Source organism: Notamacropus eugenii, chromosome 2, assembly GCF_028372415.1.
Source record: "Notamacropus eugenii isolate mMacEug1 chromosome 2, mMacEug1.pri_v2, whole genome shotgun sequence".
NCBI lineage: Eukaryota > Metazoa > Chordata > Mammalia > Diprotodontia > Macropodidae > Notamacropus > Notamacropus eugenii.
This window is the reverse complement of record NC_092873.1, coordinates 370,605,000-370,677,088: the sequence shown is the minus strand read 5'-3', so window position 1 is coordinate 370,677,088 and position 72,089 is coordinate 370,605,000. Positions and strand designations below refer to the sequence as shown.

Sequence of the window (72,089 nt, the reverse complement as noted above, 5' to 3'; positions counted from 1 at the left end):
GGAGGTTCAAAAGTTCACTGAAGAAAACAATTCTTTTTTTTTTTTGAAAACAATTCTTTAAAGATTAGAATGAAGCAGATGGAAGCTAATGACATTATGAAAAATCAAGAAATTATAAAACAAAACCAAAGAAATGAAAAAATATCAGACAATATGAAATATCTCATTGGAAAAACAACTGACCTCGAAAACAGATCCTAGAGAGACAATTTAAAAATTATGGGACTACCTGAAAGCCATGATCAAAAAAAAGGGCCTAAACATCATCTTTCAAGAAATTATCAAGGAATATTGCCCGATATTCTAGAACCAGAGGGTAAAATAGATACTAAAAGAATACACTGATCACTTCCTAAAAGAGATCCCAAAAGAAAAACTCCTAAGAATGTTGCAGTCAAATTCTAGAACTCCCAGGTCAAGGAGAAAATATTGCAAGCAGTCAGAAAGAAAAAAATTGAGAACTGTGGAAACACAATCAGGATAATACAAGATCTGGCAGTTTCTACATTAAGGGATCAAAGGGCTTGGAATATGGTATTCCGGAGGTCAAAGGAGCTAGAATTAAAACCAAGAATCACCTATGCAGCCAGATTGAGTATAATACTTCAGGGGGAAAAATTGTCATTCAATGAAATAGAGCAATTTCAAGCATTCTTGATGAAAAGACCAGAGCTGAATAGAAATTTTGACTTTCAAGCACAAGAATCAAGAGAAGCATGGAAAGGTAAACAGGAAAAAGAAATCATAAAGGACTTCCTAAAGTTCAACTGTTTACATTCTTACATGTAAAGGTAATATTTGTAACTCTTGAGACTTTTCTCAGTATTCTGGTATTTTGGAGGGATTTTATACATATAGACAGAGGGCAGAAGGTGAGTTGAATATGAAGGGATGATATCTAAAAAAATAAAATTAAGGGGTGAGAGAGGAATATATTGGGAGAAGGAGAAAAGGAGAAATAGAGTGGGTATAAATTATCTCTTACATAAAAGAGGCAAGAAAAAGGTTTTCCAATGGAGAAGAAGAAAAGGGAGGTAAGTGGGGAAAAGTGAAACTTACTCTTATTGGATTTGGCTTAAGGAAGAAATAACGTGCACGCTCAAGTGGGTATGAAAATTTATGTTATGCTACAGAAAAGTAGAGGGGAAAGAGATAAGCAGGGGTTGGGGGAGATGATAGAAGGGAGGAAAAATGGGAGGGGGGGTAATTAAAAATAAATACTTTTGAGGAGGGACAGGGTCAAAAGAGAGAATAAAGTAAATGGAGGGCAGGATAGGATGGCAGGAAAATATAGTTAGTCTTTCACAACATGACTGCTATGGAAGTATTTTGCATGACTACACATGTATAACCCATATCAAATTGCTTGCCTTCTCAGTGGGGGTGGGTGGGGAAGGAGGAAGGGAGAGAAGTTGGAATTCAAAGTTTTAAAAACGAATGTTAAAAATTGTTTTTACATGCAATTGGGAAATAAGACATACAGGCAATGGGGTATAGATTTATTTTGCCCTACAAGAAAATAGAGGGGAAGGAGATGAGAGAAGGGAGGGGTGTGATTGAAGGGAGGGGAGATTGGGAGAAAGGATAATCAGAATTCATGATGTCTTTGGGTGGGTAGAGGATAGAGAAGGGGAAAAATTTGGAAGTCACAATCTTGTGGAAGTGAATGTTGACAATAAAAAATAAATAAGTAAAATAATAATAATAATACTAAAAGGAAACTATACTATGTGAACATACTTAGATTTGGCTTTGACTCCCTCATTACAATATTAATTCCTTTGTAGATATTATTTTTATTCTTTTTATTTATATTTATTCTTTTTATCTCTAGTGTATAGCATATCACTTGGCATATAATAGATGCTTAATAAATGCTTGTTGATTGATTGATTAGCTCCAGTAAAAGTCACTAAATACCCTAGTCTCCTGCATGGTGAGAAAAAAAATCTGTCTGATTGTGGTGGCTTTCTGTTTCCCCCTTGCCAGCATGGCAACCAGGAATGTCACTCTAGGGTAATCAGAAGAAAAGGAAACTCCAGATATATGAATTCATGGACAGGGTTCATCACTATTGCTCCTTCCTTTTAGCCCCTTCTATATACCCATTTAGGGCAGTCTTGGTGAGAAGGGAAAGACTTGATAAGCAGCAGAAAGGCTCAGTAAGTTTCCCTCCCTCAAGATATTATCAACTCCAATGTCCATGGAGAAAATAAGATTAATTCAAACAGATAAGAAGGCATGGGGTGGGCCTAGGTTACATGTAAATCAGGAGTTTGAGCTGGGTGACCTCCCAACTTTCATGTAGTTCTAACAGTATATGAGTCTATGCTCAAATCTTTCAGACTCAGTAAACTGAAGTGACTCAGCCCTTCCAACTGGGACAGAGTCCAGGCTCCAAGTGTCAATGATGGAAGTCCACTAACCAAGGTCACACATTTGGGTACAGGCCAAGAAATGCTCCTGTTGGCACAGAGCCTCCTGCTGACCAAATCTCCCTACCAGGATGATTGTGTCAGGATGCTGAACCTAAGGCAGACACTGAGACAGCACAGATCTGGCTTCGTTGACTTGGGTCTCCAGGCCTCAATTCAACAAGAGAATTCCTACAGCCCCCTATACCCTGTAGCAAGACACTGTTGCCAATGATGGGGTGCTTGGGTGCATGTGCTTGGGCCCCAATTCTAAAATCATATTTGTTTTTAAAAGTCAAATTTCTCTCTAGCCTCAAAACACTATCCCAGGCAGTTTCTTCCCAGCCCAAGGACATAGTCTGCCCCAGCAATAACCGTTATCTCCCTTCCTGCTACAGCAGCGAGCTGCACCTATAGAACTTATTAATCTGAACCAGCTGTGTACTGGCTGAACTGTTTGTGCACTGGGTCCTAACAACATTTACTACTCACTGACCAATCATATGTATCCTAGATTTAGGCATACCTATACTCCCTTACATTTATCTTGTCTAACAAGACATTGATGAGAGCAACCTGGTATTTCTGAGCCAGACCTGATGGTTGGTTGACTTAGTGACATTTCAGGCCTAAAACCACACCTCCATGTAGACCCCCCCTTGGGCTATTTCCTGATGAATTTTGGGTAAAATACCTGCACAGAAGATACCAAAAGTTCATGTTCCTTTAAGAACTAACCACTCCTTAATCTCACACCAAAACACCTAGTTAGCATATTTGGCACATGCTTTACTATAGAATATCCTATATAAACTTCACCTGTACCTCTTTAAGGTTGCAGGTTCCCTAAGAACTCTTACCTGCTGAAAAGCATAATAAATCTTTACCTTGACCTCAACAATGCTTGAGTCCTCAAAGTCCTTCCAGGTGGCCTGCCCCTGGTACCCTGGTCTTTGTGGGGATCTCACCACCCCCCCTTCCAGCTCTCACCACCAATAGCATGTCTGGAGCTAGACCATGGGGAGAGATTGGGAGTTAGAAGTGGAGCTTAAGGCTAAGGAGGACAGAACCATCCCTTTTCCCAAAGTTTTCATGCTTCCTGCTATGGGAAAAGAGTAGTGGTTCTCCCAAACTTTATCAAGCAAAAACCTGAGACCCCACAGAGCCTTGGTAGGGAGGTCTTTGGGAGTCCTCTGAGTAAGGGTGTAAGGACTTAGGTTAGTTAGGTTTGACAAATGTTATTCACAGCTTGGCATTTAGTGGTACCAAAGACTAGCATTTATATACTATGTTAAGACTTGCACAACACTTTACATATGCTGTCTCATTTGATCCACACAACTCTATAAGATAAATGCTATGAGAAAATAGAGGCACAGAAAGGTTAAGTGACTTGCTCAATATGCAGCATCTAAGGTGTGATTTGAACCCAATTCTTTCTTATTCCAAGTCATGTCCTATATTTCCCTCTCTGTCTTTGTCTCTGTCTGTCTCTGTCTCTCTCTTTTGGTGTGTCTCTCCACAGAGAGATAAATAGTTCTTATGTTTTTGTGTGTATGTGCATATGTTTATGTATTATCCACATAGTGTATCCATCAGAGTTACTCCTCCTGACCCTGATAAGGAGAATGTATAGCAGAAATTACAAATGATTGAGCCTTTGCAAGTGTCTGTAGTCAGAGAATAGGAGGGAGGAAGAGAAATAAGCAAAGGAGATAGGAAGAAGCAAGAGGTAAACCAGGCTTGTACATTTTCATAGTCCCTGGAGAGTTTCACAAAGGGTCAGAAGTGTATAATGCTGTTAAGATGTCAGAACTTAGAAAAGGCTATTTGACTTTGCATGTAGGAGATTGGTGGTGACCTTAGAGAGAGCAGTTTGAATTAGATTGGTAGGGATAGAAGCCAGAAAGTATGGGGATAAAGAAGAAAGTGCCTGCCAATGACATGTTGATGTTTGGCAGCAAAAGGGAGGAGAAAAATAGAGCAGTTCAAGGAGAGGACACCAAGATCAAGCAAAGGATTTTGTTTTGTTTCCCCAGATTCAGAATCGCTCAATCTGTGAATCACAAGGGACCCTAGAGGCCATCAAGTGCAACCCAGACCCGACCAAAACTCCCATCTCCGGTAGAGATGGAAGACCTCCAGTGAGGGGGACATAGCTATCTCCTATGGCGGCCCATACACTTGAATGGATCTGATTGTCTCTCTCACTGCCACCTTTGCTTCCTCCCACTCCCATCAAAATGATATCTGCCTCTTGGCAGCTTCTATCCATATCACAGAATCACAGAATTTGAGAATGGGAAGGACTGTCAGCAACATCTACATCCAACCCCATATATGAAAGGAACCCCCATCATAACAGTATTGACAAGTAGTCATCCCACCTCCACATGATAACCTTCAAGGAGTAGGAAACCACTACAACTTGAATTCTCTTTCCCTAGTTCTGCTCTCTGGTGCCAGGCAGAAGAAGTCTCTAATCTTTCATCTGTATGATAATCCTTTAGATATGTGAAGATAGCCAACATGTCCCCTGAAGTCTTCTCTTCTCCAGGTTAAACACTCCCAATTTCTGCAACTGATCAGCATAGGGTGCAGTCTCCATTTACTTGATCATCTTGGTTACCGTCTTCTCATCTTCCAATTTTTCTATGTCATTCCCAAAAGGTGGCACTGAGAACTAAATGCAGTTCAGCATAGGGGAGATCTATGCATGTTTGGAGGAAAAAAGGCCAGTTGAGAGTGAGAAATTAAAAGAGCTGGGCAGAGGGTATGTTATTGAGGTCCCTGAAGTATAGGAAGGAATGGAATTGAAGGCATAGATTGATGGGCTTTGAACTGTCCAGTATGAATGGCCATTTTTTATAAAATTGGAATCTGCTCCTTCAGCAAGGAGCGCTGAGGGATGGCAAGGGGAGAAGAGTGAATTTGTTGCCACTTCCTATAAAGCATAATGCCTGAAGTCTTTCAATAGAAATAAACTCTTTGAGGACTGGGACTCTTGTTTTTGTCTTGTATCTCCTGGAACTTATCATGGTGCCTAACACATAGTAGGAACTTACTACATGCTTGTTGACTTGACCTGACATCTGAGAATACTCCCAGTTTCAGACTGTAGAAGGACAGAGCACTTAATGGAGAATGTGGAAATTATTCAGAAGCTCTTAGATCTTCATGGGACTCTGGACAATGTCCACCTCTAGATGGTGACCATGGCTGAACCTTTCATGCTTTATTTCAGAGCTAGGCCTCTCTATTCAGTTTCCTGGAGGGGTAATTTCAGGTAGTCTCAGAGGGAGAAAGGCAAATAACCTAGGCTTCCAGTACCACAAAGGAAAAGAAGTCAACAGCTCCACCTGGTGTTAGAAAGTCTTACCAATACCAGCTCTGAGTTCCATTCTTCCCTGATGGAGTCTTGGGCAAGAAGGCTGGGAATGAAATTCACAGACTGGTGAAAGCTCTGCTTGTCTGAAAGGTAGTGTTAATCACCTGGCTTAGGTTCAGTCTCAGTTACTAGCAATGGTCAGGAATAGTGTAGCTGGGTTTTGATATCAGTCAATTAATAAATATTTATGAAGTTCTCACTGTGTACCAAGCAGAACTAGTGGTATGTCTAGGCAGGATAAGAGATACAGTTCTGGACTTGGAATCAGAATACCTGAGTTTGAATCCTGCCTGGGATTCTTATGAGCTGTGTGACTCCATCTTCAGAATCTGACCATTTTCACTAGCTGTCCCCTATGCCTGCAATTATCTCCTTTCTCCTCATCTCTGCCTCCTAGTTTCTTTCAAGTCTCAAATTAAATGCCATCTTCTATAGGAATTCTTTGCAGACTCCCCTCAGTTCTAGTGCCTTCTCTCTGTTGATTATTTCCAACGTGTCCTGTATATAGCGTGTTAGTACATAGTTGTGAATGTGTTGTCTCCCCCCTTAGACTGTGAACTCCTTGAAAGCAGGGACTTTCTTTTACTTCTCTTTGCATCTCCAGAAACTACCACAGTGCCTGGTATACAGAAGGTACTGAATAAATTTTTATTAACTGCCTGCCTTTACTTCTCTCAGCCTCAATTCCCTCATCTGTAAAATACAAATGGCAGCATCTACCTCTCAAGGTTGTTGTGAGCATCAAATGAGATAAAATATGTGTAGAGTTTGTAAACCTTAAAATACTATATAAAAACCACCTATTACCATTATCTAACAACTCCTTACTCTTCTTTGTTATTTCATCAGCCATGTCATGTTCCTCTAACTGTGGATATCTCACAAGGTTCTATACTGAACCCTCTTCCCTCTCTGTGCTATCTCATTTGATGACCTCATCAGCTCCCATGGGCTTAATTATCATCTCTATGCTGTCTCCCAGATCTATTTATTTAGCTATAGTCTCTCTTCTGAGCCCCAGTGTAGCATCAACAACTATATATTAGGTGTTTTGAACTAAATGCTTCCTCTATATCTCAAACACAACATATCCAAAACAGAACTTACTATCTTTCTTCTCCAAAACTACTCTTCCTCCAGACTTTCCTTTTACTGTGGAAGGAAGTCATCCTTGGTTCACCCTACACATCCAATCAGTTACTTAATCTTGGTTCTGCCTCCAAACCTCTTGTATCTGTCCTTTTCTCTGTAACAGCAAGGACCCGACCCTGGTATACACAGGAGGGCTTGCTGTACAGATTCTTAGATTTGTTTTTCTAAAAGGAAAGCAATTTTTGAGGGGTCAACAATCTATTTTAATCTAGCACATATGACATTCACTTAGTTCAGGGGGAAAAGTCAGCACCCTGAACTTCAGAGAAAATATAAACAGAGGAATAAAGACCCACAAACAGGGCTTCCAACTGTCTGACTATAAGCAATGCATACATCACAGATCAACAGATAAATCCAACTGTCTGACCATTACGTACATAATTACCAGAGAGAGAACACCAAGATCTGGGTTTTCAAAGCTGGGGGCCTCCTTAGCAGCTACCCAGAGTCTTATCTGGCCAAACAAACACTTCCAATGAGTAAGCCCCAAAGCAAAACCTCACCTCAGAGTATCTATACACTTTTCAGAGCTGGAGGGCATGACTTTCTGACCAGTGCCTCAATAGAAATTAGCAAAAGGTATTGAGGCCTATTAACGGGAAGGGAAGATCTTTAACTCTTCCCCCCCATCCACCATTTACCTCACATTAACATTACATTCTTCCCATTCACATGGCCACCACTTGAGTTCAGGTTCACATCCTCTCTCACCTGGACTATTTGGTCTTCAAGCTTCAAAACTACACACACACACACACACACACACACACACACACACACACACACACACATACATCCTTGTCTTTCTTCCACATGGTTGCCAAAGTGATTTTTCCAAAGTACAGATGTAACCATGTCACTACCTTTCTCAATAAAATCCATTCTCCCTTTTACCTCTAGGATCAAATACAAACTTTTTTGTTTGACATTTAACTCTTCCCAACCTGAATTCTTCCTCCCTCTATAGTATCTTTACACATTACTCCTATTTACACACTCTATAGTCAAGCACATTACTTGGCACATAGTAGGTGCTTTATAAATACTTACTTGCTGACTGAATTTACCTCTCTCCTCATATGTAAAATGGCAAAGATAATAGCATTTACCTCACAGGGTTGTTATTCCTTACACATAACACATCATCTGCCATTTCTACTGCCTTTCACTGGCTGTCATCATTCCTGGAATGCTCTACCTCTTAACCTCTGCCTTTTGGAGACCTTTCTTTCCTTTAAGACTCAGCTCAAGCAGTACTTTCTTCAGGAGGCCTTTTCTGGTCCCCTCAGCTGCTCCCTTCCTTTCCCACCCAAGCTTATTTTGTGTTTACTGTGCAAGTATCTTGTATATACCTAAATGTGTATGTTATAGCATGTATAAAATGTAAGTTCCTTGAGGGCAAGGACTGTTTTTATTTTTGTCTTTGTATCTCTAATGCCCAGCATAGCTCCTGGCGTAGTGTAGACATTTAATAAAAGCTTAAGGATAGATTGCGTTCTCTGGGGTGTAGGGTGTGTTCAGGGAGGACTAGTATCTTTGGTGTAATGGCTGCTGAGCCCTTTTTGGGGCTCTCTCCACCTTTGGTGTCCACCTGTTCCACCTAACTCTCACCTGTGGCTCCAAGAAGCTGCAGCATGCACAGTGGCCACACCCTGGTAAACCGTTTCGGCAGATGGGCCAAACCAGGTTGAGGGTAACCAAGGGATCTCAAACCCATTGGTGAGTTAGGGGGGTGTCTACCCCAAGCATGTGAAGACTTCCTCCAGTGGTATGGGTGGATGAGAACAATTTGTTCCAACAGCCACGAAAGCAGATGAAGCAGATGATGTGGAGCACTTAGAGCTTGGTTAGATGCAGAAGATGCCAAGACACTGCATCCTGAGCCATAGCCAGCTGTCTTGACTCTGTCCTACCATTGAATTATGTTGACTCTGGAGAAGAGAATGAGGCTGACGACTTCGTACAACTCTGCCTCACTTAAATCCAATTTATACACTAATCAAAAGGCATCACCCATACCATTTCACTATTATGCCTCAAAGTCCTGTGGTGACAGACAAGTGATGAAGCAGCAGGTGCAGATACACTGGGAGCTGTAGTCATGACCCTGCACATAGGTGGCCCAAGCCATAGGGTTGTTTCTCATTGGAAGCAACAGTGGGACTCAGCAGCCCCCTGGGTGTATGAACAGCCTTTTAAGGATTGCATTGCTCACCTCTTTGTGTGAGGAAAGGGGCTAGGAAAGGTGCCCTAAACATTGTCTGCTTACCCAACCCTTGGCTGATTACCGCAACAGACAGGGAATTCCACTATGCAGTCAAAACAGAAAAAAATGTAATTGAGACAGCACAAAGTAAACACAGGATGCACAAATTTGGGATATCCACTCCACATATTCACACAAACTATCTGTGTCCTAGCTGTGGTAGAGAATTCTGAGCTCATATTAGTCTAATCAGCCACAGTCAGACACACTGAAATTTCACTTTACAATGGTGATGTCATTTTAGTCCTCCTTGAAGACGATGGTCAACAACCAACCAACCAACAAACCATGGATAGATTGATATATTTTCTTAGTTTATAAATGTAATGAACATTTGTTGAGCACCAGCTACATTCAGAATCCTATTCTGGGGCTGATAGAATAGCTCTTGTCACATGGCCATGTTGAGAAGACAAAATAATTTAGAAGACATGAACTCTGCTATCACGGGTCTCCTGGTCTGGTTGAGAAGATTAGACTATGAAGGATTGCCCATTCCCTTATCAGTGTTGGTGGGAATTATGTGTGCCTATGGTATGTGAATGAGGGTGCACCATGATCCAGTGGAAAGAATACTGAATTTTGAGTCAGAGGACCTGGATTTGGAGTCAGAGGTCTGACCTGTTGCCAGTCAATACCTGTCATTGCTCTGATAGACTCACCTACACAATATTGGACTTAAAGGCAGTTCTACTTAGGCTTTGGGATAACAGGTCCCTCACTTATCCCATCATCCCTCAACCCCTTGTATCTTCTCCAACACCACAGGTTCTGATGTGAAAATTCTGACAACTTCTTTCCTCTTTCAGTCCAGCACAGTGAACTGTCTCTTTTTCTGGCTTCCCCCATTATCACCAGTGTTGACATCATCATCATCATCGTCATCATTGTCATAACTAACACTCATATAGTGCTTTAATGTTTGTAAAGCACTTTGTAAATATTATCTCATTTGAACTACAAAACAACCCTATATAATGTTAATGAGATTTAAGATCTTCCCCTACCATTAACAGGCCTCATGAGAAGCCCATTAAGGGAAGCTTGCTTAGAGGAGGCTTACTTATAGGAAGGCTTTCACATCTTTTGCTAATTTCTAATTAGGCATTAAGTCACGAAGGTTGTGATGCCTTCTGGCTCTAAGAAGTGTATATATACTCTGAGTTGGTATTTTACTTTGGGGGCTTGCTTACAAGAAGAACCTTGTGATTTCCTGGTCAAGACTCTGAGTAGCTATGTGTTCAGACCCCTGACTGCTCAGATATAAAGACTGTCTTGATCCAAGGATGTATGTAAAGTGCCTAGCAATAGTACTTTGATTCAGGCTGTGGAGCCCTGTCTGTTGGTCTTTATTTCACTACTTATATTTTCTCTGCATTTTCTCTGTTTGTATTTTCTCTGAAGTTCAGGGTGCTGAATTTTCCCCTGAACTAGTGAATGTAATTTAAAAAGATTGTTGATCCCTTAAACAGCTATCTTTCCTAGTAAAGCAGACCTAAGAACCAGTGCTAGCAGCCATTGTGGGTATGCCAATGTGGTTGCCTTTACACCCTGGGAGGTAGATACTAAGATTATCCTCATGTTATAGATGAGGAAACTAAGTCCTACAGCGGTCAAGTGATTTGTCCAGGGTCACACAGCTAAAAAGTGTGTTTGGATTTGAACTCAGGTCTTTTTGACTCCAAGATCAGCACTCTATTTTGCCACTTAGTTTTCGAAGTGGCAATGTCACAGCAATTACATCTCCATGATTCCCAAGGATACCTTCAAAATTGACAGCTATCTTAGGGTCTTTGAGAGCTGCTACTAAACCAGCCAACTGGGTTTAGAATCAGAAAGAGCTTGTACAGAGCTACCTTTTTCTACCTCCTCTCTTAAAACTACCTGTATTCCATACCCACATCCCTATACACTCCAAGAAACTACTTTTTTCCTGAAAGAATTCTCTAATTTGTCCTCACCTGTGTCCAAATGCAACCCTGCTTTCCTGGCAGTCCTCAAAGAGTTCCTTCTCCACTCACTTCTATAGTTCCCAAACCCAAAATAGAGCTAAGGTTATCACATGCTTAGTAGAGAAAGGACTAGAAATCTATCACTGAAGGAGTCAAGCCTACATTGTCCCCCTCCTATTAGAGCCTCTCTGCCTCAGATTTTTGGCAGTGGTATTCCAAAACTCTAAAGGCTCAGGAGCCCTGGAAACAGGAAGGGGAGAGCCTTACACACAATAGGTACTGAATAACATCTCTTGAATGGATGGATACATGACTAGTAGTTGGGGTCCCCTAGACCATTACGAGGATCCCTAAACCTGACCCAAGGCTCTTGTCCAGCAAGAGACCTTGATCTAGTGAGTAATGAATGAGGTGGGAAGCAAGTTGGTGAGAACTCCGTTTATTCCAGCTAGCTCACATGCATATATAGTCTTAATTACGTCAACATTCCTAAGCCTATACATTGAACCTATCACCTAATACTTTTCCTTATATGAGTGTCTTCTCCACTGGACGTCCAGAGCTGGACAAAGAACTGCCACGTTGCAAACAAAGATGAGACCCTTCCTCCTGACATCCATCTAGTTCCACCCCTACTGACAAGCCCCCAGGTTATCTAGGCAGGCTCTCAGCGTGGCATCCTACGATGGACAGGGGTCGGCTCTAACTCGTCCCGTTACAGCTAGTCTCTCAAAGTGGATATCAGTCTTTTCCTTGGGAGAGAAGTAAAGATGATTGGCTCACTGAATGGAATTGGCAGTGGAAACATGTAGAAGATGAGGAAACTTGCCTTAAAAAAACTTCTTGCTTCTCTTCTAGGCTGAGCTATATCATCTGTTTAAAATATGTCTTTGACCTTACTAGCTATTTGACCATAGATGGACTAGTCATGTCATCTCTCTTGGCCTCAATTCCCTCATTTATAAATCGGAGGCAATTATACTTCTACTATCTCCCTTCCAGTGATGTTATGAGTAAAACACTCTGTAAACCTTGAAACTCAATGCCAATTGTGTTGTTTATCATCATCATTATTATTGTTTGTTGTTATTGTCATTATTCTTTCACTAAAGACCTCCTCCCATTTCTTGTGGGACAGACTAGATTGTTCTTTTTGCTTCATTGAAGTAGAGAGGTGACCCTGAGCATTAGAAGACTAACAGGATATAAGGTCTGGCACAACTCACCAAGCTAGCAAGGCTTTGAAGCTAGGCAGGCCCAGTGATGGATTGTAAATCTGTCATATAAAGATCATTTTGACTGAGTTTGGAGAAGTGTATCACTAGTTTGATTATAAGGCAATGAAGTTTTAAGATACAGCAGCTATTCAAGACCATTCAGTGAATTATAGAGAAAGTTTCAATCTTTATCATTGGAGGAAATATTCACAGTGATAAAGTTCCAGATCTGTGAATTATTGAGCTTAGAAGTATTATTATTAATATCATTATCAACTCCTTAGACAAGCTTCCTGAGTAATAGGACCACATTTTCCATTTCTTATATGTCCTCCTTCTTCCCCTAGAGCATATTACTGAATTCTTCATACCATAGGAACTCAATAAATGGCATAATGGAGAGAAGTATTGATTGGTGAGAAGAAGGGAGAAGCAAAACAGAAAAGGGCCCACAGTTGTTTTAGACCATCCAGGATGAAGCAACAGTTTAATCACCACTGGGAACCCTACATGTCTGCAAGAGCTCTCATGAGCAGGATCATTTTAATAGAAGTGTAATCTTACTCACGAAATTGAGGGGAGAGGAAAAGGAGACAGGAGAAGTAAGTAGTGGGGCTGAGTTCAGAGTTTCAAATAAGGAAGAAGCAATATGGTAGCGCTGGATCTAGCCATCACCACAAGGGTGAAAATACGGGTCCATCTCAATGAGTTAGAAAATTGCTAACTTCCTCTCAATTAGAACTGTCCCAAATTGGCATGGGCTGACTGTAGAGGTAGTGGATTCCCCCTCCCTAGAAGTCTTCAAGCAGACCACTTGTTGGTTATGTTATACTGGAGGTGCCTTTCATGTATAAGGTACTGTCTTTTTTATATGAACAGTTTAGTTACTGAAAAAGGAAAAAAACAAAACATTTGTTAATGGAAAACTGATCAAATCTACTTGTAAAGAAAAACTCTCAGATAAAATGGCAAGGAAGGACACAGATTATTCTGACAACCAGACAGAAAATTGCCCTGAGATTAATGCAGGCCTGCACAACTTGTGGCTCACCAAAAATGTACAGGAAAACATATTTTACATTTTTCGTGGGCAGCCCAAAATTCTTTGGCATGCCCATGGGTCACAGGTTATGCAGGCCCAGATTGATGTATTGAGAGGATCTATTGACAGGGAATGACGCAGTGGTGGCTGCTGTACCCTGTGACTCATGAGCTCATTTGCATTTGGCTATAGTTTATAACTGACAGAATTGTAAGTCAAATAATTATTTGGGATTGTGGGACTGCTGGGTTCATATCTGATGGGAAGATGGATTTCTTGAGTTTTCTTCATAAGGTAAAGGTGAGTCATCAATCACCAGGATTTCTAATTTAGGTATTACAAGGATTATTAAGAAGCCATAAAAAAAGTAATTGGAAAGAAGTCAGGAGAGTAAGTTGAATAGAGGAAGGAGAAAAGGAAACCAGGACCAGTAGAAACAGAAGGCTTCCAGCTGAAAGAGAATACTTTTCAGTTGCTGTTCTGGGAACTTGCTGATTGGATGAGAGATGCTGCTTGGCTGATCAACTAGACAAAGACCGGAACATCTAGTAGAAGCTCATTGATCTGCTTCTATCCCAAGAGCTTTGGTGCTTGTTGCTCCCCCTAAAACTTCTCTAGCACCACCTAAAGCTGGAGAGAGGGAGAACTTCTCAAGAGTGTCAATGTTTCCCTCTACTTCTCTCTGGTTTGAGAGAGAAAAAGATGGGGAAGGGAAGAATACAGTATTTGCATCTGTTTTGTTGTGAGATGTGCTTTGCTTCTGATCAGACAAAGCAGAATCTTGTGTTATTTGCAAATCTAAGGAGCTAAGCAGCTTCTCTGGCTTCTCTTCCTTGTCACCAAAGGGGCTTAACATTTTTCCTCAGTTCCCTATTAAGGGTAACTGTGAACAAAAAGAGTTTGTTGCTGCTTTGTCAGTTTGAGATCAGGAAAAAGAGAGTTTTTGCCATCAGAAAAGCAGTGAGGATGAGAAGGGGAGCAGCTATCAGAGAAACAGATTCCTGTAGTGTAGATTGTTCTAGCCTGCCTGTGATTTGACCTGGGTACGTAGGGACCTTGCTCAGATGCATCTCTGCTAGGTTTCTCTCATTTTTCAGCTAAGTTTCTAAAAAAGTGTTCTCACTCTAACATAAACAGCATGAAAATATGGGAAAGTATAATGCATGTTTGTGCCTTTGAGACATCAGTTGAATTGATGGTAATTCCAATGAGATTTGGAAGAGTTGATATCTAATGTAATTTTGTCAAGTCAAACCGTGAGGAGCCACTGTTGGTTCACCACAGGGCTTACTCCCTGTTCTGTAGCCAGGCATGCAATTGGACTAGGTTTGGTCCTAGGGGAGCCTAACTCTAATGAGAGAAGCTTTGTTCCCTTCTCTTACATTCCTTGGCTTCAGTCCTGGGGACAATGTTGCCTATGGCTCATGTCTAGAAACTCTTCTAAAATAGGGAGTAGAAAAAGATATTCAGTGGACAATATGATTTTCCAGTGTGTGGCTGTCCCCCATACTAGGAATTCTTTCCTTTTTCTCTAACTTCTGGCTTCCCTGGTTTCCTTCAAGTCCCAGATAAAATCCCATCTTCTGCATTAAGCTCCTCCTGATCCGCCTTCCTTCTAATGCCTTGCTTCTCTTGATTATCTCCAGTTTATCTTGTATAGAGTTCGTTTGTATATAGTTATTTGCATGTTTTCTCCCACATTAGCCTGGGAACTCTGAGAACAAGGATTGTCTTTTGCTTTTTTTTGTATACCCAGTCCCTAGCACCTAGTAGGTGCTTAATAAATGTTTATTGACTGACTGATTGTGGGTAGATTGTGATGTTTGATTATTCCTATTTTTGCCTTTTATCCAGTAAAGACATTTTTGCTTGCTTTTGTTTTCTGAAGAGCAGTCTTATGGTTATTCCTTAATGCCTTATGTTTATGAGTTAATGGCATCACAGTGACTGACTTCATGTAAAATGAAAGCCCACCAGTGGGGGTTAAGAATCTACAGTAGTGAGTAGTGGTAGTATATCCTTTCTCACATCAGAATTACTATTAGAACCCTGAGAGTTGTGAGATGTGGTGGCATGGATCTGGACCTTCTCTGGGAATCCCAGATCTGCCAGAATGAATGTAGGTTGGGTGAGTAAGTCAGTACAAAGAGTAAGTCCCAGGTTGGACCTGTAAGAGTTTGAATAATAGATACTGAAGTCCCTTCCAACTTTTAAATTCTGTGATATTCAACTGAATTTACATGGTCAGGGCGCTGTGACACTGCACGCAATTCTCAAATGCAGGCACTACTCCTGACCATCTGTTACTCTGTTGATCCTTGGCAGCTGGATTGGCATTGAGACCCAGACAGTTGTATAATATCCATTTGTGCAAATGGTTGCCTTTCCTGGGCTCTTAGGCAGATGTCAATTTGGCTTGGGGAACTTTTCATGAGAGAGACAGACCAACTAGCATTTTCAAGGTCAGAGTTGCCTATTTCTCCTTCCAATGGCTGCCTGCATATCTGCCAAAGTCTTCCATCCACAAAGTAATCTTAAGAAAAATGGTTTAGGGCTATTAATTAATTAATGAGATTGACTAGAGAAAGCAAACCTGACTCTTTTGGTTTATTGGGTAGTGAAAGAAAAGAGACCAATTAAAAAGATAAATTAAAGGGACTAGAATATACTGGACAATGTTTGTAACTTGACCTTCTAAGCTTGTAACCTTTTAAAGCTCATTGCTACCATTTCCCTTAATTTATCTAATGAAGGTGTAATAACAACCCAATATTATTATTAGTTTAGAAGATGAGTTTATTACTCATCAAGGCAAAGAGAACTGGAGAAATCTAAGCTTCCTAGAAGACTCAGGGAAGGACAATGGCATCTATTAGGAGAGACCTACATCCCCAGTAGATATGGAATTGTGGGTTTGTTAACATAAAGGAAACCTCACAGACATGTATTCAACCATGAATGCTGTTTCCCTTTCTTCCTTAGCATTTCCTTTCAGATGTAGGAGTGAGAGTTGGGGCAGTTAGGTGGTGCAGTGGATACAGCACCAGTGCAGGAGTCAGGAGGACCTGAGTTCAAATCTCACCTCAGACACTTGACACTCACTAGCTGTATGATCTTGGGCAAGTCCCTTAACCCCAATTGCCTCATCCTGGGTCATCTCCAGTCATCCTGATGAATACCTGGTCACTGGATTCAGATGGCTCTGGAGAAGAAGTGAGGCTGGTGACCTGTATAGCCCTCCCTCACTCAAAACAAAGCCAAGTGCAAGTCATGTCATTATTTCCCTGATGGTATGGTCTTCTTCAGCAACGAAGGATGAACACACACCAAGGAGTGAGAGTTAGAGTGAATAGCATTGGGAATGTAGACCCTAACCTTTTCATATGGTCTTTGCTTTTATCTAAGAGGGTATTCCTTCCTCCTCTACACAGGAACCCATTCTTTTCAATAAATACATATGCCCAAATATAATAGAGTTATATCATTGAGTCCTACTTTTTGGAGGCAGCAATAGAACTTGAAGACTGCTGGATTTGAGGTTAGCTTTTGATATAACTATGGAGCCTTCTAATAGCAGAATATCTGCATACTGCCAAAGCCTTTGAGATATAATTTGCATTGTTGGGGATTACAATGAGATTTGGAAGGGCTGAGACCTTGCATCATTTGGTAAAGTCTAATCTTGGAGATCCATTGCTAGTGTGCCAAAGGGGATGAAAGGACTGTGCCCACTCTCTATTCTGTAGCCAGACATGCAGTTGGACCAGGTTCAGTCCTAGAGGAGCCTGCCTCTAATGAGAGAGACTATGTTCCCATTTCCCACATTTTTTAACTCATTAAGTCTTCAACCCTGGGAACAATTTTACTTGTGATTCACCTATAAGGCTTGTCTAAAAAGGAGGACCAGAAAAATATATTCTGCAGACAATATGAATACAGTACATAATTTATTCCCACACACAAAAAGAATGCTAAACAGAGGACACTCACAAGGGAAAATTTGGCAAAAGCAAACTCAAAACAGGATTTAATAAAAACATAATAACCACTGCAATTTTTTTTAGAGATATACTCCAACCTCATTAGAATATAAAGCAGTTTGCAGGACTGCTAATTGACATTTTTACATTTCATCTCAGCTCTACACTATCCAAATCATCCTAGTATTTGTCTACCAGTAAAGAAATTAGGTTCTGGCCAGTCCTTCTGTTGATGGCTATCCTTTCCAATGCATAAGCATTTATCAAATGGATGTTCAAACCATTTAGATTTAGCTATAAAATACTACAGGAAGACCCAAAGCACCAAAATCATGGAATAAAGAAGTTATTTTCATTTTTATTGCAGCATCACCTTTAGCCTTTGCTTAGAGTTTATATATTACTTTGGGTGCATAAAGAATTATCTGAAATTATTGTACCCCTCTTTATTGCTAGTCTTAAAATTCCCAAGATGTTGTGTTGATTTTCCAAGCAACTATAAATGAATCTATACAATAGATAAAATTTCTGAGAGAAACTGAAGGGGTTATGATCGGTCAACTTCCCTGAAACAGAATTTAGAAGAAGCCTCAATGGCCATGTAGTCCAATCCATACCTGAAAAGAATCTTCGCTATAACATATGTCACAAGTAGCTATTTAAGACCTTCAGTGAGGGAAAATCCATAAATTTCCAAGGCAGCTCATTCCACTCTGGGGTATTTCTGATTGTTACGAAGCACCTTCCACCCACTGCTCCCAATTCTGTCCTCAGAGACCAAATGGAACCAGTTTGTTTTGTCTTCCACATAACAACCTTCTTTATACTTGAATATTGTAGTGAGAACTCTGTTGTTGAGGGCACAAAGAGTGTAGTGAATTGTTTGCATGATTTCAAATTATTTTCCATATTCTTGGACATATTCACAGCTCTATCAACAGTGCACCAGTGTGCCTGTCTTCCAGGTACCTCTCCAATATTGACTATTTTCATTTTTTATTATCTTTCTCAAATTGCTGAATATGAAGTGAAACCTCTGAGACATTTAAATGTGCATTTCTATCAAGATTATAGATTTGAAATATTTTTCATATTGTTGTTGATGCTTTTGATTTCTTCTTTGTAAAACAATTTGTTCATATCCTTTGACAGGAAGAAAGATTCCTCAAGTAGCCACCCAGGAGACCAAATATGGTATATGTTTTATTCTTGGATTTGGCCACTTTATTCCTTGGTTGTATCTCATGTGTGTAATATTACCCCTCCACATCCACCCCAAATAGCATGTCAGTTCCAGAGGGGCAGAAGATAGGTGCTCCATGAGTAATAAATAATATAGGGGAGAGCATCAGGAAATATAGAATTTTTCCTAGGAAAAGAATGAATGTTATCATTCTTTTCCACATTCTCCAAAGACATAAGATGACACAAAGACAAGATGACATAAACTTAAGTTTAAAAAAGAATTTTCTTTAGTTACTATTAAGTACTTACTAGTGCTTAATTTTTGGCCAAGGAGGGATGAGTGAAATTTTATAGAGATAATGCTAAAATTCTGTACTTGAAATTAAAATGTCAGTGGTACATGTATCAGCTAGGGAAGATCTTGGGGATTCATTGAACTAGAACCTCAGTCATCAGTTTGACATGGCTGCCAAAAAAAATACTAAAATTGTGGGGTCACATTAAAATGCACATAGTGTGTGAATATATGATTATGTAATAATACATATAATAATATTAATAGCATGTGAAAATGTATAAAGAGGGAGATGATCAATTGTTCTGACTATATCTGGAGTATTATGTTTAGTTCTAGAAGATACATTTTAGGGAAGAATCTTGATCTTAGGAGTGGTCATAACACTGATGAGGAGACTGGTTAACAATTGGATAAGAGAACTGGTTGAACTTGAAATGTTTAGTCTTGAAAGCCTGTCATGTAGAAAGGGATTAGACTCACCCTAATTGGCTTCAAAGTGCAAAATTAGAACAAATTTATAGAATTTACAGAGAGGCTCAGTCTAAAAGAGGACTTCCTCGTGGTTAGATCCTCCAAAAAGGGAATGAGTTGACACAGGGACTAGTGAGTTTCCATTACTGGATCTCTTCAAGCCAAGGCTGGTTGGAGGTGTTGTAGAAGGAAAATAAGTGTTTGACTATATGACCTCTGAAATACTTTAGAACAGTGTAGTATAGTAGAAAGTAGTATAGTAGAAAGAATCCTGTATTTGGAGTCAGAGGACCTAGTTTCCAACCCAATTCCAGTTACTAACTGGCTGTGTGTCTTTGAGCCATTCACTTCATCTCTCTTGACCCCTGCTTCTTCTTCTATAAAACAAGAAGACTGGGCTGGATAAACTCTAAAGTCCTTTCCTCCTCGAAACCTTAAGACCCTTCTACTCTAGATCCCAGGACCCTAATTTCATATTTCAGTGTTGCTGATAGTAAATTGTGAGTGGCAATTAACCAGCCTGAGTACGAATTTCTTCATCTGCGAAATCAGGATAGAATTGCTTATTTTACATATCTTACACAACCATTCAAAAGGGACTATAAATATGTATGTATGTGTGTATGTGTATATGTGTGTGCATACACATATACATACATATATATGTGTAGACACACATGATAATTTGTACCAATAAAGTGCTCTATAAAATGATGATGGGTAGTGGGATGAATATTGGATTTAGATTCAAGAGACCTGGATTCACATCCTGTCTCAGATGTTATTTGGCATTATTCCTTCATCTGGGAAATGGGGACAATAATATTTATACTCAGAGGATCGCTTTTAGGAAATCACTTTTAAACCATAAAATTTTATAGAAATGTGTCTTTTTGTTACATATATGCGATAGGTCCCATGGCAAAATGTACAAAGGACCAGCTTTGGAATTGGAAAGACCTGAGTTCAAGTCTTGTCTCTGATACATACTGGCATAGTCATGATGGGCAAATCACTTACTTTCTCGGTGTCCCTAGGAAACTTTTTAAGACTATAAGTTTTAGAGGTGGGTCTAATCTGCATTGACAGAGGGAGTTTCCTCATTGGGAGTTCATGATATTGAATAAATCACAATCTGGATCAAAAGAAAGAAATTAATTATTTCTCTATTAAAATTTTACCATGAATCCAATACGACTTTTGCTGAGAGGTTTCTCCATCATCAAGTGAAATAAAGTTTAGGACCACATCATATTAAAGGTCCACATTCACCACCACAGGGGTGGTGTGTGCTCCAACTTGCAAATGTTTTGCGTTTTACAAAGTATTTTCAAATTACCAGGTTACCTAGTATAAAGAACAAAAGACTGGAAAAGGCAGATCAAATATGCGACCTGGGTTCTAGCTAAGCCAATAGCAAGCCATGTGACTTGGATTGAAAAAATAACTTTTAAGTTTCTCAAGTTATTCTCTTGCCACTATCTTGCCCTAACCTGAGCACCTAGAGCCTTCCTACTCAATTTCTCTGCTAGAGTTAGTTAACTATATGCAGTCTCTAAAATATACACTATTTTCCTCTAAATGTGCTTCTTCCTTTCTTTGCACCTAGAATGCCCTAAATTCTATACTCAGCTGATATGGATCTTTCAAGAGCAAGTTCAAGTCCCACTTGCTCTGTGACTTCCTATGCTACTCCACCCCCTAAAGATTTCTCCCTCCTCTGAACTCCCTTTGTACTTAGGATTGATAAGTGTCCTCTGGCACTTTTCCTATCTGATGATGACTCCATCACCAGCAAGGAATGAAGTGGATTTTCCAAATACAGAAGCAAAGTGAAAGGAAGAAAATGGGCAGATTACACTTATGGAGATGGCCCTGCTGCTGTGCTCCTTGATCAGTCGTTGAGCTATCTTTGGGCATATCAAACAGATTCATGTGCCTCAATTTCCATGTGTAACCCATGCTCTTACCATTGCACATCAAGCCTCTTATCCTCCTCTCAGAAAATCCACTGAGTGATAGAGAGATAAATGGAAAAATAACAAGCAACTCTCCCAACATCTGCAGAAAATGATTAGCGTCATTATGAAATGGGTCCGTAGGCTGACCATCTAGGAAAAATGGGGAAGAGAGTGTATCTGGATTCAATTATATGCCTATTGTATATGTCACAGTACCACTCATCACAGCTATTGTCCCATAAATAGAGACAACTTCCCTAGGTCATAGGAAAAGAAGGTTTGGACCATGTAACCCATTGAGGCAATTAGGTGACATAATATAGTGCTGGAGTTGGAGCCAGGAAGATGTTGTGCGACCCTGGGCAAGTCAGTCAACCTCTCTCAGTCTCAGTTATCTCATATATAAAATGAGAAAGTTGGACTCATTGGCCTCTGAGGTTCCTTCTAGTTCTACATCAGTGATCGTATATGACTTGTGAAATCTGGGAAGAGATGGTCTTGTCTTCAGACAAAAAGTCAATCAGCATTTTAGGGTAGTGACTAATGAGCAGCATAAGTGTATAGCAGCCAAATGATGGAGCAGGATTTCAGAAGTCCCTATAATCATAATGAGGGCAGCTAAGTGATATAGTGGACAAAGGTCCAGTCCTGGAGTCAGGAAGACTCATTTTCTTGAGTTCAAATCTGGCCTCAGACATCTTATTAGCTGCATGACCCTGGCAAGTCACTTATCCCTGTTTGCTTCAGTTTACTCATCTGTAAAATAAAGCGGAGAAGGAAATGGCAAACAACTCCAGTATTTCTGCCAAGAAAACCCCAAATGGGGTCACAAAGAGTCTGACACAACTGAAAAGTTCTAGACAAAAACAACATGACCATAATGAGGGGATTGTTTACAATTATTGTTGTGTAGCTCTGTGTGTAGGAAAATGTCACCCTTTGCACTGTTATGATTGTCAAGTGCAAAGCCTGCATTCTCACAACATCCCCACGATCTATAGTGAATGCATATGGAAAATATAACTCCCAATTTTATGGAAGGAGAGATTGAAGCTACGGAAGAGGTAATGACTTGTCCACCATCAGCCTAGACAAAGTTCACTCCCTTCTACAAATCAGTAAGTGTGTACTTAACCTTTTTATGGCAGACTGCATCTCCTGATTCCTGAGGGTATAAATCATGGGGTTAAGCATGGGAGTGATGACTGTATAGCTGATAGAGACAGCCTTGTCCATGGGAAAGGAGGTGAAAGGACGAGCATAGATGTAAATACATGGCACAAATATCAAGGACACCACAATGATGTGGGTGGTACAAGTGGAAGAGGCTTTGCGCCTTGCCTCCCCTGAGTGAAATCTCAGCATCACCAAGATGACAGTGTAGGAAGCCAGGAGGATGAGGAACCAAATAAGAACCAGCATCCCACTGTTGGTAATCATGAGGAGCTCCAGGAAAGAGGTATCTGTACAGGCAAGTCTCAAGACTTGAGGGACATCACAATAAAAGTTATCCAGGAGGTTGGGGCCACAGAAAGGCAAGGGGAGCAGGAGGACAAGCTGGACAATGGAGTGGACAAAGCCTCCTACCCAGGCAGCCACTACCAGCCCAAAACACATCTGAGGGTTCATGATGGTGACATAATGGAGGGGCCGGGAGATGGCAATGTAGCGGTCAAATGCCATCACAGAGAGGAAGAAGACTGTAGCACCCCCTAGGAAATGGAAGAAGAAGATCTGAGTCATGCAGCCCTGGTAGGAGATGGTTTTGACCTCAGACAGGAAATCAACCAGCATTCTGGGAGTGGTGACAGATGAAAACAAGAAGTCTATAACAGCCAGATTACGGAGAAGAAAATACATGGGAGTTTGGAGTCGAGTGTCAGAGGTCACTATAGTTATAATGAGGAGGTTGCCCATCATAGTTGTTATGTAGACAATCAGGAACACAAGAAATAAAAAACCCTGCAGCTCCTGAGCCTGTGAGAGTCCCAAGAGGACAAACTCAGTCACACTAGTGAGATTCCCTGCTTCCATAGCATCTTTTCTAACATACCTAGGGAGAAAACGCACCATTAAACACACACACACACACACACACACACACACATACACATACAAGCCTTGTCCCTATAAATGCTAAGGGTCAAGATTTACTGGAGCAATAAAAGTTTTGACCTATCATTCATTATTGGTTCTCTAGGGCTTTCTAAGATCAAGGTCACTAAGTATAATGTAAGCAAGTAGGTCCAAGAAACAGAAATTTCTATATTAACGAAAGGAAAAAAGTAGTGAGGAGATGCACAGTGGAAGTATGATCTGAGTCCAGCATGGTTATTTAAACTGAAATAATATTGATTAAGCCTTTGCAATATGCAAGCCATTGCACTAATGATTGGTGACAGAAAGACAGAAATAAAATAGTCCCTGCCTTCAAGCAGTTTACTTGAAATAAGGGATAGGAAATGTACAGAGATAAGTATAATAAGACAGGGAGTAGAGGGGACAAAGGAGAAATCCAAAAAAGTGCTCTGTGAATATTTGAAAGGAGAGTTCTAAGGGGTTCAAGGAAAACTATACGGAGGTGATGTTACCTGAGCTAAGCCTTAAGGAAGAATCTTGTAGCTTAGGGCAGGAGGTGGGGGAGCATCATAGAATAATGCATTTCAGGGATGGGATGTGAAAAGCTTGTGTGGAAGTTTTGAGACAGGACTGGAAACATCAAATTGAGCTCAAGGAACAGCTACTAAGGTACTTTGCCTAAAATGTAAAGCATGTGTGACTATACATATTATGAAATTAGGCTAAAAAGGCAGACTGGTGTCAGATTGTACCTTAGCTGTCAGGCTATGGGGTTACATGGGGTAACCTAAAAGTAACTGGAGGCCCCTGAAAGATTTTAAGCAGCAGAGTGACATAGTTTAAACTGGACTTTAGGTAGGTTATTTTCACCTACTGTTTTGAAGGATTCATTGAAGAAAAGGAAGATGTGGTAGGTGGTTAATAGGGCCTCTATTTTACTCGACCCCCATTTTATTCCATTTAGTATTAATCAGTTTGATATGATTCCTTAGGGGTAGTGATTATAAGTTCTGCACATTAGACCTCAGAGCTTTGAACTGTAGATTGCAAGCTCAATTGGTTAATCATAGGAAGCTAACTAGAGGACCTCCACCCTTGTTTTTTCCTTGTTATGGTGACCAAGCCCAGCATGGTGGAGGTGACTAAATTACATGGAAAGGCCCTCCAGCTATTTTATTGCCCATCCACTCTTTATTATCCCTGTACTGCCCAACAGGGGGAGATGAACTTGAGCACTTAGCAATGAATGATACTAGTTGCCAACTTGTAGCCTGCCTTTCTACTGGCCCATTGGCCCATGTAGTTGTTTTGACATCTGTTTATCAGTCCAGGTCATGGATGTGATCATCAGCTTGGTAAGACTTCCTGAAAGGTGAAGATAGGTCTGTTAAGGTCTGCTCACTAGCCTCTGTCAACCAATGGGATTCTGGATTTTGTGTAGAACCTCCTAGATGGTCAAGAACAAGGTCTATCCACCAATAAGACTGCATTTTTGATCTGCTCTGTCTGTATTGCCTAGGTATCAAGCACCATAAAACTGAAGCCCTAGAGGAAGTGGACATCTCATGCCATGAGGAAGATCTGAGATCTGTTTCATTAGAGGAGGTGATGAACCCTTTAATAAAGTGGCATTGGTTCAAAGCTCTGCCTCAGTGGTTTTTCTTGCATACCAAACAATTTTAGAATTGCCATAGAGACAGGAAGCAGGGAGATCAACTGGGAAGTAATTTTGGTAGTTCAGGTGAACAGTGATGAGGAACCTAGCTAGGGTGATGGCAGTGTGAATGAAGAGAAGTAGATAGATTTGAAAGAAATTAAGGAGGTAGAAGCTGGGGGAGAATCAGGGAAGGTTTCCTAGAAGGTCCTCCTTTGAGCTGCTCTTTGGAGAAGGCCCCCCTGCTAACATGCACACTTTGAGTATAGGTTCCAGATAGTGAGAGACACAGAGCAGGATAAGGTAGCATGAGGGTCACAGATGTCATGAGATGCTAACCAAACCTCCACCCTATCTCTCACTTGACTCTCAGAAAAAAAAAGAAAATGGAAATATTCCATGAGACAAATAAAAATGGTGTGCATTTGTATGCTAATACCATGAATGAAGTGAGGTGAGGGAAGATAGAATTGAGAGGATTCTGAAATCTAATCTGAAAGGACCATAGGAACACTAATAAGAGAACTAACAGAATTAATTGGGAAGTAATGTTATATCAGGTTAATGACATCAATGAGAGGAAGGAACAGAGGGCAATACAGAAAATGTGGATTAGGAGAGGCAGAGAAGAGGAAGAAGCTTCACCACAGAGAAGGGAAGAAAGTGGGGAGAAGATGGAGAATGTGAAGAAATGAGACTGACAGAAAGAGATAGAGAACCGACTTGAGCTGGTATGAATTGTATGTGATGTCTATGAACTGCATGCTCCTCTGTAGGAAGGAAAGTTTGTTCTGTGTGACCTGTGTGTCTCCATATTCTCTAACCCCACATTCTCCCTCCATTTCATAAATATGGTTCTATGTTTGTTCACTGCAAGCTTTGGTTCCCATATGCAACTGACATTAGACACATTACTATTCATCTTTTTCTTCTAATCTTCATCCTCACTCCCATCAAAGACACTTTATCCCTTATTGCCCTCACCTGTGACATCTTGCAGTGGTGACAGGAAGCAGCTCATACTGGCTCAAGAGAGTCAATTGTTCAATTTTCATTGTGAGAACACTTTGGAAATCAAATGTAGGAAATGTTTCAAAAAAAAAGGATTAGATTTATTGTTCTGATGTTTAAATTTAAGAAAGTGATAGGAGAAAGATAATAATCTAGATTATATTTAAAAGTACCTGGACATCCAGCTGTTAAATATTAACTAGCACATACTTGCCTCTATGCCTCTTATAGGTACTGCCTTGAACCCCTCAATTACAAACCTGAAAAAAGGAATGTTATGGTATGATTCTATGGGCCTCTCACTTACCTGCACTCCAGAACGGAAGATGGAATTTAGGGCTTAACATCCTCAAAAACATCCTACAGTTTCAAAATCTCTCTGATATTTACCCTAAAGTACCCAATAGACAGGTTGGGCATTACATCTGGGAGGATACCCACAAGGGAACAGGATTGGGCTAAATCCAAAAAGGAGAACTGAGGATGATGTTTTCAGGGGCAGAGGAGCAGTGGGATTTATTAAAAGAAAAAAAGTGTCAGAATTATTGCATCACACAATTTTCAGTGGCCTTTTATAGAATAAACGCCAAGGATGTTACAAATTATAGGGCTGCTGGAGTATAGACATGGAAAAACCAAGAAGTGTGACAGTTCCTTCAAATGAGATGAACCTCTAGGGAGATTTCTAAGGAATAATCCATAAGCTTCTAAATGTTTAGCTGTCCATCAGCACCATGGACAGGACCAGATCTTTTACTTGTCCCCTTAGACAACTACATGAAATGTAAAAACCCAGTAATATAACTAAAGTATGGCTTTTGGAAGGGGGAAAGCGGAGTTGTGTGAATGTGAACATCATAACCAAATAATTAGGTTGCTTGCTTTCTTATGCTGACATGACTGTTTGACCAGTGATCAAACTGTTTCGTTGCTGCTCTGGCACTTGGCAGACCCAACCTCTTTATTAAGTGAGAAAAAGAAAAGATCATGAGATGTTAGAGCAAAAAAAAGACATTAATAATCTTCTTGAATACATTCTTTGTAATAGGAAGAGCCAATACTATGTGAAGGAAATGTTGTCAGATGTTTACATAAGATACATGGAAGTCATAAGATGAAAGAGCTGGCAGGGACTTTCTGGTCAGATGGTCCAACTCCCTCATTAATAGTTGAAGAAACTGAGGCCTACAAAGGTGAAGGGACTTGCTCAAGGTTCTCTGTCCCAAAGTCCTCTTTTCCTTTGTGCTTCCACAGTGCCCATGCTCAGGGAAATAAAACTGTGGAGGGATAATAAGGTTAGGGAACGTGTTTTGAATCAGGCAGTTTTTCTGGAGCACTAAATATATTATGGGGAGTGATGTGAAATAAGGTTGGAAAGGCCCTGGACAAGCTTGAAAATGTGGAAATGGATTGGGGAAGTCTTTGACTTTCAGGAAAGGAGCTTGAACTACATTTAATAGTAATTAGTGTTCCTCTCTCTCTCTGTTCATATGGGGAATCAGACCCTTACATGTGGGTGCTGTTCAAAATTTTGATCACTTATACTTCACAAGGAATTGTATTTGGAGGCTTAGAGGCTAGATTTTTTCTTCATCATTTATTCATCATATCATTGGTTGGTTTTGTTGTGTTTTTCCCAAAAAACCTGAGACAATTAACTCTTTTGTCTCATATAGTTTTCATTTATGATTTCTTAAAATATAGTACTGGAAAATCCATTGTGATTCAAATGGAATTACTTGACTATGGCTTTAAACTCAAATCTCTCTTTCACTGATTGGACAATAATGGGTCCCAGAACCAGCCTCACTTGGTCATTCTTTGGGTTTCAATGGCTCAGAGTGAGTGTAAATAGCAATTGTTTCAGTTCTGGTCAGAAACTCTGAAGAACTTCCCCTCCCAGACTGATTCTTTTATGAAGACAAACCAGACCATCTTTTGCCTTACCTAGCCTTCTATTACTTAATAGGCATTGCCTCAAAGAAACAGACCTGGGAAAGATCTTAGCTTAAAAAGACCAACTTCTCCCACTGCATCCAGGGCCACTGCCAGTCAACTTGACCTATGACTTTCTTCTGGACTTTGATGGCTGGAGGGGAGAGTGAGGTTGATGAGTCTGCACAGCTCTACCTCACTTAAATTCAATTCACTTGCAGGACAAGACTTCACTCTCAGATGTTATTGGCCCTCTCCCAGAACAAAGGCCTAACAACAATCTGTGAACAGCCATTGGAAATTTTCCAGGAGAATCATAAAGTGACCAGATGTTGGCACAAGGACAAGCACTCTAATAGAGGTACAAAGCACGGATTACAAAGAAAAGAGTGGACATAAAAACTCTTTGGTAGCTATTTCAATAGTGCACTCAGTTAAAAACAAAGTTCAAATTCAGTGGAGTCAAAACAATAGAAGTGAGGGGACAAGTGCAAGATATGTCGTGGAATGAGAATAAACAAAATTTGTTAATTGATTGACTGTGAAAGGCAAAGGAGAAGGAAGAATCTATGTTATAAAACTTCATGAAGTGAAAAAGACACCACTCTGTGAAATTCTTTCCACAGTACAAGTATGGTCCTAGTTCCATAAAATAAGTAAAATAAGTAAACTAAAGTAAAGTAAGTAACCTAAAAAGTAAAGCAAAATAAAGTAAAATAAGAAACTATTTATGTTCATTAACATGATCAACTAAAATTTAAAATAAAGCACTGGTAGGTAGAATAGAGAAATGTATAAAATTATCATTATGTGCAAAGATGTTCGATGTTAGGGAAGCAATTAATACATTAAATCATAGAACAATAAAAAATCATTTAAATGTAAATAGTTACAAAGCAAATTTAATTTATTGTACATAGGTTTAGTGGTAAATTTATAATAAACCATTTAAAATCTAATCATAATATCATGAGATGCACATAAATCTTTGATGAAATATAGATTCCCTTCTATATTAAAAATACTAAAACATCTGGGAATGAAAAAATTTTCCTTAATATAAGAAAATAAATTCTCCTGAATCCTAAGGTCATAATTATGAATAATGGACAGATAGTAACATCTTTCACATTAAGAACAGCAGGGAAACAGAGGTGACCATTCTCATCATTGTTATTTGACAGAATTGTGCTATTGTGAGCTGTAAGGGGTGCTGACTGCCATACCATCTGGGATGCCACACTGATGGACATCAGGCAAACTGAGTCCAGTGCAGGGAAGGGTGAACAAAATGGTGCTGGAAGGGACGGCCCCACCCCTGGTTTGTTTTTGTCACTATAGTTCCAGCTTGTGTTCATTACTATAGCTTTGGGTTTGTTTGTGTGTGTTACCATGGTTCACTGGGCTAGCTGGCAAAGACTATATAAGCAGAATTCTTGCTTGAATAAATCGGAGTTGCTTCATGACCTGCTCTCCCACCTCATTCTTTTACTCACAAGCTCCACAGGAGGACAAGCAGCCTGCTGGTCAGGCATAAGACTTGCTCCTCTCAGTAAGCTATGCCATTGCCATAGCAACTTGGCGCCCACCAACGTGGGGCCATAGCAACTTTGATGCCCAAACTGGGGCCACAAGCAGGGGGAAGGAGCAGGAAGCTCAGCCAAGAGAAGTCAGGTCCCTTAAGAAACTCAGCCGAGGGAAGTCAGGTCCCTCAGGAAACTCAGCCAAGGGAAGTCAGGTCCCTCAGGAACCTCAGCTGAGAGAATCAGGTACCTCAGTAACCCCCCCGAGTGAGTCAGGCTCTCCAGAAGCCTAGACAGTGTACAGGAGCTATCAGGACAGGGTCAAAAGCCGATACCTGAGCATGACAGGAAACGGTAGCCTGTCTGCCTCACCGAGTCCTCTGGAAAGTGGATCTGAGAAGCAGACACAGGAGAAGACACGGGCATTCAGCTTGAGTGAGACGAGGTGTAACCGTGAGTAAGATTGAAATGGGGCAAAGCTCACAAAAGTTGAGTCAGGGTCAGTACACATTCTTTCTATATAACATGCTGAAGAATGTATTCATAGAAGACGGTGGCAAGGCAGTGCAAATGAGAACATTCATCACATCCTCACAGACAGCCCTGTCAGAGTCAGAGAGTAGTACAAGGAACAATAGCCCAGAAAGGCAGCCAGCACCCATATATCTAAACTTAGAAGAGAGATGGAAGAACAGACAGATGGTGCAGAATTTGCAGGACAGTGTTAAAGAGCTAACTGATAAATTGAGAAACCTACTGAAGAAAGAGAAAGGACACCTCAGAGACAAGTCTTTGAAACTCCCAGGTGAAAAGGAGGAGACTAGGCACCACTGGACTTTGTTCCAGAGTCTCCCTCACTTCCACTTGCAGTTTCACAACTTTTTCTTTCAAAAACATTTTTAAGAAGTGGCCACAGATGTGAAATTTTCTTGAGTAAAAGTTAGAACCATCAAGATTTTAATTTTACTCTATGATCCAGAAATGGTGTTAGAGAAAGCAATTTGTAATCTGAATTTTGTTGAAACTAAAAGATGTTGGAAAAGTTATGTTATTTAGAAAACCAGGTATTTTCACCTTTGACTGTTAAAAAAGTTACAGCTAAAAAGCTGCTGTTTTAATGCTAAACCTAAAATTGTTAATGGATTACTATGTGTGGAAAGAAATGAATGGAGTAATAATTTATTTAGACTGGTTCTGCCCATTCAGAACAGTCCTCCTATATGTTTGGGGTTGGCAGGCATGGGATCCATGCCAATTCCTTTTATTTTGTAAAACTGCCAACGCTCCTTTCATGTGGACATGGTCATCAGTCCTAAGAAAATTGTTTGGCTTATATAATTCATTAACAATGAATGTGACTTGCTAAAAAATTGTAACAATTGGCTTTTATATCAGGACAAGTTTTAAATTTGAGAAAGAAGGATCTGAAATGAAATCTCTTATGTATGTGAGTCCTGTTAATGTGCATTGCTTATTTCAACTCCATGGGAATACAAATAACTGTATTTGGCTTTAAGTTGGGATTAGTAAAATTTGTTGTTTAAGGTAAAAGCATTTGGGACCACAAATAATTTTGTTTAAGTTTGAATTTGGGTATAGTTGTCTGCATTAAATCAGTATCTGAAAGGATATGCCACAAGTTGTCTGGCTATAATACAGATACTGCATGACTGGAAAATTTCAGTCCTATCTGAATTCAAACAGAGTCAAAGATGTTTTATATTTAGGAATTCTTTAATACCTAGGAATCTGGTTTGTTATCATCTATTCATTTGTGAGAAGATTTATGGTACTTTGCAGAGAACTTGCATAGTGGCTAAATAAAATTTCTTTTCCATAAGATCTCTCTCCTTAGATACCTGAGTTTCAGGTATCCAGGGCTTGTGGATGGTCAGTTGATTTTCCCCCTCTTACCAGCTACCAGCTTTCTTTGTGAAAGTGCTGTGGGCTGTAGCTGAAACTTGGAAGGTACCCAAAAGTTACTCAAATCTTCACTCTTTTCTAAAACCACATGAGCAATTGTTTGATTCTTTGTGTTAGGGTATAAAAATTGTGCTTCAGTTTCTGTAAGTTGCCTCCCTCCACAAAGTTCCCTGACCTGGTGGAAAGATGTCCCTTTCTCGAGAATTGTAATATCACCTATCACCCTCTGAATCGTCAAGTTCCTCATACTAGTTAAAGACCTAACCCCTCCAATGTTGGGACCCTGTGAGGCAGGGTCAGCTCTATGTCCAGTCTCAGCAGGAAGCAGTTTCAGAAGCCGAGACCTTCATCCCTTATCCCAAAATATGTTGGGTCCCATCTGCTTAAAGGGAGACAGGGAGGGGTGCTTGAGTACATGTACTTGGACCCCAGAATTCAGGCCAGGTAGAAATGATGAATAGGACCCTGAAGGAGCATATTGCTAAGCTTAAAGTTGAAAATGACGAGACCAAAAATGAGATGCTTTCCATGTGAACAAATAGCACATTACAAGAGGGATTGTAGAAACAACTAAGAGGAGAGAAAGAGATTTCAGGTCCAGGGAAAAAGACTAACTTTTAGAAGGAGACCAGCCATACTGTGCCCAAAATGTAGGAAGTATGCTTCACATTGGAAAGGCAATTAAGGATGTGTGTAGGCATATGCTTCAATGTTTTGCCACCCATGGCATCCCACGACTATTAAAGTCTGACAATGGGCCAGCATACACTGCTTCGGCCTTCCAAAAATTCCTTTCAGAATTCAGAATCTCTCATGTGACTGGGATCCCTTATAACCCCACAGGACAAGCCATAGTAGAACGTGCGAACCACACCATAAAACAATATGTCCAAAAACAAAAAGGGGGAGCTGTGGGACCCAGGTCCACGGCACATGATCAATTAAAATTGGCACTTTACACAATCTATTTTTAAAATTCAATGAGTACAGTCTTACGTTTGCCATGAAATACATGGTCAGCTCAGACTGACTGCTAGAACACATACCATACTAACTTGGGGCAAGGGTTATGCTTGTATCTTTACAGGAGACAAGGAGATCTGGGTACCAGTGAAAAGACTACGGGTCGTACAGCACCAGGAAGAAATCACAGGGATTCTGCCAGAGAAAGAAGAAGAAACTACAACACCTGAGCCATGAAATTAGTCAGCTGCATCTTACTGCTTCTAACAGTGAGCCAGGCCGAGGATCAGTATTGGATCTTTGGACATTAGTAGACATTTCAACTTTACAGGACTGGTGAAGGGTTATCCTTGGTGTTTGTACAAATAATGTATCAGTGGGATTTAGGGAACAATTGAGGATGGATCACGAATTCTATCAGGCCATTCTAATGTTATAAAATGATGTAATAGCTGTTGGAGATGAACTGCAGGCCATAGAAACACAATTGGCTTTAAGATATGATTACAAATACTGTCATTTTTGCATGATGAACAAATTGTACAATGATACTGAATTTAATTGGGAAGAAATAAGAGCTCAGTTGCATGGTTTAACACTTGCCAAAGTTTCAAGTGAAATGAAACTGTTGGAAAAATTGACATTGGATGTAAATACTCAAGGGACAAAAAAGTTAATACCTGAAAATTTTGTTTCAGACATGATGCAACTTTTTGGTCATTCCACCTCATTGTTTAATTGGCTAGGTCCATTGTTGTCAGGAGGTATTGTTATCTTGATTGTTATACGTCTCATACCAGCATGTCTCAAATGTGCCCTACGAATTGTAAAGGATACAATGAAGATGCTTACTGAAAATCAATTCAAGCTGAGAGATGTACAAACCCGTGAAGGTCATCAGGTCTAAAACAAAAAGGGGGAGTTGTAAGGGGTGCTGACCGCCACACCATCTGGGACGCCACACTGACGGACATTAGGTAAACTGAGTCCAGTGCAGGGAAGGGTGAACAAAATGGCGCTGGAAGGGACGGCCCCACCCCTGGTTTGTTTTTGTCACTGTAGTTCCAGCTTGTGTTCATTACTATAGCTTCGGGTTTGTTTGTGTGTGTTACCATGGTTCACTGGGCTAGCTGGCAAAGACTATATAATCAGAGTCCTTGCTTGAATAAATCCGAGTTGCTTCATGACCCGCTCTCCCGCCTCGTTCTTTTACTCGCAAGCTCCACAGGAGGACAAGCAGCCTGCTGGTCAGGCATAAGACTTGCTCCTCACGGTAAGCTATGCCGTCACCATAGCAGTGAGCTACAATAAAAATCCAAGAAAGAATTGTTGATCAAAAGGTTGCTAACTTTGCATTCTCTCTATGTATGAATGATATGATGGTTTCTTTAGAAACCCAAAGAGAATCAGCCAAAGATATTCAAGATATAAATAACTTCAGAAAAGTAACCATTTATAAAACAAGCCCACAAGAAATCATCAGTATTTCTATATATCATTACCCAAAATCAAGAATAGTAGTAGAATGAAAAATATTATTTAAAATAATCATAAAATACATTAAATATCTGTCTTTGAGTTAACCCACCAATACACACACATGATTTATATAAATACAAAAAATATACAGGAATTAAGGAAGAAATAAATAATTGGAAATACTGAATGCAAATGGTTAGGTCATGCCAATATTGTATAAATAATAATAATACTCAATTTAACCTCCAGATTTACTATTGCACAAATCAAAGCACTAATAAAGGTGCTTCCAAGAGTTTCATGAATGTCCCAATGATACCACCACTAATTTTATTGATTTAGAACGTTATTGTCAAGGGATAAAATCCAGCAGTGCAAACATATTCCTTTTAGCACTATTTTAATAGAAGAGGGGAAAAAACCTGGAACAAAAGACATGACTAACAAATGTAGAAGTGGACAAAAAAATATTATGGCATATCATTGCCCACTATGGACTTACAATTATGATGAATCCAAAGAAATATAGGAAGTCATAAAGTAATACAGAGTGAAGACAATAAAACCAAAAGAATGATATACAACTGACTAAACTCTGCAAATGAAACTATTAATAACAATAAAGGACAGGATGAATTCACAGGGAAACTTCATCAGTATGTTATTACAATTAATATACAAATCTTTTATTTTTTTCAACAATATGTAAATTACAGGAGTATGCAAATGTGCATTGCTAATTTTACAATCATTTTTGTTTTAATATATGTTTCACAATATGATATTTTTTAACAAACACAAATTGCAGGACCTATGGTAAAAAAAAGAAAGAAAGACACACAAAAATACGAATAGGGAAATTCAAATTGGATATGAGTGCATGTGAAAAAGGAACCAGGGTTTTAGTAAAATACAATCAGAGTCAACAATAAAATATAGTCACCAAAAAAAGTTGATCTCAATTAAGTCTATGTAGTTTGAAGTACAGAGAAGGAAAATGCTTGTCTCATGGTACACTGCCTTAATCAGACCACATCTAGAACTGTGTGTTCTCGTCTGAACTTGACATTTTAGAAAATGAAATTAGCAAACAGGAGATCATTCAGAGGGAGGGTCATCAAAATGATTAAGGGACTGGAAACAGTGGGGAACAAGGGTTGGTTGAAAAGACTGAAGACATTTAGCATGAGGAAGAGGATATTTAAGGAGAATATTATCAATGTTGGTTTATGTTTGAAGATCTGATCTGTAGAAAAAAAGTTCTGTTTATTTTGCCTATAATAAAGAGAGACATATAAGTTACAAAGGAGTAGACTGGGACTCAATATAATATTCCTACAATTAGGGAGTTAGGATCAAAAACCAGAATTAGTTACCTTAGGAGATAATGAGCTCCACATCGTTGGAGGTCTGCAAATGGAAGCTAAATGCATACTTGTGATATTCCCAATGTGGAGTGCATTCATGATTCAGGTATGTGTAGGACTAGTTGACCTCTGAGGTATCTTCCACCGTAAATACTCTATGACTCTGTATCTAGTAAGCAATATCACTTTGTGTCAGTCACCTAAACTTTGTTTCTTCATCTGTAATATGGAGATAGTATTATTTTTTCTACATAACTTTTAGGGTTGAAGGAACCATACATGTTCCAAAGTGCACATGTATGAACTACCTGGAATGGCATAGGGACAAGACTGCAGTATTTGGTTTCAAACTGTGTTGAAATTCTGTCTCTGAAGCTCATTGTGTGATCACTAATGAGTCATATCAGCTCAATGAGACCAGTCTCCTCCTCTGGACAATAAAGATAAAAATATAATGTCATATACCTTCTTCCAGACAGTTACGAGGAAAGTGCTCTGGAACTTTAGAGTTTTATATAAATACATATATTATTAATTTAAATTACTTTATTATATATCCTATTTCATTATATTTTAATGTGTCGTTACATCATATTATTAATTCAATTTATTTCATCATGTATCATTTTTCTCCTTGAAACTCTGCTTCTGACTCTCTGAACTTTACCTCATTTACCCTGCTGCCTCTCCCCCTGGAGTTTCCCTTTACCTTTCTAGTCTTTTTATCCCATTGATGCGATCCTCCATTTTGGGCAGGGTCCTAGACTAGTCAGTTTTCATTCCCCTCCTAGCTGTGCTCCTAATTTTTCAGACTTTGCCACCATGTTTCAGCTATCTTCTAGCTCTGGAAAATCCCTCCGCTCCTCCTTCCCCTTTCTCTTTCCCATGAATGAGTTCTTCCCTAAGCCTCTACTCTGGGGAGGGGCCCAGGCTGCTCATCCTCTATTCAGCTTCTGCTTATAACTCTTTAGACTTAGCCACCATGTCTAGCACATAACAGGTGCCAAATAAGTGCTTGCTGCCTATTTGTCTGCCATTATTATCTCACACTTACCCCCAAAAGGCTCTTTATGTGGGTACTTATTCAAAGAAACACACACACACACTCCTAAGAGAGAAAGAGTGACACAGTTAGAAAAAGATAAAAGAGTACTAGAAACAGACTTATAGAGCTGTAGAGTGTAACTATCTAGTTCCCACTCCAAAAAGAATCTTGACTATAACATATCCAACAAGTAGTCTTACACTCTGCCAGAAGATCTTCAGTAAAGGATAGCTTCCTGACATAATGCATTCTATTTCTGGGTGGCAGTCTTTGTTAGGAACTGTATTTCCTAACAACAAGATTCAATTTGTCACTTTTCCACTTCCACCCATTGTTTTAGCATGCTAAGATATTTTTGAATCCTGGTTCTCATCTAGTTCAGGAATAGTACAAGTTGACTTATTAAACATTTTACTAAATGCTATGCTAACTCTATCTACCACATTCCCTTGATCAGCCAGTTTTGAAACACTATCTACAAAGAAAATGAGGTTAGTCTGAGGAGCTTTTCTCAGTGAAGTCGTATTTACTCTGTGTGATTAATCCTTTCTTTCCTAGATATTCTCTAACCATCTCTTTAATCATTAGTTCCAGAATTTTGCCAGGATTGAGGTCAGGTTTACTGGCCTATAGTTTGCAGACTCTTTTGTCTTTTGAAAACTAGGAAACCTTTACCCTTCCATAGTCCTTCAAGATCTCTTGCCTTCTCCATAATCTTTCAAATATCACGGACATCTCAGCAGTGATATCCACCAATTCTTTCAGTTGAAACACAGAGAAATCACGAGAGACAGAGAGATGGAGACAAAAACAGAGATGAAGATAAAGACACAAAATGGACAGGCTGGCATTTGTGGAGAAGACCTCAAAGCGACATTGTTTTCTTCATAACTGGTTCACCTTATGTATCTCACATACACCCTCTGGGGCTCAATTTTCTTATTCACTACAAATCCTTCACATTGTGCATGAAGCTTCATGAACTCCTCTTAGAAATCTGAATAAGAGAATTATTAGAAAGAAGAATAATATATTCCACATCTCTACAAAGAAGCATTTGAGAGATAACAGAAGAGGCAAATATCTCAGACATGTCTAGGATATGAGTTTAAACCATCAGGACAATGTAACTTTAGTGTAGTAGTAGGTGAGAGAGAAGGTTAAGTCATTTGTCTGTGTAACTTGTATTGATGCCACAAGTTCACATTCACCATGATCAATACATCACGAATAGGATAATTTATATTTCTCTTCTATGAGTAGTACAGAATTATTACATATAAAAACCTATTGATATTTTACTCCATCCTTTCAATATGCCTATGCATGATATTAGGGAGAACTGTAGAATTAGAGTAGGTGGTAAGGGAGATAGAGGATATAATTGCCCATTTTCTATATGGGTGACTCTAAGGCTGGAAGGGGAGATATGACTTCCCCAAAGTCAACTAAGATGAATTTCACTCATCCTACACATTGCTGGACACTTTCCTAACCTCTTAATAGCAGATCTCATTTCCTGATTCCTGAGGGTATAAATCATGGGGTTAAGCATGGGAGTAATAATTGTATAGCTGATGGAGACAGCCTTGTCCATAGGGAAGGAGGTGAAAGGACGAGCATAGATGTAGATGCATGGCACAAATATCAAGGACACCACAATGATGTGGGTGGTACAAGTGGAAGAGGCTTTGCGCCTTGCCTCCCCTGAGTGAAATCTCAGCATCACCAAGATGACAGTGTAGGAAGCCAGGAGGATGAGGAACCAAATAAGAACCAGCATCCCACTGTTGGTAATCATGAGGAGCTCCAGGAAAGAGGTATCTGTACAGGCAAGTCTCAAGACTTGAGGGACATCACAATAAAAGTTATCCAGGAGGTTGGGGCCACAGAAAGGCAAGGGGAGCAGGAGGACAAGCTGGACAATGGAGTGGACAAAGCCTCCTACCCAGGCAGCCACTACCAGCCCAAAACACATCTGAGGGTTCATGATGGTGACATAGTGGAGGGGCCGGGAGATGGCAATATAACGGTCAAATGCCATCACAGAGAGGAAGAAGACTGTACCACCACCCAAGAGATGGAAGAAGAAGATCTGAGTCATGCAACCCTGGTAGGAGATGGTTTTGACCTCAGACAGGAAGTCAACCAGCATTTTGGGGGCAGTGACTGAGGAATAGCAGAGATCTATAACAGCCAGATTACGGAGAAGGAAATACATGGGAGTTTGGAGTCGAGTGTCAGTGGTCACTATAGTTATAATGAGGAGGTTGCCCATAACAGTTGTTGCATAGACAATCAGGACCACAAGGAATAGAAAACTCTGCAGTTCCTGAGCCTGTGAGAGTCCCAAGAGGACAAACTCAGTCACGCTAGTGAGATTCCCTGCTTCCATAGCATCTTTCTAACACACCTGGAGAAAAAACACACCATTAAAAACACACATACACACACACACACACATACAAGCCTTGCCACTATAAATATTAAGGGTCAAGATTTATTGGATCAGTAAAAGTTTTGACCTATCATTCTTTATGGATAAAGTTGCTGTTTTGGAATCTCAGGCATTAGAGACTAGGAAGAGGATAAAAAGGGTAAGAAAATTTGATTCTCTAGAACTTTCCAAGATCAAGGGCTCTAGGTGCAATGCCTAAAAGAGTGTTAGCAAGTAGGTCCAAGAAACAGAAATTTCTATATAATTTCTATATTTAAAAGGAAAAAGTAGTTAGAGGATGCACAGTGGATTTGTGATCCGAGTCAGTGTGGTTATTTCAACTGAAATAATATTTTTAAGCCTTTGCAATATGCAAGCCATTGCACTAATGATTGGTGACAGAAAGACAAATAAAATAGTCCCTGCCTTCAGGCAGTTTACTTGAAATGAGGAATAGGAAATGTACACAGATAAGTATAATAACGCACGGGGTAGAGGGAACAAAGGACAAATCCAAAAAAATGTTCTGTGAATATTTGAAGACAGCACACTAGGAGGAAACAAGGAAAACTACAAAAGCAGTGTTACCTAAGCTAAGCCTTAAAGGAAGATGAGCAATCGTATATCTTTGGGCAGGGGGTGGGGGAGCATCAGAGAATAATACATTTCAAGGATGTGGTGTGAAAAACTTGTGTGAAAGTTTTGCGACAGGACAGGAGACATCAGATTCAGTTCAAGGAAGAGGTACTAAACTAGTTTGCTTGAAATGTATGTATGTTTGTGTATGAAAAGCACATATGAAGAGAAGTAATGTGAAATTAGGCTAATAAGGCAGATTGATATCAGATTGTCCCTTAAATGTTAGACTATGGGGTTTACATTTTACCGTAAAGGCAACTGGATACCCCTGAAAGATTTTGAGTAGCAGTGACATAGTTAAACCTGGGCTTTTGGCAAATTATTTTCATAGCAATTTCGAAGGATGCACTACAGAGAAGAGAGAGGCGAGGCAGGGAAATTAATTAGAAAGTAATTTTGGTAGCCCAAGTGGGCAGTGATGAGGATCCTTAGCTAGGGTGATGGCAGTGTGAGTGAAGAGAAGTAGACAGATTTGAAAGAAATTATAGAGGTAAAAGCTGGGGGAGAATCAGGGAAGGTTTCCTACAGGATCCTTCTTTGAGCTGCTCAATGGAGGAGGGCCCCCTGCTTACACACACACTCTGAGGTTGCGTCCTAGATAGCGAGAGACAGACCAGGATAAGGCACCACGAGAGCCAGAAAAGTCCCTCAGATGCTAAAAAACCTCCACCCTATCTCTCACTTGATTCATAGAAAACATGAAAATGGAGAGATTCCATGAGACAAATAAAAATAGTGTGCATTTGTGTGCTGATATCATGAATAAAGTGAGGTGAGGGAAGATAGAATGAGGGGATTCTGAAATCTAATCTGAAGGGACCATAGGAACACTAAGAAGAGAAATAATAGAATTAATTGGGTGGTGATATCAAATCAGGTTCAAGAGATAAACGAGAGGAACAGAGAGCAATACAGAAAGAAGTATGAAAAGGGAGAGACAGAAAATGTTGATAAAGAGAGGCAGAAAAGAGGGAGAGGCTGCACCACAGAGAAAGTGGAAAAGAAAGTGGGGAGAAATGGAGAATGAGAAAGAATGACACTGGCTGAAAGAGATAGAGGACTGACTTGAGCTGATATGAATTATATATGAAGTCTGTGAATTGTGTGCTCCTTTTTAGGAAAGACATATGATCTGTGTGTTTACATAACCTCTGCCCCACATTCTCCTCCATTTCATAAATGTGACTCTGTTCCTTGAAAGCATTGATTCCCATATGCAACAGAAAATAGACCTGTTACTACTCATCCTTGTCTTCCAGCCTTCTTCCTCACTCCCACCATTTCTCATTGCCCTCACCTCTGACATCTTGTAGTGGTTTGCAGGAACCAGCTCATACTAGCTCAAGAGAGTCAATTGTTAAATTTTCATTGTGAGCATGCTTTGGAAATCAAATATAGGAAATGCTTCAAAAGATAGGGTTAGACTTATTGTTTTGATGTCTAAATTTAAGAAAGGGATTAGGGGAAAGATACTATTTATTTTATTTTGTGTTTTTTTTAGGGGGTTGGTAAATTTTTTTATTTTAAACAAATACAAAATGAGAAAAGAAAAGAATTACCATGTACCCAGAAGACCATAAGAGAGGATTCAATACAAAACAATCAATTTCCATTTCAAAAAACCTATATAATAAATATTACATATTCTTTTCAAAACTGCCCAGCTTTTCTTTGCTTCCTTGTTGGTTTTCTTTTGCTCTCTGCTGTGCACTTTTTACTTTATTTTCCCCCTTCCAGTCCCTCCTCCAATTCTAAAGAAGGCTACAATTGCATGGATGTATATATGTGCATATGTGTATACATACATATATGTATGTGTATATGTATACACACATGTACTTATATATACACAGATATCTATAAACATACACATATATACACAAGTACACTCATACACACATATATAAGACTGTATTATGCTTATTCCTCCTGTCATCTGTTTTTCTGAAAGTGGGTAGCGTCTTCCTTTGTAAGTCCAAGTCTTTCCATCTTTTTTTTAATCAACTAATCCATCATTTCCTACACCACAGCAATATTCCAACTCAGTCACATCCTCTCTGAGAGATTGTCTATTAAAGTTTTCCCCCAATTTTCTGCATGCTTTCTATTCTCATCTACATAGGTTTTATTTATATAAGAAAATTATCATTTAAAATAATCAAAATTATCCTTTTTATCCTTCAACAATGCTCTCTCATAATATAGTTTAAGATCCAATACTGCTGAATCTACTTCTTTTACCTCTTTTATCCTGGTTTCTTTGAATTTCCTGACTTTTTGCTCTTGCAAATGAACATTGTTATTATTTTTTCTAACTCAGTAAAATAATTTTTAGTAATTTAATTGGGATGATATTGAATAAATAGATTATTTAGTTAAAATTGTCATTTTAAAAATTATATTGAGTTTACCTTCTCATAAAAAATAAATATTACTTCAACTATTTAGATTTGACCTTATTTTTATAAAAAGTGTTTTATGTTTATGTTCATATACTTCCTGTGTCTGTTTTGTCAGGTATTTTATACTGTCTAGTTATTTTAAATGGTCTAAAGCAATATTGAGTAATATTACTGATCATATTTAGGTGCTGCCTTGGACCCGTGTGGGCCCTCACTTACCTCTAGTCCAGAAAGGAAGATAGGATTTAAGACCTAACATCCTCAAAGATATGCCACAGTTTTAACATCTCCCTAATGTTTACCCCAAATTCACACGTACACAAACTGGGCATCACATTTGAGAGGATACTTAAGAGAAAAGTATTGGCTTAAGTCCAAAAAGGAGAACTGAGGAATAGTATTTCTAGAGGCAGAGGAACAGTGGGATTTATTAAAAGGAAAAAAAAATGTCCGAATGATTGCATCACACAGTTTTTCAGTAGCCTTTCATAGAATAATACCACCAAGGACATTAAAAATTGTAGAGCTACTGGGGTATGGAAACTGAAGTATCAGGAAGTGTGATGGTCCCTTCAAATGAGAAGAACCTCCAGGGAGATTTCTAAGGACCGATTGATCCATAGGTTATCTAAATGTTTAGCTGTCCAGTCAGCACCATGGACAGGGCCAAGTCTTTTACTTGCAACACGTAACATGAAAATCCAGTCAAATAACTAGAGTTTGAAGGGGGGGGGGGGAGAGTTGTGGGAATGTGGACATCATATCAAATAATTGGACTGGTTGCTTTCTTACACTGACATGATTTTTTTGACCAATGATCAAGCTGTTTTGCTGCTGCTCTTGGCAGACCCAACCTATTTATCCAGTGAGAAAGGAGAGGTAATGAGATAATAGAGCAAATTAATTAATCTTCTTGAATACATTATTAGTAACAGGAAGAGTCAATATTACCTGAAAGAAGAGTTGTTTACATAAGATACTTGGAGGTCATAAGATGAAAGGATTATAGAATCATAGATTTAGAGCAGGGAGGGACTTTCTGTCCAGATGGTCCAACTCCTTCATTTAATAATTGAAGAAACTGAGGCTTACGCAAGTGAAGGGATTTGCTCAAGGTCCTCTATTCCAAAGTCCTCTTTTCCTTTGCACTTCCACAGTGCCCGAAAAAATTCACCATGCACAGGGAAACAAAGCCATGGGGAGATGGATTAGGGTTTTGATGGCAGAGTCAGCTAGTTTTTCTGGAGCATTAAGTTTATTGTGGGAGTAAGGTGAGATAAGGCCAGAAAGGCCCTGGACAGGCTGGAAAGGGTGGTACTGCATTGGGAAAGTCTTTGATTTCCAGGAAAAGGAGTTTGAACTTTAGTAAGTAGGCAATTGGCAGCCACTGAAAATTTTCAAGGAGAATAGTGAAGTGACTAGATCTTGGCACAAGGACAATTCCTCTGGTAGAGATATAAAGGATGGATTAGAAAGAAGAGAATGGACGTAAGACCTTTTAGGAGGCTATTTCAATAGTGCACTCAGCTAATAATGAAAGTTCAAACTGAGTCAAGCCAAAAGTAATGGAAGGGAGGGGACAAAGAAAGATATATTGTAGAAGGAGAATGAATGAAATTTGGGAACTGATCAACTATGAAAGGCAAAGGAAAAGGAAGAATCTATGTTACAGAAGCTTTTCATGCAGCAAAAAAGACAGCACTCTGTGAAATTCTTTCTACAGTACAAATAAGGTCCCAATTCCAAAAACAGGAAAACACAAAGTAAAACAAGAAACCATTGGTGTTCATTAGCATAATTAGCTAAAATCTAAGATAAAACACTGTTAAGTACAATAGATACACATATAAAATTATTCATTTTTGTGCAATTAGGTTCAATGTTAGGGAAACAATTAATCCCTTAAATCAAATGAGTGATAAAAGACATTTAACTAAATGTAAATAATGACAAAGCAAATTTGATTTGTTGTACCTAGGTTTAGTGGTAAATTTATAACAAACCATTTAAAATCAAATAATAATACCAAGATATACACATATAAACCTTTAGCAAGTACAAATTCCCCTCTATATTAAAAATACTAAAACATCTAGAAATGAAAAAGATTTTTCCTTAATATAATAAAATTAATTCTCCTGAATCCTAGGGTCAAAATTATGCACAATGAACAAATATTAGTATCTTTCACACTAAAAGCAGCAGGGAAAGAAAGGTTACTATTATAATCATTGTTATTTGACAAAGTTGTGCTACAGACAGCTATAATAATAATCCAAGAAATAATTATTGACCAAAAGACTGCTAACTTTGAGTTCTCTCTACATATGAATGATATGATATTTTCTTTAGAAACTCCAAGAGAATTAGCAGGAAATATTCAAAATATAAATGGCTTCAGAAAAATAACCAATTATAAAACAAACCCAGAACAAATTATCAGCATTTCTATATATCATTAGCCAAAATCAGGAATAGTAGAAAGACAAATGTTATTTAAAGCAATCATGAAATGCATAAAATATCTATTTCTAAGTTAACCCACCAAGACACGCACACATGATCTATAAATGCAAAAAATATATAGAAATTGAGGAAGAAATAAATAATTGAAAATACCAAATGTAAATGGTTAAATCATGCTGATATAATATAAATTAAAATAAGACTCAATTTAGTTTCCAGATTTACTGCTATGAAAATCAAAACATGAATAAGGTATTTCAAAGAGTTTTATAAATGTCCATGCTTTTTGAACCAGTGACACTACTACTAAACATTGATTTAGAACAGAAGTTCCCAACCTTATTTGGCCTACAGCTCCCTTTTCAAATAAAATTATTCAGCACCCACCTGGAAACCTACTTTGTTTAACCCTTTAACAGTTTTTTAAAACTTGCATCATTTCAAAAAATATAAACATTTTTTAAATGATGCATCTTAAATTTAGTGATCTATTATAAATTTGTGGGATTCTTTTCTGTGTTGAAATTTTGATGATGCAATATTTCACCATATAACCATGTAGTATCATATTGTAAACAAGTCATTACACACACAGATTCCTGCCAATTTATCCTGGACTTCCCAACAATGCACCAAAGACTTGCCTGCCAACACTTGCTTGTTAAGACCTGCCAACCAACTTGACCATTGATTGCTTATAACTTACATTTTGTGTGTTTATTTGGAAAATAATGTTATCACTACGACTTTAATTCTGTTACACAATATATGAAACATGCAGGAACAGTTTTTCAAAATTTTCTTCTCTTCATTCCTTATGCTTGCTTCCACCACCTCCTTATTTTTATTTAACAGCCCCCCAATTGCACCTGAAGTTACTACCTCCCCCAGATCATCACAACACCCCCAAGGGGGCAGTATTGCCCACTGTTGGAACCTCTGAGGGAACAAAAATGTAACTGTACAAAAATATTCTTTTTAGCAATATTTGTAATAGAAAAAAAGCCTGGAACAAAGCACATGTCCAACCAGTGATTTGGAAATGTCCGAACAAATTATGGCACATCATTGCTCACTAAGGGCTTATGAATATATAGGAAGACATAAAATAATGCAGAATGAAGATAATGGAAAAAAGCAATGATATACAACTGACTAAACTTGTAAATGAAACTTTTAATAGCAATAAAAGTCAGGAGAAATTCACACAGCAACTTCATCAGTATCATGTTAGAGTTAATACATGCACTTTTATTTCTTTCAATAATATGTAAATTACAGGAGTATGCAAGTGTGCATTAGAAATTTTACAACCATTGTTTTTTTTGTTTTAATACACATATATTTCACAATATGATATATTTTAATAAATACAAATTGTAGGACCTATGATAAAAAATAATAACAACAAATGCAAAAATAAAGATGGGGAAATTCAAGTTGGATATGAGTTCATATGGAAAAGGAATTGAAATTTTAGCAAAATACAACCTGAATCAACAATAAGATATAGTCATTGAAAAAGCTAACACAAGTTAAGACCACAGAGTTAGAAGTACAGGGAATGAAAAATATGTTTGTCTCATGGGACTCTGCCTTAATCAGAACTCATCTTGAATTGTGTGTTCTCATTTGGACTTGACATTTTAAGAAAGAAGAATAACAAACAAGGGATTATTAGAAAGGAGGGTCATCGAAATGGTTAGGGAACTGGAATCAGTGGTAAACAAAAGTTGGTTGAAGAAACTAAAGATGTTTAGCATGGAGAAGAGGACATTTAAGGAGAATACTATCAATGTTGGTTTATGTCTGAAGACCTGGTATGTAGAAGAAAGGTTAGACTTATTTTGTCCATCTACAATGAAGATAGAGACATAGAAGTTACAGAGAAGCAAATTTGTGCTCAACGTAATATTCCTAAGAACTAGGAGGCAATTACTTCAGGAGGCAATGAGTTCCCCAACACTGGAGGTCTTCAAATGGAAGTTAAATGAACATACTTGTGGTATTCCAAGTGTAGAGTGTAATCATGATTCAGGAATGTGTTCAGGAATCTATCTTCCACCTTAAATACTCTATGACTGTAACTAGTAAGCAGCATCGCTTTGAGTAAGTTACCTAAACTTTGTGTTTCTTCTTCTATAATATGGAGATAGTATTACTTGCTCTACATAACTTTTATGGTTGAAGGAATCACACATGTACCAAATGCAGGTGGATGAACCACTTTGAATGGCATAGAGACAAGACTGAAGAACTTGATTTCAACTGGGATTGAAATTCTATCTCTGAAACTAACTGTGTTACCATTAATGAATCACACCAGCTCAGTGAGACCAGTCTCCTCTTCTGGGCAATAAAGATAACAAAGTAATGTCATATATCCTGTTGCAAATGGTTAGGAAAGCGCTCCAGAATCTTATAGCATATATAAATGTAAACTATTAGTTTAAATTACTTTATTATATGTCCTATTCATTATATTTTAATATATTATTACATCATATTATTAATTCAAATTATTTCATTATGTATCATCTTTCCCCTTGAAACTCTGCTTCTGAATCTCTAGATTTTACCACATTTCCCCTGCTGCCTCTCCCCCTGGAATTTCCCTTCACCTTTCCAGTCTGTTTCTTCCATTGATGAGAGCCTTTATTTTGGGCAGCGTCCCAGACTAGCCATCTTTCATTCTCCTCCTAGCTCAGCTTCTAACTGTCCAGACTTTGCCACCATGTCTCGTTTATCTTCTCATCCTGGGAAATCTCTCTGCTTCTCCTGCTCCCTTCTCTTTCCCATGGGTGAGTTCATCCATGAGCCTCCACTTTGGAGAGGGACCCAGGTTGCTCATCCTCTATTTGCCTCTTGCTTCTGTTTATAACTCTTTAGATTTAGCCACTATGTCTAGCACATAGTAAATGCCTAATAAATGCTTGTTGCTTACTTGTCTGCTATTATTGTCTCTTATTTATTCCAAAATGATTCTTTCTGGGATACTTATTCAAAGAAATACACACACATGCACAGGGGAAAAAAAGACATAGTGACAGAAATAGGAACAAATAAAAGAGGACGAGAAAAAGAATTATGGAATTGTAGAGTTTTACATACGTCAGTAGCTATCTAAGTCTAGCTCACCCTCCATAAAGAATCTTCACTACAGCATACCCAACAAGTTGTCCTACACTCTGCCAGAAGGTCTTAGTGAGGGACAATCCACTAACTCCTGAAATAATACATTCTATTTTTGGATGGTGTTAATTGTTAGGAAGTGTATTCCCTGACAACAAGGCTCAATGTGCCACTTTTCAACTTCTACCCATTGTTCTAGCATGTCAAGATCTTTCTGAATCCTGGTTGTCATCCAATTCATTCCCTATATTCCGCAGCTTTGTGTTATCTACAAAACTAGTAAGCACACCATTTAGGCCTTTATTTAAGTCATTGATAAAAATGTGAATTAACCAGCACTGGGCAAAGCAGAGATATCTGGAATAGCTCACTGGAGACTTCTTTCCCAGATGAAAAGTGAACTATTAGTGATTACTGGAAAAGGAAATGGCAACCCACTCCAGTATCCTTGTCAAGAAACCCCAAATTGGGTCACAAAGAGTCAGACAAGACTAAAAACAATTGAACAACAGTAGTTAATGACTACTCTTGAAGTCTGGCCATTTATCCAGTTCTGTATCCATCTAGTTGTACTTTCATCTGGGGCAGCTAGGTGGTGCAGTGGGTAAAACACCACTGCAGGAGTCAGGAGGACCTGAGTTCAAATCTCACCTCAGACACTTGACACTCACTAACTGTGTGACCTTGGGCAAGTCACTTAACCCCAATTGCCTCATCCTGGGTCATCTGCAGTCATCCTGATGAATATCTGGTCACTGGATTCAGATGGCTCTGGAGGAGAAGTGAGGCCAGTGAGTGAGTGCTCCCTCACTCAAGACAAGTGCAAGTCATGTCATTATTTCTCTGATGGCATGGTCTTCTTTGGCAAAGAAGGATGAGCACATACTTTCATCTATCCTACGTCTCTTCATTTTTCACACAAGAATAGCAGAAGTTACCTTATAAGAATTTTTACTAAATTCTATATTAACTGTATCTAACACATTCACTTGATCAGTCAGTTTTGTAACACTATCAATAAAGGAAATTAGGTTAGTCTGATAACTTTTTCTCAGTGAAGCCATACTAGTTCTGTGTGATTAATACTTTCTTTCCCAGATATTCATTGACCATCTTTTTAATAATTAGTCCTAGAATTTTGCCAGAATCGAGGTCAAGCTTGCTGACTTAGAGATTGCAGACTCTTTTATCTTTCCTTTTTGAAAACTCAAACAACCTTTGCCCATCTACAACCCTTGAGGATCTCTTGGCTTCTCGACAATCTTTTGAAAATCATCCACTAGTTCTTTTGGCTGAAACATAGAAAAATCACTAGAGACACGCAGAGAAAGACAAAAACAGAAATGAAGATAAAGACACAAAATGAACAGACTGGCATTTGTGGAGAAGACCTCAAAGCTACATTCTTTCTTCTTAACTGGTTCACCTTAGGCATCTCACATATATTCCCTTGGGTCTCAATTTGCTTGTCCACCCCAAACCCTTCATATTGGGCATGAAGCTTCCTGAACTCCTCTTAGAAATCTGAATAACAGAAGAATTATTACAAAGAAGAATAATATATTCCACAACCCTACAAAGAAGCATTTGGGAGATAACAGACAAATACACTTAGACATGTCTAGGATACGAATTACAGAATAAGGACAATATAACGTTAGTGTGATAGTACGGAAGAGAGAAGCAGAAATAATTTGTCTGTGTAACTTGTATTGATGTCACATATGGCTTTTCATTGTGGCCAATACAGTCATGAATGGGTTAGTTTATATTTCTCTTCTAAGAGTGCTACAGAATTCTTATGTGAAAAACCAGTTCATCTTTTACTCAATCCTCACAATATTCCTATGAATGATATTGGGGAGAACTGTAGAATTAGAGTAAGTGGTAAGGGAGATATAGGATATGGTTGCCTCTTTTCTTTATGGGTGAGTTTCAGGCTGGAAAAGGTGAAATGACTTACCCAAAGTCAACTAACATGAATTTCACTCATTCTAAAAATCATTGATTGCCTCCCTAATCTCTTAATGGCAGATCTCATCTCCTGATTCCTGAGAGTATAAATCATGGGGTTAAGCATGGGAGTGATGACTGTATAGCTGATGGAGACAGCTTTGTCTATGGGGAAAGAGATGAAAGGCCGAGCATAGATGTAGATGCATGGCACAAATATCAAGGACACCACAATGATATGGGTGGTACAGGTGAGGGAGGCTTTGCGCCTCGCCTCCCCTGAGTGAGATCTCAGCATCACCAAGATGATAGTGTAGGAAGCCAGGAGGATGAGGAACCAGATGAGATCCAACATCCCACTGTTGGTAATCATAAGGAGCTCCAGGAAAGAAGTATCTGTACAGGCAAGTCTCAAGACTTGAGGGACATCACAATAAAAGTTATCCAGGAGGTTGGGGCCACAGAAGGGCAAGGGGAGCAGGAGGACAAGCTGGACAATGGAGTGGACAAAGCCTCCTACCCAGGCAGCCACTACCAGCCCAAAACACATCTGAGGGTTCATGATGGTGACATAGTGGAGGGGCCGGGAGATGGCAATATAGCGGTCAAATGCCATCACAGAGAGGAAGAAGACAGTAGCACCCCCTAAGAAATGGAAGAAGAAGATCTGAATCATGCAGCCATGGTAGGAAATGGTTTTGACCTCAGACAGGAAGTCAACCAACATCTTGGGAGTAGTGACAGATGAAAAACAGACATCTACAACAGCCAAGTTACGAAGAAGGAAATACATGGGAGTGTGGAGCTGGTTATCAGAAGTCACAATGACCATAATGAGAAGGTTCCCCAAAATAGTTGTTATGTAGACAATCAGGAATACCAGAAATAGAAAGTCCTGCAGTTCCCAAGTCTCTGCGAGTCCTAAGAAGACAAACTCAGTCACCCTAGTGAAGTTTCCTGCTTCCATAGGATCTTTTTAACATACCTAGACAGGAAACACAGTAAATTTTTAAAAAGAAAATGGAAAATTATACCTTGTCCCTACAGTACTTAGGGATCAGAATTCGGTCAACTAGCAAAACTCATTAAACCAGCACTCCTTAAATTAAAAGAACGCGGTTCCTATGTTATAATCAGGCTACTATCACTGCCAGCAATTTCCAAGGCTGTAGGGGATCCAGATGCTGCTGATACCAATTGCCAGTGGGTGGTGGTGAAGAGAGGGAAGAGACTGGGCATTCAAACTTGGAAAGTAACATAGGGGGTAGGAAAGAAGACAGAAATCCAAATTCCTAGCATAACACTGCCCAAATCTGTCTGGTATAAATGATGAATAAAATTCGAAAATTAATAAATCCCATCATAATGAGTTTCACTACACTTCGAAAGCTATTCTCAGTTGAATTTAGGGTCTTTCTACAATCTCACTAAGTCTTCTGGAAGTCAACATTTTCTATTTATGTGCAAACATAAGGCATATGCACACATAAGCTAATTTCATAGAGTAGTCAGAAATTCTTGAACCAAACTTCAGAAGACCTGGGTATTAGCCCAAACTGCTACTAACTACATCTCCAATCTGGGTCTTAGTTATTTTATTTGTAATGTGAGTAAACTGATTTTGACAATTTCATTTTTATTCTTTTATTGTTCAATTTTTTTACATAAACTTTTCTTGAGTTCATCACTGTTTTAGGGACTATGAAAGATGAAAAAATACATTCTCTTGCTTTCAAAGAGTTTACAATTCTGATATCTTACTACTCAATAATTCCTTCTAACTCCCTCCACACCCCTATATTTTGCCCAGAGCAAAGTAGGGCACAGTAAGTTGTACAGATCTCTCTCAGTTGTAAACCAAATTACCATCCCATCTGTCACCGAGCTTAAGAGTACTTCAAAGATGCCAGGATACTAAAGGATACTTACTGAAGCTGAGACAAAAAAAAAGTCTATTGAGGCCATTAATAAAATGAGAGAATAGAGGGAATAAGAAGATTCTAAAATGATGTACAAATTTAGTTTGAAGGTGCTCTAGGAACATCACCAAGAAAGCCATTGCATTAATGAGCTGTGATTTCATAGGTGTGAGAATTCCCTCCAACAGAGACTATAATTTATGTTCTTACAGGGCTGCCCAAGGATCAGAGACTCATGTTCATATAGCTTTTCAATGTTAGCTGTCGAGATTGAAACTAAGGTCTTTCTCATTTTCAGATCCAGCAACATTATTGTCATACTACCTCCCTAAAAAGCACAGCACGATTTAAAGTTTATATTTAATCCAAGGTGTCATCAGGATGCAGAGGGGGACAATTGAGCTTTGGGAATAGAAGAGCAAAAGGGACTGAGAAATGAAGAGAAAGAGAGAAGAAGATAGAGAAAAGGAAGTAAGCAGACTAAGAGAAAGAGATAAAAGGCAAAGAGCCAGTAGGAATTGTATATAATGTCTATGTATTCATGACCCTCTGTTTGAAGGAAGTGCATCATGAGTCAACACGTGTTTATGTGACCTATGCATTTCTATACCCTCTGATCATTAATCTTCTAAACTCATAAAGCCACCTGTTTTTTGTCCCCCAAGGGCAGCTAGGTGACACTGTGGATAGAGTTCTGATCCTGGAGTCAGGAAGACCTTAGTTCAAAGCCAGCTTCAGACACTTAATGAGTTGCGTCACCCTGGGCAAATCACTTAATCTTTATCTGCCTCCACCATAATGGGGAAAGTAACAGCATTTCTCTTGCAGGGTTGTCAGGAAGATCAAATGGGATAATATTTGTAAAGCACTTAGCACAGTGTCTGACATATAGTAGGCACTTCATCAATGTTTATTCCCTTTCCACTCAAAGCTTTGCTTTTCTTATGCATAAGGAGATAAATGTTCACAATATTACATTCCCTCTACATTGCCAACAAATTATCTCTTTCAACTTCCATGCTCAGTGCCAAGTAAGTCATTAATTTATTCATTAATGACCTCTGCCCTCCATATCTACTGTAGCTACTTCTAAGAGGACCTTCAGTGATGACTTGTTCATAAGGTAGGAGACAATCCTTAAGCTTTTCACCTCTATCCACCCCAGAATGGGAGAGGGTACTTACCATTTCGAATTTTCAAGGTCACCATAAAACTTCATATATTTCCCTACCCTTCACCTAGAATATCCATACCTGGGTATAGTCACAGAAAGACAATGGAAAGAAAAGAACAAGATGGACAATGGATTCGGCAAAACCTTTTGTCTAGGCAACTACTATCTGTCCCATATACATTGGTATGCTCCTGATTGTGATAGTGTGACTCTCACTGAGGTCCTTAGCTTCCAAGGAGTCTTTTTTTAAACACCACTAGAAAAGAAATACGCTAAGTGTAAAATACATCAGATCTATGAATAGTATGCCTTTCTGTGCAAAAGTAATTTGTCTTCTGTGTACATGAAAGAGACCAGCACATTTCTATATTCTCTGTCCCCACTCACCTTCCAAATGCATAAATCTGATTCGATATTTGGTCACTAAATGTTTTTATTTCCATAGACAACAGGAATTTTCTGCTTACAACATGGCTTTACCCTGTATTACAACCCAGGACTCTCCTAAATTTCATCTGCACTCACACTAAATCCAATTATGCTCTTGGTTCTCTCATCTCTTTCCTCTATACCCCTTATAAGTGTTTCTGGGAACCCACTCAGTCATTACCTCAGTGAGGCATGAAGGTGCATGTCCACATCCCTTACCTACCTCTAATCCAGAATGGGAGAGAGAGCATATTGCCTCACATCTTTCACACTACCCTACAGTTTCAAACCTCTCCCTGACATTCCAGATCCAAAAGCATGGCCCCAGGGAGAAAAGGGGAGGTTTACCCAAGGGGGAATAAGATTAGGCCAAATTCTGAAAACAGAATTGAGGACGATGTCACTGGGAATAAAGGAGCTATGGGAGCTATTAAAAAGTACCTGAATTGTTACCTCAGGAACACATAGAGACCCATTGCTGGACAAAATTACCAAAAGCATTATAAATATTAAAGTTTCTGATTTGGAAGGACTACAGTCTCTTAGAATGAAATAAACTTCCAGGAGATTTACTAGAGGCAATCCCCAGTCTTCAAATGGTGAAGGTAGAAGTTCAGCACCCCAGAAAAGGAAGTTCTTATTCTCTTTTGAATAACCAAATGAAAAGTCAAAATCTGCCAAATAACTGGAGTATGTGTGTGCGTGCATGTGTGCATGTGTGTGCGTGCGTGCGTGCGTGTGTGTGTGTGTGTGTATAGGTGTCTGTGTGGGTGGGTGAAATTATCTTGTTTTTGTCTACACAACATCAAATAATGGAGTTGAATGTTTTCTTATGCTAATGTGACAATTTACCCAGTGACCAAACTGCCTTGTTGTTTCAGTACCAAATAGACAAACCTTTTTAGGAGATAAAGAAAACCAAAGGATAATGTACATGGAACAAGCAGAGATTGCTAACATTTCTCTTATATGTATTTTAACTAATAGGCAGGGCAATCCTCACCTGAAGGCAGAATTCACAGCTACCTATGGTCTATGATTGAAGATGTTTCCAGCCATGAAATCTCTTCCACTAATCCATAAAACCCATTAAAACAAGTGGTCCTAAGCCACTATCCATTAGGGTCAATTATTCAGCATTTACTCTATACAGACTCTGTTAATACATATAAGTTTCTTGGGAATGGAGTTATATTTTTATTATTGGCCTCCATTAAACATCATTATAGGGTGGGAGGGAATTATTAAGCAAGCAGTGATGGAATTAGCTACTCTTTAGTACAGAACAAGACCTGGAGGGAATGGGATATAGGAAGGCAAATTTTGATAGGGGAAAGGGAGGAGCTAAAGATTTTAGAATATAATGGAGGAGAAAAACTTTAAATTAAACCAAGGGGAGCCGGGCACCACTGAATCCAAACATGGGAAGTATCTGTCCCTGTATGTGACTATTTATTTGTCCATGAATGTCACTATTGAGGAAAATTGTTTTTATGAGATTATTGATGCCACAGAGTGACTACAATTAGTAACAACAGACCCTATAACCAGTACTGAGAGTTGAGATGATATTGCAGGCACTATAGAATCATTTGTAACTGTATTTAAAACTCCAGGGATCAGGTGTGAGGTTCCAAGAGACTGGGATGGAATTCACAGGTTATCTTTAAAAGAGTATTTCATACTGTCCCTCTCCCTCTCCTCCCCCATTTTCACATCCCCCCATCCCTTGCTCTCTCCATTTCATTGAGGAGAAAAAACTTCTATAGACCTTCTGGTGAGGGAGGAACTTTGTGCTCTCCCTTACCTAGAGTCCCTAGAAAATCAGTTGTTATATGGTCTCCTAGAAGCTTGTGCCTGAGGTGAGGAGCTTCTTGTTTGTGTGTTTTCTTTGAAACAGGGTCTTGTGAGACTTTAAAAGGTCTAAGGAACAGAGGTCCAGGAACTAGAGTCCATACCAGAGTTTTCTAGCACCTAAGCCTGGTGGGATGCCAGCAACCTACTTGAGCTAGCACATCAGTGGCTGTCAAGATGTCTTGGCTTAAAGCAAGAGATCAACTGGTTCCATAGCTAGAAGTAAATTTGATAAGGCAAGCATTTTATAGAAACTTCTTTAAATTTGAGTCAATTGTTTTCAGGGATGAAGGTGTGGAGGGAAGGTGGCTTGGGAGAAAATATGTGTTTCTTTTAGAAATCTTCTCAGCAAAAATTCCAAAATAAGATAAACAGAAAAAGCTTTCAGTGACTCAACTGACCTACAACGTGCACAAAGATTCCATGGATGGCCACCAAAGAATCCACACATGAGATTTACTTGTCCATGGATGTGACCATTTTATGAGAAACTTTTCTACCTCATACGTTATATATGTCATGACCCCTTCATGTGACAGTTATTGAAGACTAGAAGGTCTGTTCTCCTGTGTGCTCTATGTTCATTGCCCAGGATAAAGACAATCTTCAGGGAACTAAGAACAGTGACTAGGATATTAAAGGACGTATTTAAGATGCTGGACAATTTCACATCACATCTTTGGAGAATTGGACAAGAGGTGGGATTTCTATTCAATAGTAGCAATATTCAATGTGGGGTCAAATTGAAAGGAAAAGAGAAATTCCATAGGGACAAATATAAAATTTTGTACTCAGGTTAAAACACACACATATGCATGTACAAACACACACATACAAATACACACAGAATGGAGAACATATGGCTCAACAAGAATTTATCTGAGAAAAGATCCAAATGTCTTAGTGACCTAAAACTTGAGTCATCAATGTGACATAGAAGGAAAAGAAATAAATCTAATACAATCTTAGGTTCTATTAATAGAAATACATAAAGAAATATATTTTTACCATTGTGTCAGGGTTGCCCTCTTCTCTGGTCATAGATGCTGGTGCAGCAGCCATCTGGACTAACTTTTGCCTTTTTCTTTCAAATGCCTTCAATCAAATGTTATAAAGTAGTAATGGAATGATTTGCATGCTTTATCCAGATGCCTCAGAAGAGGATGGGAAGCAAAAAGGCACAAGAAAAGGGAACATGACTCAGTGGAAGATGCTGACTGATTGGATAGCACACTTCTCTATTGCTTGAAGAGAGTTTATACATGGGTTAGACTCATCCTAATCTACCCAGGTATGGAAAATGAAGACTTTGGTAAAGAAGAGAGAGTAGAAGTGGTTCCCATAACTACCTAAGTCAGCCAACAGACATTTATTAAGCACCTAATATGTTATGTGACAGTCACTCTGTAAAACTCTGGGAATACAAAGAAAGGTAAAACAAAAAAGTCCGTGATCTCAAGAAACTCATAGTCTATACATGAACTGATGCAAAGCTAAATGAGTAGAACCAGGAGAGCATTGTACACAGCAACAGCAACATTTTAAGATGATCAACTAAAAATAACTTAGCTATTCTCAGCAATATAATTATCCAAGACAACTCTGAAGGACTTATGATGAAAAATACTATCCATTCTCAGTGAAAGAACTGATGGAGTATATACATTAAAGCATAATTTTTTAAACTTATTTTGGTCTATGTTTTCTTTTACAACATTACTTATATAGAAATGTATTTTGTACCACTACACATGTATAATCTATAACTAATTGCTTTTATTTTCCATGAAGGCAGTGAGGAGGGAAGGAGAGAATTTGGAACTCAATTTTAAATATGAATGTTGAAAATAGTTTTTACATGTAATTGGGGAAAAATAAAATACTAACTTTTTTAAAAAGCTCATAGTCTAATGGGGAAACAATATGCAAATATATGTGTGTGTATGTGTCTATATATCTATATGCATATAAATATATATATATATGGGGGGGGAGAGAGAGAGAGAGAGCTATCCCCCACAAGTAGCATAGAGGTGTTGTGTGTTCTCAAAAGGAGTCAAAATAGACATCCTCCATCCCCATCCCTCCTTCAAGGGATACTAATTCTTGTCAGAAGAGGAAGTAGGAGGTTGGAAACAGAGGTCTGACCACTCTGTTTTCCCCAGAGAGAGAAAGCATCAAGCTTAAATTATATCTGTCTGCTCCCCTAAATACTGTTAGTCTAGGGGATCTGGTTTTAAAGTTCAATCTATCTTCAGATCACTGTTCATTGTTAAGAAAGAGGAGGATCACAAGTTTATTATCCAAGGCTTGACCCCTTTCCCACCAAATTGTTGTTTATCTTTCATACTCAAAGAAAAACAAAATGACATCACAGTGTTGGGGTCAAGGTATGGTATATTTGACTATGCCTGATCAACGCAATACATGCTTGGAAGGTTCTACCACAGGTCAGGCACAAATAGGCCATATGAAAATTTGGAGTGTGGATGTCTCTAAATTTGCACATCTTATGTTTCTTTTGCACTACTGCAATTTTGCTTTGCTCATAGAGCACAGCACCTTCTTTCGCGTAGGCATGCCATCCTGGGCAGTACTGGGCTAGCATTTCCCATATCTTATAATCAATACTGAAATTCTTCAGAGAGAACTTGAGAGTGTTCCTGTATTGTTTCTTCTGACATCCATGTGAGTTCTCACCTTGTGTGAGTTCCCCATAAAATAGTCTTTTAGGTAAATGAATGGCATTTAAACAACATGGCCAGTCCATTGGAGTTGTGCTCTGTCTGTAGGAGAGTTTGAATGCTTAGCAGCTCGGCTCAAGAAAAGACTTCAGTGTCTAGTACCTTATCTTGCCAGGTAATCTTCAGAATCTTCCTAAGACAATTCTAATGAAAGCAATTCAATTTTCTGCCATGGCACCGGTAGACTGTTCAGATTTCACAGGCACGCAACAATGAATTCAATACAGTGGCACTGTAGACCTTTGGTTTGATAGACAAGCTAATACTTCTTCTTTCCCATACTTTTTTTCAGAGCCTCTCAAACATTGAGCTTGCTCGGGGAATGCTTGCATCAACTTCATCACCTATGTGGACATCCCTGGAAAGTACTGCCAAGGTAAATGAACTTATCCACAGCATTCACAATTTCTCCATTTGTTATAACTGGTAGTTCCATGAATGGATAATGCAGTGTTGGCTGGTGGGGAACCTCTCTTTTCTTGGTGTACATTGTCAGGCCAAAATTAGCACAAGTGGCAGAGAACCAATCCATACTCTGTTGTATCTCATCCTCAGAGGCTGCATTGAGTGCAAAATCATCTGTTACCAGAGTCACATACCAACTCTCTCTCTACTTTAGTCTTAGCTTGTAGCCTTGTCAAGTTACATGGTTTACCATCGGTGTTATAGCTAACCTTGATTCCATTATTGTCTTCCTTGAAGGTGTCTTACAACATCACAGAAAGCATCATTCTGAAAAACACAGGAACAAGCATACGGCCCTGCTTCACTCCAATGGTGACTGAGAAAATGTGACTTCAGAACTTGTGCGAGTGTGTCATCATGAAATGTGTGCAATACTAATTAATTTCTCTAGGCAATCAAATTTCACCATGATCTTTCACGAGCCCTCATGACTGACAGTATCAAAGACCTTGGTCAAGTCAAAAAATGTGTACAGACCTCCTAGGATTTCTCCTAGAGTTGCCAGGCAGCAAACATCATGTAGACCATTCCTCAGGCCTTTCTGAAGCCATACTGCCTCTTGGGTAGATGACCATCTTCCAGGTGAAGGATAAGCTAATTAAAGAGTTCTCTGATAAGAATCTTTCCAGAAATGACTAAGAAGGAGATCTCTCTCACACACACACACACACACACACACACACGCACACACACACTATCCCAGGATTGACACAGAACAACCTGTTTCTTTTCCCTTTATAGAGATGGACAATGGAGGCACCCTTGATCTCCTGGAAGATAACTTCCTCTAGCCATATAATTTTGAAGATTTCAGTCAACTTTTGTATGAGCAATGTCTTATAGATCTCTGATGGGATGGAATCAGGGTGAGCCACTTTGCCACATGAGAGGAGCCTATTGGCACTTAATACCATTTCTTCAGTTGCATGTTTGGCTAGAGAGGGATTGATTTCAACCTGAGGTATACAGTCAATTACTGCAGTATTGGTTGATGATGGTCTGTTGAGAATTCTATGGAAGTGTTCGATTCACCTGTCTAGGATCGTGTCCTTATCACTGATCAGAGTAGTTGAGATGTACTAGTGGATTTTGGTCCATAAACGGCCTTTAGGGCATTGTAGAAGCACTTTGAATTGTTAATACCAGTGTAAAACTGACTCTCATCTGCATTCTTACTGAGGCAAGAATCTTGAATCTCTCTAAACTTCTATTGCATTTTCCTTTTGACTGAGTTAAATTCTGCCTTCTTAGAGATGGAAGAACTATCCTGCTGTTAAACCCTGTGGAATTCTTGTTTTTCATTTAGAAGCTTCTGAATTTCCCCACCATTTTTATCAAACAACCCTGATGTTTGTGAATGTTCTGGCCCAGATGAGCAAGCAAATGCAGTGCTATACAACAAATCTCTGAAAAATTCTCACTCCTTTTCTGTTTTACTGCTACTAACTATGTGTTGACTTAGCTTTTACTACAGGTCATCAATAAACTGTTCAAAAGCAGAGAAATACTCTAATCTGTTGGTTGAGTCTCCTAATAGTCATTTTGACTTGGGGCTTCAGCTTTTGTTGAATTCAAATGTTTAGCTTAGAAAGGATAAGTCTATGATTGGTCCAGTACTCTGTGCCACACACCACCTTTGTCACTCTCACATCCTGTCTTTCTCTTCTCCTTACAATGACAAAGTCTATCCAATGCCAGTTCCACAATGAATACACATAGTAGGTAGCCAAGAAACCAAATTATAGCAAAACAGAAATCAGAAAAATATGCACGGAGAAAATATACCAGACAATACTGAATAAAGGGACTCTTTCACTGGGAGAAAGGTAACTCAGTTTAACTGAGAAAAAGAGAGAGAGAGAGAAAGAGAGAGAGACAGAGACAGACAGAGAGAGAGAGAGAGACAGACAGACAGACAGACAGACAGACAGACAGAGAGTTTTAGATCTCACCCAAGGAAAAATTCCCCTATGTATCTAGTGTAGTGAGCTAAGGATCAGGACATGATGAGACTGCCAGTTCCTCTCATATTAGCTTCTTCCCAGAGTTTTTTCATTTAGTCACCTTAAGTGGGGTTGGTATCTTCCATTTTCTTTCTTGAAGCTAGAATTCAGAATCACTAAGGAAGACTGAGGATAACAACGAAATTCAAAACAGGTACAAAGATTTGCTCAGACTAGTGTTCTCTTGATCTTGTCAATTCTGTTACTGTCCTTATGAAGGTGCAGGGCATTGATCTCCATCAATAAGAGTACCATACCAATGGACTTTAGCTCTCAGTTTACATAAACAAATAAAATATTGGAGACACAGAGGGAAGCATTAGCACTAACACCGAGAGCAATCAATAAAGTGGAATTTTAGCTGGAATTTGAAGAAATCCATGGAGGTCAGGAGTAGATGAGGAAAGAGAATTTTAAGGGTAGAGAACAGCCAGTGAAATTGTCCAGAGTCAGGGGATAAAGTGTCTCGTGTAGGGAACAGCAAGGAGGCCAGTGTCACTAGACTAGTGTATGGAAGGGGGAGAGTAAGGTGTAAAAAAAAAAAAAACAAACTGAAAAAGTAGGAGGGGGTCAGATTAAGAAGGGTTTTGAACACCAAATTAAGGATATTATGTTTTACTCTAGAGGTGATAAGATGCCCCTAGAGTTTACTGAGGGTGGATGTGTGTTTGTTTGTGTGTGTATGCGTGTGTTTGTGTGTGTGACATGATCAGACTCAAATTTTTGGGAAATCAATTTGACAGCTGAGTGGAGGATAGTCTAGAGTGAGGGAGAATTTTAAGGAACAGAGACCAACCAGCAAACTATTTCAATAGTCCAGGTATGAGGTATGATGAGGACCTAAACCAGGGTGGTAGCAATGTCAGAGAAGAGAAGGGGAGCAACTAGAGTAATACCTTGTATTGTAGGGAAGGGCTGTCAAACCCAAGAACAGAAAGCCCAGAGGCATTCTGAAGAAGTTGTGACACTGCCAGACAGGAACCAGTATTCTGAAGGTCCTGTGTACCCTTAAGAGAGAACTTGCACAAATCTGTCTTGTGTTTCCTAACCCAGGTAAAAGCTGGGAACTTAATTATTTGGTATTCCCTTAAGAATAGCACCAGATCCTCTTATAAGCACACAGATTCATCAAGCATCAAAACAGAAAACAGATTTTTTTTCAACACAAATGACACAGAAAGGACCTAAGCCCACAAAGAGACTCCTTTCCTTGGCCAGGGAACTGCTATCTCCTCCCAGGTACCTATAAAGAACTCATTGCTTATAGTGCTACTTTATATATGGGTCTAGGTAAAGACAAATAATTTGGAGTTCACTAGGAAGTCAAGAAAACATTTCCAATCTGTTGGGTGACCTCCCTACAAGGATCAACTTAAAGCACAAACCTAGATGGGTCTTGTTCCCGTACCCTCATCTCTAATCACCACCAAGGGGAAAGGACTCAGTTCTATATCCAGAGAAATTTAAGAGCCAGGGATTCAAAAGATAATCTTCATTTTTTCAGTGGCTACAATTTCCCCTTACAGACCTGTCCAAGTCATGAATTACAGTACTCTTTTGGGAGGAGTATGTTCAGGGAGCAGAAAGGGGAAAAAAAGACCTGATCACTCCTCTATGCCTCATTATTCTTTCACTGGTCTCTCCTCCAGTCACTCCTCTCTGTCAGTTCTTTCTTTCTCACCTTCTCCTTAATCCAGTTTCTTTTCTCATTACTCTTTTATCAATCCTTCTCCTGTAGATGCTCTTTCCACTGTCTCAATCTTGCCCTTCATTCCTTCAGGCAGAGCCAGTTGCTGCTCCCAGCGTCTGCATCTGTTGAGCAAACAGCAAGCCTATTCCAATGTTCTAGCTATAGAAGTATAATGTGCAGAATAAGGAAATGACAGTCACTTTTGTCTCATCCATATTTAGACTCCATCTGGAATATTGTAGTCCATTCTGGGCATCACTTGGTAAGAAGGACTTTGACAAGCTGGAATGGGTAAGGAGAGCAGAACCAGTTTTCGAAGGGGACTGGAAACAACACTATGAAGGTACATATTGAAGTAGCTTTGGAAGACTGAAAAAGAAAAACACTAGGGGAGTCATGATCGTGCATTTAAATTATTTGAAGAGCCTTCGTGTGGAAGAAGAGTTAGATTTGTTCTGCTTGGTTCCAGAGAGCAAAACTAATATTGGAAGTTACAAAGGGGAAAAATCTGAGCTCAAATGTAGAAAATCTTCCCAGTAATATGAGCTTTGCAGAAAAAGGAAAGGGCTTCCCCAGAGGTAATGAGTGCCTCCAACCGGAAAAACTTCAAGTTTTTAATTAGTTCATTAGTTCATTCATCCAATGATCATGTACCAAGAGCTGTAGTAGGACCTGGGAAAACCAAGACAAAAATTTAAAAAGCCCCTAACTTCCAGGAATTTACCTGAAACAGCATGAATCTGCAAGTTAAATAATAAATTGGGGCGGGGAGAGGCAATCAGGGTTAAGTGACTTGCCCAGGGTCACACATCTAGTAAGTATCTGAGGCCAGATTTAAACTTTGGTGCTGGTGCTATTACACACACACACACACACACACACACACACACACACATATTTAAAACTTGTTGGGAATGTTGTGTAAGGGATTCCTGATGTAGATACAGTTCAGAGAAGGTGACCTCTAAAGTACCTTCCAACTCTAATATTCTATGATGTTATTTCAAGTACCAAATCTGTTGCAAGTGAGCTTTGTAATATTGGATATCATTTAATCTCTCGGAGATTTACTTTTCTCATCTGAAAATGGAAGTTATTCTTCAAAACTTACATGGCTGAAGTAAAAATGAAATGAGACTACACTGATAAATGCTTCGCTAAAGTGTTCATGCAGAAAGATCACTGAACTCGGACTTAAGAGACAGTTCAAATTCTGACTTTAACTTTTATTAGTCATATGACCATGGGTAAGTCACACTTACTTTCTCTGGGCTTTAGTCTCCTCATCTAAAAAATAGAAATACTTATATTACTAACCTCAGAGGATTATTGTGAGGAAAGTGCTTTGTATACCTTAAGGCAATATAGATATAGAATCATAGTTGTAAAGCTAGAAAGCCATCTTTTTTTTTTTTTTTACAGATTTTACAGTAGTCCCAAAGAAGTAGAGTGACTCACCCAAGGACACACAGGCATTAAATGCCATAAATATTATTATTGATGTTATCATCATCATTATTATATAAATGTAAATTATGTTTTTTTATTCTTGTCTTATAACCACTCCTGTGTGATTCTTGCTAGTGAACTTATTCATACTCCAGAAGAAAAGGAAAAGACAAAAAGGCAAGCAGCCAGAAAGACAGAAACCAGAAGAAGTCAATGAAAGGAGAAGTACAAAGTCAGGAGTCAGATATTGGGGTGACCTTGATGATGAGGTTGTTATGTATTCACAAATGATTGTTATGTATTAAAAAAGGAAAAACAAAAACAGAAGTCCAAAGTCTGTGGAGCCCCAACAGGACAAACACTGACACTTTAGTGGTCTTTCTAACAAAGCTAGAAAGGAAATATCTCTAATGTTTTGTAAAAGGAAAGCTACACCTTGTCTTTGAAAAATTTGGAAGAAATTTGGAATTCAGTGAGTCAATAAAATTTATGGAAAGAATGACTGTGTTAGAATCAGGACCACCAATGTTTGATAAGGTTACAGAGGAAATCAAAGTGTGGACAATGGTTTAATGATTCCCAGAAGGAGTCCTCTTTTGCAGCATACCTTTCCTAAATCCTTTTTTGAAATCTAATGGGGCATTAATAAATGAATAAAAGTAACTTTGGCTTAAATAATCCCTCTCAGACATTTTGAATACAGCTACTGTTTCTTAAGAAAGAAGGAAAAGGTTTGGGATACTGTTACTGTGATGCAGCTAGATGGCTCAGCAGATAGAATACTGGGTCTAGAGTCAGGAAGATGAGTTCAAATCTGGCCTCAGACTCTTAGTAGCTGTGTGACCCTGGGCAAGCCACTTCACCATTTTTCCCTAGCTTCCTCATCTGTAGGACGAGCTGGAAAAGGAAATGGCAAAGCACTCCAGGATCTCTGCCAAGAAAACCTGAAATATGGGATCTTAAGACTCAAAAACTCTTCCCGCACTGAAGAAGGGAGTATCAGTTAATTATTATCTTTTTTTGTGAAACTTAAGGAGGTAACTGTTATAAATTAGAGTATCACAGCAATCAAACTGGAAGGGGCCATCTAGTCCAACTGAATCATTTTATAAAGGATGAAACTAAGGTCTGGAAAGATCAAGAGACATGCCCAAAATCAAAGAAGTGGTAAATGACAAAGCTGGAATTCAAACCCAGCTGTTCAAACTCCACATCCAGATCTATTTCCACTATAGCACACATGTCTTCCTAGATAAGCCTTGTCAATAAATTATATAGGCAGTGAAGTTTGTCTAAGCCTCTAAGCTTGAGACTGAGATGAGAAGAAAAATTTATGGGAAGAAAAGTTTCTTTGGTTTTTATAAAGCAGGATCTGGGTTCAGGGATGATTGATCAATTCATGAGATAAGATAATCTCTGTGTCTGTGGAAATTTAACTGGTAATATCAGAACATACCCTTTCTCTCTGAATAAATTAATAAGCTTTTGTTAAATGCTTACTACGTGCCAAGCACTATACTAAGAGCTGGGAGTATGAAAAAAAAAAAAGCAAAAACGGTCCCTGTATTCTATGAGCTGATATAAAAAAAAACTTGTTACTGATGGGGATTAATCCCTTTTGCATGTGGGGTACAGCATGAAACTTGTTACATTTATGACATGGCGTTTGGTTTGACTTCTTTGTATTGGGACATTGGTTTTGGTTCTATAGCTCAGGGTGCAATTATTAGGATTAGCCAATGGGTGGCACTCTACTCAAGTGGCTCCCTCCATGGCATGATATTGTCAACATAACCATGGTTTTTTCAGAGGTATCCCCAATAACTTCCACTAGAGGGCACTCAAAACCTGAACAAGATTCACCACTCAAACAAGCCAGTGCTGTTTTCTCCACCCCAATGATTATCTGTCTCTGGCCCCCACCCCTTGGAATAGCTTGCTCATTTCTCTTCCCTCTGCCCCCACTGATTTAGACATGCAACACATGTTTTCACAACAGCTTAAAACTCATAAAGTTGAATTAAAAGAATAATGTACAAATTCTCCTGTACATATGCAAAAATAGGTACCACCCCCTATCTCTTCCTTTTATGTCTCTTTTTTTTCCTTATCATCTGTGCAATGCATGGATAGTCTCCAAGGCCAGGGGTGGGGAGCCTGTGGCTTCCAGGCCACATGTAGCTTTCTAGGTCTTCCAGCATGGCCCTTTGAATGTATCCAAACTTGAAGTTTGGCCACATGTGGCCTCAAGGTCTCAGGTTCCCCACCTTCATCTAGGCTCATATGGCACCAAGAAGGGGAAGAGTTTCTGTTCTTCCTTTCAGGAACAATGAAATGGAGAGAGCAGTTGTCCTCCCTGCTTACCAGTCTGGTCCTTGAATCTATAATAATTCACAGTCTTCAGAAGCAGATGATAATGGCCTGGAACCTTCTCCTCTTTCTATCTAGTTTGGCTCCAGCTGTTCCAAAATTCCTGTTCCCATTGTGTTGTTCCAGCTCTATAATCCTTGTCTACTGATTCTGGATATCCCAATGCTGAAGAAAAGGCAGAAAGTTTGGTACCTTGTCTTCTCTCTGCAGAGAGGTTAATGAGTAACCAATCCACAAGAAGGGTCTCAGAATCTGCTTTGTCTAGTTCCCTCTGAAACATTCCTGGGCAGCAAAAAAATAAGGCAAAACACCCCAAGTTACAGTGACTCTTACCACAAACACATTCACTACAATTTAACCCCCAATTCCCAGGAGCTCCTCTCCAAATCTCATCAGATGCTATGGAAATAAATCTCTGACTTGGATCCACAAATTATATGATAGAGTGATAACATCCTTGAACTTCAGCAGTCAAAACACCTGGATACTAGTTCGTTTCCAAATTACCTAAGTTACTTCCTCTCTCTGAGATTCAGGCTTGCTATTTGTAAAAAAAATAAAGGGTGGTACCAGGTGATGCAGTTTTCCTTGAAAGAGTATAAGCTTCTGGAAAGTCAGATTCTTTCATTATTCTCTCAATCCTCAATTCCTCATACAGTATCAGGTGCACAGTAGCTAATTGATAAATGTTTGATGATTAGTTGATTGATTAGGAACTTTTTTCCAATTCTGGTGTTCTGAAACAATTCAATTGCATTCTATTAAAAAAGCATTTCTTGAGCACTAATCATGTGCCAGGGACTATAAAGGCTACAAAGATAGATAAGACTAGACTCTTACTCTGGAAGAGTTTTACAATTCTGCTGTATCATCAGTAATGACCTCTTAAAGTTGCGTGCATCTGCATACGTACTTGGGTGCACTCCACACTCAAGAGTGTACACACACATACACACAGAACACAAACACAAGCACACGCTGATTCTGAACCCAAATCACAAATAGAGAGAGACAAAAGAAGAAGAGGATAGAAGGAGGGCGAAAGCAAGGCAAAAAGTCTTTCCTTGGGTCTCTATTCATCTGTCTCAGGAGTCCCGTGAATGAGGGTTACGAGACTGTGACAAATTGTGTGTGTGTATATGTGTGTGTGTGAGTGTGTGTGTGTGAGCTGAGACTATTAGGAAAATGAGAAGTAGCTAGAGTTAGTAAAGGGTGGAGGAATCTAGTTTGAAGGCATCTGAGGAGCACCACCAAGGGGAGCCATGGTACTGGGCTATATTAAACAATAATAGCTAGCATTTATATAATGCTACATACAAGGTATGCAAAGTTCTTTCCATTTATTCTCTTGTTTGATCCTCAGAGCATCCCTATGAGATAGATGCTGTTATTATCCTCACTTTGCATATGAGGAAACTGAGGCTGATGGAAGTTAAATGACTTATTTGGAATCACACAACTAATAAGTATCTGAGACAAACTTCTAACTCAGAGCTTCTTAACTCAAGACCATGGGATCCATCATGCCACCAAGGTGTGATGTAAAACCAACGGAACAATTGAATAAGTGAGAGGTAGAGGGGAAAGGATGTAGGGAGAGAGATGGAGGGAAAGGGGAAGAGGGAACCACGTAGATCAAGTAATGAAAAAGAAATGGAAGGAGAGAAGCAGAGGAAAGGAAAGTTAAGAGAAGAGCTAGAAAGCAAGTTGTTAGCTGGTGTGAATTGTATGCGACCTCTCTAAATTGTGTATCCACTTAAGAGGGCAGTCCAAAATGGAAAAATAGAAGTTAAGTTATACAGCTCTGTCTTGACATCAGAAAAGAGTCCTCATGGTATAATGAAAAGAGCCCAATTCTGGAGTCAGAGGATCCAAGTTCAAATCTTATTTCTGATGTTTCCTGTCTGTGTGATCTTGGACAAATCTCCTCCCTGGGCCTCATCTGCAAAATGAGAGAGTTGAGGCTCCTTCTAGATCTCAATCTAATACTCTATACCATGGGGATAGTTATAAATAGTATTACAATATGATTTCAAAACCATCTATGTTAAGCTATGGATGGGATATTACTGTGACTTTAATAAGAAACTTGCCCATAGTGGTTGTTATGTGACCCAACAAGACCACCAGAAATAGCAAAAGCAGGTCATGAGTCTGTTAGAGTCCTGAGAATGGTTTCCTTGGCTCTACGAGGTCTTTCTAACACACCTAGAAATATGTTCTCCTCAAAGTTTAAAAAAATACATAGATAGTTATGCCTTGTTTCTGAAGTGTTTGGAGGACAAAATGCGATGTGTCCATAAAAACATGTTTACCCATCATTCCTTGCACTAAAAGGACAAAACTCTGGTGCTAGGTCCAGTTATTCCCAAGACTGTAGGGAAAGCAGACACTGACAAATGGTCTGGGCTAAGGGGAAAGAGAGACAGACTGGTGATTGGCTTAGGAGATCACAGAGGTGCTGGGAAAGAACCCAGAAATCCAAATCCCAGCACTAACTTCCTCAAACACTTCTTATGGTCAATTTAAATCTCTTAGTTCCCCATCCTAATGAGATTTGCTACCATGAGAAAGCCCCTCTGAATATACCAGGAATTCTTCTCACTATCTCATAAGATGCTTTTGAGCCTGCCCTCTCCAGCTTATGCCCACAAAGTCACAGTGTACTGAAAGGATCCTTAAACTAAGTGTCAAGAGACTGGTGGTAATGGAATCATAGATTTAGGGCTAGAGGGGACCCCTCAGGGTTCAGTTTCCCTCGTTTTACAAATGAGAAAACTGAGGTCAGTTCAGGCAGATTAAGTGATTTGCTGAAGGTCACATAAGAAGCAGTAGAGGTGGGTATTGAACTCAAGCCTTCTGACACCAGACCTAGTGTTGATTCCATTACACCGCACTGGTTATACTTCCAGTTTTGCTGCGTCACTTCTCATCATCTCAATTTTTTTAACCATAAAATGAGTGAGTGAAACACTATGGTCCCTAAGTTCTTATCAATGTTTTAATTTTATGATTCAGTTCAGTCCAATTTGGCCATTTTATGAGGAACTCTTTAGGTGTAAAGATAAACTTAAGAAGCCAAGTAGTGCAGGGGATAGAATGCTGGACCTGAAGTCAGGAAAACTTGGATTCAAATCCTAGTCTCAAATATTACTAACTGGGTGACCCTGGACAAGTCACTTAACCTCTGTCATCTTCAGTTGTTCATCTGTGAAAAGGGGATAACAATAGCACCTACTTCACAAGGTTGTCAGGAAGATGAAATGAGATCTTTGTAAAATGCTTTACAAACCTTCAAGTGCTATGTAAACCTTAACTATTGTCTTCATCATCATCCTCAGACATAGTTATTTCTCTCAAGGAATTAAGGATTCTACTAAACTTTCATCTGACACCATCCTTTATATTTTATTCCCCTCCCAATATACACATAGACACATGCAGAGACACACACACCTTGGATCCAGAAACATGCATAGAACATAGGAAGACAGCAACAGGGCTACAGATCAGTCTCGGTAACTCATCAGCTAATGTTCTCTCTCTAACCTGTTCAATTGTTCAGTTGTTTTTCAATTTCATCTGACTCTTTGCGACCCCATTTAGGGCTTTCTTGGCAAAGATACTGGAGTCTCTAGCTCACTTTACAGAGGAGGAAACTGAGGCAAAAAGGATTAAGTGATTTGCCCAGGATCACACAACCAGTAAGTGTCTAAGGCTAGATTTGAACTCTGATCTTCCTGATTCCGTAAGGTCATAGGGCAGCGGTTGGTTCACAGATATTTCTCACTTGCTAACAAAACTTCCAACTCATCTTACTACAGTCTTGGAAAACCACTAAAAGAAGATTATTCCATTAGACTGAGATAACTATTGTGTATGTTCTGAGAACATAATGTAAGTGAGAGGATGCTATAAGGAGTAAGAGAATTTTGAGATAAAGGAATTTTGTCTAAGGAAGCTTTAAGAACACTAAAGCAACATCAGCAACAGAATTAAAATGTAGTGCTGAATCCAAGGGGAACGTGGACTAAGAAAGAATCAGAGGAAAAGATGAAATAATGAAAAGTGTACAACATGGAGAAAAGAAGAAAGTAAATGAAAAAAGGGAAAGAAAGAGGCTGAAGGGTAGAATTAGTGCTCTGCGAGCAAAAGCCTGAGTCTATGATTTCAAATGATGCCTACAAATCAAGGCAATTAAGTGGCTCAGTGGATAGAGTGCTGGGCCAAGAGTCAGGAAGGCCTGAGTTCAAATCTGGCCTCAGACATTCGCTAGCTGTATGACCCTGGGTAAGTCATTTAACCTCTGTTTGCCTTAATCCATTGGAGAAGAAAATGACAAACCACTTCCACATCTTTGCCAAGAAAATCTCATATGGGGTCATGAAGATTCAGATACAACTAAACAACAACAGGGAATTGAGAGGCCTTCCATAGTTGGTGAGAGTGTTCTGCATGTCTGTGTAACGTCCAGTGTATTTATTTCTATAGCCTCTACGCATCATCTCTACAGACTAATAGAACTGATATGTCTCTTCAGTGAAATTCTTGGTTTCCATAGGTTACTGAGGTTAGCTCTTGAAATATGACATTCATCCTATATCACTACTCAATGATTTCCTCTAACCTCTCCAGTTACTCCCAACAAAGCCCCACAACCCATCAAGTGCTCAAAACCTTGCCTTCTGTACCTCCAGTGCCTACTTCTAGGAGGACCCTCAGTGATTATCTGACAAAAAGGTGAGGTGGATTTTCTGGGAGTCTCAACTTTCTCCCGTTGAGGCTACTCAATCAATTAACAAGAATTTATTAAGTACCAACCATGTGCCACCTGATGTGCTAGGCATTGGGTATACAAATATAAAAATGAGACTACATTTTATATTAAGGACCTTACATTCTGCTGGGGGAGGAGGAGGAAAGAGGGAATACCATGAATTCACAGAGAGGTAAATATAGGATATATACAAAATAAATTAAAACTGGGGTAATCAAGAACATTCTCTTGAAGGAAATGACCCTTCAGTTGAGATTTAAAGGAAGTTAGGCAGCTAAGTGGCACAGTATATAGAGTGCTGGGCCTGCAGTTCAAATAGGCCCTCAGACACTTAACTAGCTTTGTGACCCTGAGAAAGTCACTTAACCCTGTTTGCCTCTGTTTTCTCATCTGTAAACTGAGCTGGAGAAGGAAATGGCAAACCACTTCAGTATCTTTGCCAAGAAAACCCCAAATGGGGTCATGAAGAGTCAGATATGACTGGAAAATGACTCAACAACAACAGGCATTCTAAAAGGCAGGAGTGATGAGTGAAATAATTCTGGGCATGAAGCACAGCATATTCAAAGGCATGGAGGTAGGGAATAATATCAGATACAAGGAACAAGTAGACTGGTTTGGCCAGAGTATGTAATGAATAAAAGATTAACGTATAATCAGCTTGGAAAGATAAGTAGTGCCAAACTGTGAAATTCCTTAAGAGTCAAAGTGATTTGCATTAACTTTACCCTAAATATAAAAGAAGGGTAGCTAGGTGGAATAGTGGATAGAGCACTGAGCTTGGATTTAGGAAGACTCAATCTTCATGAGTTCATATCTGGCCTCAGACACTAGCTGTCACTTGGGAAAATCACAACTCTGTTTGCCTCCGTCTCCTCATCAGTAAAATGAGCTAGAGAAGGAAATGGAAAACCTCTCTAACATTTTTCCCCAGAAAACCCCAAATGGGACCAAAAAGAGCTAGAGATGACCGAAAAAATGGCTGAACAGCAACAACAAATGTTGTTGTTGAGAACTACTGAGGCTTCTGGAGCAGAGGAGAGACATGGTCAGATCTTCCCTTTAGGAATATTAATTTAGCAGCAGAGTGGAGGATGGATTATAGGGAAAAGAGATTAGATGCAGGAAGACCAGTTCAGAGGTTATTACATCAGTCCAGGATGCTTAAGCTTGGCTGTGTGTGTAGAGTAGGGGACAAATGTAAGTGATATTGAGGAAGATGAATCCACAAAACTTGATAACTGATTAGATAGGAAAAGGTCAGGGAAAGTGAAGAATTAATGTTGATTCCTAGGTTGTGAACCTTAATAACTAAATGAATAGTGGTACCTTTTACAGAAATAGAGATGGTGGAGGAGGGGTTAAGTTTAGAAGGAAAATTATTGAGTTATGTTGTGGATGCTTGAATAAGAGATAACGCTTACTGCTCATAATTTTCTGAGGATCCTATAGCTTCATACATTCCTCTGACCTTCACCCGCAGTTCACACACACACACACACACACACACACACACACACACACACACACACACGGGTATGGGCCTGGGGGCATGGAGATACCACAGGGATAATAGGATTGGGCCAAATCCAAGAACTGATGATCAGTGTCTCTGGGAGAAAAGGAACAATGGGAGTTATTAAAGTGTCTGAATTATTTCATAACACACATACAAAGTCTCTGAGTGTCCTATTTTGAGACAAAATCACTGGAGACATTTTGAATTATAGGGACTTTGGGGAGTATAGAACTGGAGTTATCAGGAAAGAGTATAGCCCTTTAGACTAGGATGAACTGCCAGGAAGTTTAGAAGAATGAATTCTTGTGTTTCAAAAAGGCAGTAGTGAGTCAGCACCATGGATGGTGCCCTATCTCACC

At 39.2% G+C, this 72,089-nt stretch overlaps 3 protein-coding genes and 1 long non-coding RNA gene across 4 annotated transcripts; 1 reads left to right on the top strand and 3 right to left on the bottom strand.

Annotated features, from left to right (window-relative positions):
* Nucleotides 1–22,427: 22,427 nt before the first annotated feature.
* LOC140524048 (olfactory receptor 4D1-like) lies at nt 22,428–23,363 on the bottom strand. Its single transcript, XM_072638562.1, has one exon. The coding sequence runs from the start codon at nt 23,361–23,363 to the stop codon at nt 22,428–22,430; it is 936 nt and encodes a 311-aa protein (XP_072494663.1).
* Nucleotides 23,364–29,278: 5,915 nt separating this feature from the next.
* LOC140528725 (uncharacterized) lies at nt 29,279–33,604 on the top strand. Its single transcript, XR_011975282.1, has 2 exons — nt 29,279–29,984; nt 32,542–33,604. It is a non-coding gene; the product is annotated as an uncharacterized lncRNA (long non-coding RNA).
* Nucleotides 33,605–37,752: 4,148 nt separating this feature from the next.
* Nucleotides 37,753–38,703, bottom strand: LOC140524047 (olfactory receptor 4D1-like). Its single transcript, XM_072638561.1, has one exon. The coding sequence runs from the start codon at nt 38,701–38,703 to the stop codon at nt 37,753–37,755; it is 951 nt and encodes a 316-aa protein (XP_072494662.1).
* A 10,650-nt stretch (nt 38,704–49,353) lies between these two features.
* On the bottom strand, nt 49,354–50,304 carry LOC140524046 (olfactory receptor 4D2-like). Its single transcript, XM_072638560.1, has one exon. The coding sequence runs from the start codon at nt 50,302–50,304 to the stop codon at nt 49,354–49,356; it is 951 nt and encodes a 316-aa protein (XP_072494661.1).
* Nucleotides 50,305–72,089: the final 21,785 nt, after the last annotated feature.

What these genes read in the sequence shown, in the direction of transcription:
- LOC140524048 (XM_072638562.1), bottom strand. Translation starts at nt 23,363, where the DNA reads ATGGAAGCAGGGAATCTCACTAGTGTGACTGAGTTTGTCCTCTTGGGA.
- LOC140524047 (XM_072638561.1), bottom strand. Translation starts at nt 38,703, where the DNA reads ATGGAAGCAGGGAATCTCACTAGCGTGACTGAGTTTGTCCTCTTGGGA.
- LOC140524046 (XM_072638560.1), bottom strand. Translation starts at nt 50,304, where the DNA reads ATGGAAGCAGGAAACTTCACTAGGGTGACTGAGTTTGTCTTCTTAGGA.